Below are 72089 nucleotides of genomic sequence, written 5' to 3' on the forward strand. Positions count from 1 at the left end.
GAAAGTCCTCTATCTAACACGGAGCTCAGAATGGCTATTGGGACGGCAACCTCAAACAGCAGGGTCCTTCCTCACACTCATGCTCTAGTGGGAATTGTGCTCAAAGCTGACCTTGCTACTTTTCCTAAGACTGTGTGCACTGTCTCAGATGGCTCTAGAGAGAGGTACCCCACGGCCAATACAGCATTAGAGAGCTAGCCGGCTCCTCCAGGCCTGTGGGGGAGCTCATGCAGTCCTAGGTCTAGCCATCTGGGCATCCGGCCTCTGTTGGCCTAGGGCCAAGATAGCAGGTTTAACAAGCACCTGCAACTCCAGGTGCATAAGATCCAGATGTGCCATCTTCTGGGCTTGGGTAGTGCAGGGCACGGGCCTGGGGGCCTGTATTTATGGGGTTCTTGGTTCCAGGGGCCTGCCCCTACCACACACAGGCCAAGTCCTTTCTGTGAAAAAATCAAGAAAGAGCATAAGCAGGCATTGTTGGACGTGCAGAGCTTGGAGAATGTGCATACTGACGCCTCAGAGAACCTCAAGGAGGTAGACAAGGACACTGGCTTCCATCTGTAAGTGCCTGTCAGGGGCCCCACCAGCTGTGGAATGGCCATCTCAGCCTTTCTTTGTGCCTGGACTGGAGAGTCCCCAGCTCTGGTTCTAGCCCTTCTGTCTCTTAGCAGCCAGCCTGCCCTGTGGCTCTTGTACTTATAGCTCCGGGTCTCAGTAAGTCTGAGCATTAGTACTCCTCAGCACTGTCTTGCCATACGCAGGAACCTCTAGTAGAAAGGCAGTAAACTGTACCTTGAAACAGGTTCAGGGAGCCCTGCTGGGTCTCTGGGTCTCAGACAGGGTTTTACAGAGCTGGCTGTCGTGGGACCAGTGAATAGAACACACTCCCATTGGGCCTCCTGCTAACCCTGAGAGGGTACCTGTCCTCCACTTGTTGAGGTTTCCCCATTACCATGGGCAGATAAGGACAGGTGAGGGATTCCTTTTGTTCTTGGAGAGGTACATCAGAGCCCTTTTGGTGTTTGGTTTTCAGAAGTAGTTTGATTCTTTCTGGAACTGGCTGTTCTCTGGTTCTGGCCTTCTGAGTGCAGCTGTCATGGCTATAGTTAGGCTTTTTGTCTAGGCCTTCCTGGGAAACGGGGACGGGGGGGGGGGGGAGGGAGGCTTGGTGAGGTGGATGGGGCCTGGAGGCAAGGGTGGCAAGAGGAGACTGGCAGGGGCTTATTCTCCACAGGGGGTTTCCAGCCACCTGCCCAGGTGACTCCTGATGGAGCAGACTCAGCTGAAGAAGAGGGTGGGCATGCTGAGGCAGGAGAACAAGGAAGCGCAAGGGGAATGTGCCCTGCTACAGCAGCACTGGGGGGGGGGGGACTTGAAGCTGACCTGTAAAGACCAAGAGGATGAGACCAGTGACCCCCAGACCCTGCGACAGTGGATAGGGACAGCCAGCTGGTCAGGCTAAGGTCTGCTGCCATTTGGCCCTGTCTGCCCATTCACCCACCTGTGCTTTCACCCATCACCTTATGAAGCCACCACCACACTCCCAAGCAGCTGCCCAGTTCATGTAATCTGATCGCTCATTTCTCTTGTCTGTGCACAAGCAGCCTGGGTGGGTAGCCTCTTGTGAGAAACTGGATCACTGGCAAGCATACCCTGCTGCTTTGCTTGAAGCTTCAGTCCAGTGAGAGAGAGGGGGGTGGGGCTAACATGTGACACACCTACATAGCTAATCATAGCTGGGGTGCTATGTACAATCACTGGTGAGTTCTGGGTCCTGCTTTCCATCACAGGTGGGAAGCACCTTTCAGAAAGAAGAGCCCAGTGCCAATGCCAAATGAGAGCTTCTCAGTGTCATCAATTTGGGTGGCATGTGGTCTTCTCCTTTCTTCCTGTACCCCAGTGTGGTCTCTACACCTCTCCCAGCTCTTGGTTCACACTGCCTGCCTGCCTGAGCTAGAGCTTGTCAGCCTTGTTTCTGCGAGTGTGGCTAGAGTGTTCTCCCTCCCCGGAGCTTGCAGTCTGGAGCTGACTAGATAGATACCCAGGGATGTGGGAAGGACTTTTGATAGACTCGGGGAGAGGGTGGGAGACTTGGAGCTTCAGTGGGAAAAACTCTCTAACCACCTCAACATAGCCTGGCTAAGCAGAGCACGCTCCTCACAGCAGGTTGAGTCGCCAAGGGATGGATACCAGAGTTGTGACACTCTGCCGAAAGATCTGGTGTGCTCTGTTGAAACTTAGCTACTCATCTGGCAGGAGGTTGCTTTCTGCTCACTTGTTTGTTTGTTTGTTTTCCTGTTTGTGTATTTGTCTGTAGTCTAGGCCTGTGGTTGGCGTGGTTCATTATTCATGTGGGCATTGGCTAGAGGAGACCATTGGGTTTCCTTTTCGTCAGTCTCTACCTTGAAACAGGGTTTCTTTTTTTTTTTATTGAAACTTTAGTACATTTATTTATTTATTTATTTTAAAGCAAAAACTATTTTTTTTATTACACATGTCTAAGACAAACTACATACAGCAGGGAGAATCATGTGACAATTCTGAGAGTAATGAGTTCTATACATGTTCCATTCATAGTGACTTGGCCATCAGCATTCGTCTAGTTTGAAGCAAGTGTTTTTCCTGCCTTGTTGGGTCTAGATTTCCAAATGAGATTCAATCTTTATCCTATCTCAACTCTAATAGCTTAACTTTTTTATCTTGATCTAAAACAATCTTGTCCCCTAACCAACTAAGCTCTCTGGTATGTTCTGAGCAGGCTTTCCTTAAGCTCACAGAGATCTGCCTGCTTCTGCCTCCCAGATGATGGGATTGAAAGGTGTGTCTCATCATACCTCACTGAAATTACAGTTTTATTCAGGAACATCCCTTGTAGGGACGAGATTCTCACCCTTGGACACTGCAAAATGTAACTCTGGCTGACTTCATTGTTCCTCCTTTTCCCATGTAGAGTGTTCTCTGGATACAGTAGGTTTAGCGGTTACCAGGGTGAACCCAGGCCGACATCTCTGCTGCAGCACTGGTCAGAACCTTCACAGAGTGTTACTTAAGGGACTCCTCTACAGAACCAGGATGTGGATTCCCAGCTGTAGCCCTAAGGAAAACATGGCTGGTTTTGTTTAATGCCAGAGCGCACACAGGGCCAGCGTTCTCAGGCACACATCTCAGGAAATGCTGCTCCAGCAGGACAGGTTCTGTATTGTGTATTATCATGTGCAAGGTGCCATCTGAGCAGGAGGACTGTCCTTGCCACATGACCTTGTTCAGGTGCCTATCTATAAATGAGGTCAAACTCCCCGTGAACAACGTGTGCATCTCTCCTATGCTGTTGACTATGGAATTAATACTCTTTACTTATTTTTCGTCAAAAATGAGAAGGATCTGTTCTATCTCAGAGAACAGAGAGCATAGAGAACACGCAGAACTCAGTTCACCACTGACACTTGTTAAAGACTGCAACAATTTCAAGGCCCAGCTGCACTGTGACCTTTATTTCTTAGGGGTACATGCAGTGACTTCTCTCAAAAGATCAGTGTTGACAGTCCTGTGAAATTAAGGTTTTTTTGAGGTCACGGCTTGCGCTCTGACATGGCAGGTCTCCACCAGGCCTGTGCTCTAACTTCCTGCTCTAGGTTAGAAAAATTCCAGCGTGAGCTGAGAGAGGCCAGAGCCCAGGACGAGAGCCTCTTGCAGATAGAGCCGCTGCTGCAGAAACACTGAGTGTGCCAGGCAAGTGGGCCCCCATTGCATCTTATGCCAGCCGCCATGGTGTTCCTGGGGTGGGTGTTGTGATTTTTGTCCTTTGGTTTCCTATGTGTGAACAGGCCCTGATTTTTCTAGCCAGTGACCCAGCAGGGCTGCTTCTGGCTTTCATTGCCTTTGCTTCTCTGGCAGCAGCCTGGAGAGAACTGAGGAGGAGAAGGCAGCCGCAGAGAACTGGAACCCAGGACATTCTCCACTCTAGGATTAAGGCCGCCTCAGACAAAAGCAGGTTTTTGTTTATTTGTTTGTTTGATTGTTTGTTTATTTTTTGGTTCCTGTTTTGTTTGTTTGAGGTTTTGGTTTTCTTGGTTTTGATTTGAGGTTTTATTGTTTCTTGGTTCTTTCTTTTGTTCTTGTCTTTCAGTTGATATTTTGCTAAGGCTATACACGGTATATGCTGAATTTCCCTTTTCAGTTCCTATTGAGTCAAATGACTATTTTTGTACATTAAAGAACAATTTCTAACTGTTTGCTCTTAAGGCAGCTTTTTTTCAGTAAAGTGTGGTGTCATATTCTTTTAACCCCAGAACTCACTCAGAGATGGATCTGTAAGTTCCAGGTGGTTTGAGGTACATGGTGCGTTCCCAGTGAGGCAGAGCTACACAGGGTGGGGGCAGGGGTGATGTCTTGGGTGTGGATGGCATGGCCTCCTCCATGGATAACACTTCATGATGGAAATGTATCCATGGTCTATACCTGTTGTCAAGTATTTGACATGATACTCTATAGAAACATATTCATGAAGTGATCATGCATATTACATTATTGAGAAATATACCTGTATTTTCAGATGTCTTAAGAAATGAGAACATTCACTAAGTGACTATGAAAGAACTCAGGAAAAACAGAGCTATCTGTGTAACCCCAATGCAGAGGTAATAACTTTCTAAGATCTTTGCAACATGGTGTTTTTAAAGAGCTGTTGGCATCAATAAGGCATTTTGTACATATATATATATATATATATATATATATATATATATATATATATATATATATTTAGATTTTGGCTTCTGTCTATGTGCCACATGTATGCAGTTCCCACAGACACCAGAAAAGTACAATGGACTCTACTTGGAACTGAAATTATCGAGAATTGTTAGCTGTTCTCTGGGTTCTCTGGGAGAGCAACAAATCCTCTTAATGGGTGACACATCTCTCCAACTCTGTTCTTGACTTTTATCTTTCCAGCCTTGTGCGCAGTATTAGTTGGACTGGTTACAAGGGTCATTTTGAGGTATGTGAGTGTCTGCTCATGAAAGACAGCAAGCACACCTCCAGGAGGAAAATAATTAGCAATCGTATACGAGGCACCAGACGGTGCCCAATCACCAGATCTTCAAGTCCCAGAACTGAGCTATGCATTTTGCTACCTGAAAGTTCAATATCACCCAGTGTTTCTTATAATAATTTATGTAGCTGTGGTGCAGATCTATAATCCCAGCACTTGGGGAGGCAGAGGCAGGCAGATCTCTTGTGAGTTTGATGCCAGTCTGGTTTACAAGGCGAGGTCAGGACAGCCAAGGCTACACAGATAAACCCTATCTCAAAAAAACCAAAAAGCCAAACACCAAAAATTTAAAAAGATTTGTGTTGTAAGACTAAATATAGAATATTGAGATATACAATATCCCTCGTAGCTGGGTGTGGCCTTCAGCTTCAGTCTCAGTCTTTGGGAGATCCAGAGCTTGAGATTGACCTACATGCAGAATATAATAAGATTCCATACTTTCAATAAACAGACAAACAAAAATAATGGGAGAAGAAGGGAAAGAAAAGGAGGACAAGGAGGTGAAAGGAGACAGAGATAGAGGGGAGAGATAGATGAGACCCAGGAGAGAAACACGCAATGAGAAACAGAATAAAGAGGAAAAAGAGACGGAGTAGAGAAAGACAGGAGAGGCAAGAGACAGGAAAGAGGAGAGACAGAGACACAGCAGAGACGAGATCAAGAGAAAGACTGAAAGAGGAAAGGAACAAAGAGAGGAGAGGGGAGAGAAAAGAGAAAAGAGAGAGAAAAATCCTTATGTTAAACTTCTGAAGATGTAAATGTAAAAAAACCCATACAACTTTATTTTCTAAAGTTTATCTCATGTGTATTGGAGTTTTTCTGGGTTCCCTGTAGTATGCATGTGCATGCCTGTGTGTATGTGTGCCTCTGAGTGTCCTCTCTGTGTGTGTGTGGTTTGAATTTTTGTTTTTTGTTGTTAAGTTTGAGAGCTGGACTCAGAGCCTTGAACATAGAAGATGGGTACACCAGAGCTCTACCATGGGCTGGACTTTCAGTCCCCATTCTCAGCCACAGTATTTGATATTTCCATGACCCAAATTCCACATTTGATCAGCGGGCAAGCTACTAATAGTACATACATCAGAGGGTGGCTCTGAGGACTGAGACTCAACAATAGAAAGCTGTTGAGAAGCCTGGCATGGTGGTGCACGCCTTTAATCCCAGCACTCGGGAGGCAGAGGCAGGCGGATTGCTGTGAGTTTGAGGCCAGCCTGGTCTACAAAGTGGGTTTAGGACAGCCCAGCCAAGGCTACATAGGGAAACCCTGTCTCAAAAAAAAAAAAAACTTAAATAAAAAAAGCAAAGCAAGCTGTTGAGATTGGGATCACACTGGCCTACACACTGAGACTTAAAGTCACCCTTACTCCTGTGTTATGATGAAGAGGAGGGCAGTGGTGGGTAGAAGGCATTCCTGGGACAGAGAAGCTGTCTTCCTAAATAAAGGAGTCTCAGAAAGATGAGGTACAGCTTATAGTCCCAGAATCCAGAGGAAACAAGTATATCAGAAGACAGAGCCCTTTTCCCAAGTGAATGCTAGCATTTTCTGGGTGGAAAACTTCCATACTTGTGTGTGTGTGTGTGTGTGTGTGTGTGTGTGTGTGTGTGTGTGTGTGTGTTTGTGTTTGTGCACACGCTCTGAGGCCTCTTGCTTCTAATTATAGGACCAAACTGAAAGATGCAGAGTTTCCCATAAGGCTCATGAGTTTGCTATGCTGGTCAATCAATAGAGAGGAGAGGCAGGATCAAGTCAGGCTCCTTAGAGACATCCAGAGAAGCCCATCTGCAGTGAGAACACACTTTCCTGTCTAGATGACAGGCTCCATGTCAGACTAAAAGGGAAGTAACCAGACCCCAGGTGTGCTCAGAGTAAGAAGAGGTGGGTTATATAGCAGGTGAATGGAGGTTAGAAGGTACCAGGGAGTGGGGAAGATTCACGTGACTACTCAAAAACCTAAGGCATTGTTCTTGTACTGCAGGTATGCTCAGAATTACCATCCTATTTTACAGATAGACTACTGAGCCACCAGCAATGCCCAGATGCTTATGCTGAGGGTTAGATCCGGGCTGCATTGTGAACAGGGGCATTTCAGTAGTTTAATAGGAATGCTCCGAATAGATTAACTTATCTGAGTGGTTCTGCATCACAGAGTGGAACAATTTGAGGAGAATCAGGAGGTGTGGCTTGTTGGAGTAGGTGTGACTTTTGGAGGAAATGTGTACTGGCCTTGGGCTCTGAGTATCCCAAAGCCAAAGCTTGGCCCAGTTCTCCATGTAGGCCTGTGGATAAGGAGGTAGCTCACAGCTATGGATCCAGTGCCATGTGTGTTGTCACGATGATAATTGACTGTACCTCTGAAAACGTAAGCAAAACAAGAATTCAATTCTTTTATAAGAGTTGATGTGGTATGGTGTCTCTTTATGGCAATAGAACAGTGACCAAAACAAACATCTTGAGCAGAATCCCCTAGTCCACCTGTATCTGCATGGCTACAAAGAAGAATTTAGCTGATGGCTTACACCCAGTGTGCCATCTGTGAGGCCCATGTGATTACTGATGCTATGGCAAGCCCCAAACTTGTGGACACTTTCCATGGTATCAGAGAAAGTTTTTTTTTTATAAGGTTGGTCTATGGACATTTCTGTGATATGAGTATGTCTTCATTGACTCTTGGGCAGGATAGCCCAGCCAACTGCAGTAATACAATTCCATGAACAGCTGGTCATCAGGTGTATAAGGAAGCTAGCTATGCATGTGCCTGGCAAGCAAGTCAGCATCCAGCATTTCTCAATGGTTCCTGCTGTGTAGGTCCTTGGTTTTGAGCAAGAGTTCCTACCTTGTCCTCTCTCCTGGAAGGGTAATTTAAAATATACCCTTTCTTTCACTAAGTTGCTTTTAGTCATGGCATGTGCCACAGCAACAGTATAAAACTAGGGCATCTTATTGGTCACAAAAGCCCAGGCGATCTGAACAGACAGGGATCTTCAAATGCTTTTCTTCCTCCATATTGGAACCCATGTTGGAGTATAGAAGCCTTAAGAAAGAGATAAAACCATCAATCAAGCCCAGCCCAGAAAACACATGTTCACAATAATGCTGAAATTGTTGTGGTACTGAAGTGACCCTGTTGAACTTTCTCATGAAGACACAGCTGGGAACCCCTGGTATGATGCTCTCCGCATCCTTCCCATGGAGGAAAAACCAGATGACCATGTTAATTGGTTCTCTTTCACCCTGAACATCATTCGGAAGCACAGGCTAACCTAAGGGCAAAGGCTGGTTCTCTTCTTCTGCTCACTGTTCAGAGTTTGTGTCCTATAAATAAATGTGGTTTCTGTCTAAGAAGGACATTTGAGACACCTTTGCCTTGAGTGACAGTGCCATGGAAAGAGTTCTTGGCCAGTCTTATCACGTGAGTCAGTGGTTCTAATGCAGAAGAAGTTTGCAGCCTTCCCTGGGATGCAGATCCACACCAGGACGGTGGGGGATGCTGGGAGCGATGGCTTTGGGTTCAGTCCCAGGGAAGTAGCTGTGCACAGACGGCTGTTGGAGAAGGTGGATGTTCTTGGTCTTGAAGCCTGATTAAATGTAAAGTCATTAGGGGAAGCAAGGTAACTCTGTGATTTCCTACAGCTGGGTGTGACTCCTAGGGGGTGAGCACTTTTCTTGCCAAATATTCCATCAGCCCACAGCAAAGGCTCTTTATGCACACCCCAGTTCCTGCAAACATGCAACTGCCTTTGACTCTGGAGCTCTGACACAGGTGAGCAGGATACGAGTAACTGTCAGGCAGGTTGGGGGATTTTATTAAAGGATTTTCTTTGTGAGATACTCTAGGAATGGGGACTGACTGATTCCATAGAGGTCTTGAGTCGGGGATGTCTTACTTTGAAGGAAGGGGTTTCCACGGTGCCCAGAGTTTATTTTGAAATTCTCACAAAGCCCTTGATTTAGGGCAATAGGGGAACAGTTGGGGGGATGTTTCTTCAAATTGATTGGCGACTGGCTGAACTCCTCTCCCACCACTGGATCCTGAAACCTGGGAGCTCAAGAGTGTCCCTTGTTCCAGGCAGCAGTCCCTCCACCAGTGAGCTAAGAGAGAAGGTGTCACCAGCTACATACAGGTAGAGCACTGACGTCACCCAGATCCCTGTGCTCCAGCGACGCACTTCCTCCTACGAGGCCACAGCTCCTCATCCCTCTCAGATACTGCCACTCCCTGATAACTAAGAGTGCAGATGTGTGAGTCTATCGGGGCCATTCTTAATTAAACCACCATAGTGCCCTGTTCACAACGCAGGCCAGGTCTGAGCCTCTGCATACGCATCTAGGCATTATAGCTCACCTAGGTGTCTTTTCTTCAAAAGCAGGATGATAACGCTGAGCAAAGATATTGTAGGAGAAAGATGCCTTTGATTGCTGAAGGAGCCACCTGATACTTCCCCACTTCTTGGTCCCTTCTAACAGCAGTTCAGCTGCCTTATAACCCACTTCCTCTTACTCTGAGCACACTGGGGGTCTGATTCTTTCCCTTTTCATTTCACTATGGAGCCTGGCATCCCAGCAGGAAATGTGCTTTTTCATTGCAGGTGACCTTCTCCAGAGGTCTCTAAGCAACCAGACTTGGTCCCGCCTTTCCTCTTGGCTGATTGGTCAGAAAACCAAGCCCAAGAGTTTTATGGGTAATTCTGGATATTTCAGTTAAGCCCCAAGATGAGAAGCCATAGGGTTCAGAGCAGTCAACACACAGAGAAATGAGTGAGTACGGAAGCTTCACAACAAGAAAATGCCAGCAGGTGCTTGGGAAAAGAGATCTATACTCCTGTGTCATTTCCCCCTCTGTTTTCAGGGCTTGTGAGCTGTAGCTGACCTCTCAGAGCCTCCTTTATTCAGGGGCTCCCTCTCTGAAATGGTTTCCAGCCAAGACTGCCGTCCTCTTCACCAGCCGACATGAGCAGAGGGTCCTCAGATCTCAGTGTGGAGCCCCAAGCATTCAGTCTCAACGGCTTTCCATCCTGACTCTCAGCCCTCAGAGCCAACTCTGATGTATGTACTATTACCTTGTCCTCTAACAAAATGGGGGAAAGTGAGTCATGTGTAGCAGAGAATTAAAATTCCAACTCTGATGAGCCCTTGTTAGCATCTTCAAGGCCCATCTGCCAGAATGACCAAAACAAAACAGAACAAAAACACCCAAAAACCAAAAACAACAAAATAAAACAAAACAACAACACAACAACAACAACAACAAAACAAGCCAAACTGAAACACACACACACACACACACACACACACACACACACACACACACACACACTCTTCTTTGAATCACAAAATCTACAAATCCAAAGTTCAGTTCTTACACTTATCACTGTTCCTTGCAAGAATGTTTCCAAAGGAATATGCAACCTGACAGTACTGGGTTCTCCAGAGTGGGATGATTAATTTCCATTCCGAGTTCATTTTGATAGATGGCATATTATCCCTACACTATGCATGGGACACTAGAGCATTAGTTCTCAACCTGTGGGTCCCGACCCCTGTGTGGGTCAAAGACTCCTTTACAGGGGCCAACAAAAAACATCTACATATCAGATATTTCCTTTCCATTCATAACAGCAGGCAAATTGTAGTTATCAAGTGGCAATGGAAATAATTTTATGACCTGGTTTCACCACAACATGAGGAAGTGTATAAAGGTATCACAGCATTAGTAAGGTGAGAACAACTGTACTATAGGGTCTTGCTGAAATCCAGATTCCTGGTGCTTGGCCTAGATGCTGCAGCCAGGCCCACAAGAGTAATAAACCTGCTCTGCACACTGTTCAACTTACCAGTAAGTCTCCAGTGAACCAGAACCCCATGAAATCCCCTCCAGGATTTGTCAAAGATGCTTATGACCAACCCCAAACCAGACAACCAAACCAAAATTAAGCTAAGCACCATGCTCTTGGTACAATTTAGTGGCACTGACCTACACCCCGTGGCCTGCCTTGGGCACATGGCAGAAAGGCAGAAAGGATTGCAATAACCTTTTCAAGGCAACTGTAGAGGTGCCAACACATGTCGCTGTGCTTATTTGAGACCAAAAAAAGCACAAGGGGAAGCATCTGTTGTCCAAAGACATCAATGCTAACGCTGATATCCTTTCAGAATCCTTTCTCAGGACCACTCACTTTAATCCAGACTGTGAAACTAGAGACTCCTCAGTCAGTTTCCTTATCAAAGAACAAATGATTAATATGACTGGAAAGGGACTGTTGCCATCCCTGTAGAGCACTAACTGCAGCATCACATGGGTGTGGCATGGAGTAGCTTCAGCATTGGATTGTCTTGACAATAGGATGGTTTTGATGTGGTCTGTCTGGACAGCAATGTGACAGCAACACAGTCTCCCATGACAGATTTCCCACCACATGTGAACGGCTGAGGACGCAGTGGGTTTACAAAATGTCCCAGCACTAAACTGACAGAGTAACTATGAGCAGAAACATGCCCTCCCTCCACGATGCTGTGCAGCTCACTGGGGCCACTTGCTGGTGGATGTCATGGTTCTGAGTAACATGGGGTGGGGTTCCTTCTTTCTATTTTTGTATCTGAAGCTTCTTTCTGATGCTTTCTTTACTCCAGAAGTGGAGAGCCAACAGACACATGGATCACACCGCGAATGGACCACCTGCAGCAAGGATGGTATTTGCCTCACTGGTGAGTCACAGCTACAAGGACATGTCTTCATATGAATGAGGAGGTCTTGATCCTAGAGTGGAGAATGCAGGGCTTCCAGCTGTCTGTGGCTTCCTTTGCCTCCTCAGTCCTCTCAGTGCTGTTGGAGAAGGAAAGGCAATCATGTCCAGCAGCAGCAGCCTTGCTGGGTCAGTGGCTAGAATCAGGGTCTTCTCACACATAGGAAACCAAAGTCAAGGACGAAAGTCCACCACGGGATTGCCACGGCTGCTGGTATGGGATGCAATGGTGGCTCACGTGCATGGCATACTTAGTGTCTCTGCTGCTGCAGCTCAGTCTGCTCCTGTCCTGGACTGTGTATTCTTCCAGCTCACACTGGAGCTTTTCTGACCTAGAGGTGGAAGGCAGAGTGAGCCCAGGCCTGTTGATGTCCTCCTGTGTCACATCTCAAACTGTGACCTCAAACAATTCAGCTGTGCTGGACAGCCTAACTGATCTTTTGACAGAAGTCATTGTTTGTATATCCAAGGAATAAGGCTCACAGTGTAGCTGGGCCTTGATTTTTTTTTTTGCAGTGTTTTGCAACAAGCATCAGAAGTTTATCTGAGAACTGTATGTTCTCTTCGAAAGAGCATGGCTTTCTCCTACAGTCTAGAGATATGATTTTGAAAAAAAATAGACTATTAATATAGCAGTCAACAGCCCAGGAGAGATATGCATTTTATTCATTGTCAGTTACTAATTGATAGTTTCATTTTATGCATACACATAATAGAAACTTGCAAGCTAGGCACCTGAACAAAGTCATGTGGCAAGGACAGTCCTGCTCAGAAGGTACCTTGCACAATATTCAATGTAAAGCCTGTCCTGCTGGAACAGCGTGTGCCTGAGAACATTGGCCCTGTATGGGCTCTGGCATTAAGCAAAACCAGCTGTGCTTTCCTTAGGACTATGGCTGGGAATCTACATCCTAGTTTTCTGGAGGAGTCCCCTACGTAACACTGGGTGAAGGTCCTGACCAGTGCTGCAGCAGAGACGTTGGCCTGGGTTCATCTTGACAACCGCTAAACCTATTGTATCCAGAGAACACTCTACATGGGAAATGGAGGAGCAGTGAAGACAGCCAGAGTTACGTTTAACAGGGTCCAAGGGTGGGAATTCCATCCCTACAAAGGATATGTCTGAACACAACTGAAGTTTCAGCCAGGCATGGTAGGTCTACCTTTATAGCTCATCATTTGGGAGGCAGAATTCAAGGAAAGCTCAGAACATACCAGGGAGTTCCAAATGGAGGAAGAGGGACAGAATTCCTCACTGGACCTCAAGCATACTTTTTCCTAGGGAGAAGTTCTTGTTGACTGGACCAGCACAATATTCTGAGGTGTCTTACCCTGGCAGTGGCTGGGAGCCTTGACAGTCAGCAGAAACAGCCGCCGCAAAGACAGAGATCCCAGGTACAGAGGACTTACTTGGTTCCATTGCCCATCTCCCATCCTGGACTCCTGCCTCATCTGGGGGACAGTGCTGCAGCTTTACTGCCATGTTGTCTTGCTGGATGATCAGCTCCCTCTGCTTCAGCGGTTCTTCCTGCAGCCTTTCCTCCAGTCTGTCCTGCTCCTGTTCATTAGAAGATGGTGTTCTTAGTGGAAGGTCTCACACGGGCGTGAACACACTCTCACACAAGTGCGAACACACACACACACACACACACACACACACACACACACACACACACACAGGATCCCAAGAGCTTGATAGTCAGCCAGGCTAGCCAAACAAAACAGCAAGTTTTGGGGTAAGTAAGAAAGCCTTTTTCAAGGTAGAGACTGACAAGAAAGAAATCCCATGGTCTTCTCGATCTACCATACACATGTGTGTTCATTGCTCCTGCACATATCTCTGCTGAATAGGGGGAGAGAGTGGGAGGGAGAGAGAGAGAGAGAGAGAGAGAGAGAGAGAGAGAGAGAGAGAGAGAGAGAGAGAGAGAGAGAGAGAGAGAGAGAGAGAGAGAAGGGCGTGGTGAAGAGACTACACTGAGACGCAGGGAACAGGAGGAAGAAAGGCCACATGCTACCCAACTTGACAAATAGAAGCACTCACATGGCATTTGCATGGGCTCTCCTCCTTGCAAGCCTTTTCTCCCCACTGTGATTTCATATGAACCCTGCAAAGCTAATGAGCCTTAGGACCTGGAACTCACCAGTCAGTCTGTGCATAGTAGCATGTATGTGTGTGATGTGTGATTGACTCCTCTCTCCCACATTGGATTGTAACTTGGAGCAAAGCAGGGAGGTTTGCTTGCCAATAACCCACTTCCTCTCAATAGGCTCAGACCCCAGACATTCTGACGCATGGACACAGGAAGGAGCAGTTGGAGTTCACGAAGTGGGAGGCTAAATGGGTGGGTGGACGAGAAAGATGATGAGCTGGGCACAGGTGGGTGGATGGACAGACAGGCTGAGGTTACACGAGCAAAAGGTGCTGGACCTAGTCCTGGCCGATCTGCCTGTCCCGGCCTGCTGGTGTGGGGTCTGGAGTTTGCTGGTCTCTTCCTCTTGGTCCTTCTAGGGCAGCTTCATGTCCTTCAAGGGTTACTGCATCTTATTTATTTAATCACTTCCATCCTGATCCCAGCCCCCTCACTCATTGGCCACCTTCTCCCCAGAGACAGAGGGAACCTCCACGTGGTATCACTTCACCCTGGCATCTCAAGACACAGAAGGACCAAGCATGTCCTCTCCTACCTGGAAATAACAAAACAGCCCAAATAGGGGAAAGTACACCAGTGGCAGGTAACAGAGTCAAAGACAACCCCTACCCCTATTGTTGGGGGACTGACATGTCGACACATCTGCTACATATATGTAGGGGAGTCTAGGTTCAGTCCATGCATGGTCTTTGGTTGGTGGGTCAGAGTCTGTGAGCCCCCATGGGCACAGGTTAGATTACTCTGTAGGTCTTCTTGTGGTGTCCATTGCCACTCCCGTCTTCCTTTGTCTTTCCTCTTCTCCAGCATTCCTTGAGCTTGGATCAATGCTTGGCCTTGGTTCTCTGCATCTGTCTCCATCTGCTGCTGGACGAAGCCTCTCAGAATTCAGTTATGCTAGGCTCCTGCCAAGTGTGTCTTTCTGGGTCTGGGTTACCTCTCTCTGGATGATCTTTTCTAGTTCCATTCATTTGCCTGCAAATTTCATTATTTCCTTGTTTTTAGTAGCTGAATGGTATTACATTGTGTAAATATACCAAATTTTCTTTATCCATTCTTCAGTTGAGGGCATCTAGGTTGTTTCCAGTTTCCGACTATTACAAATAATGCTACAATGAACATAGTTGAACAAATGTCCTTGTTCCATTTGCTCCATATCCTCACCAGCATGTGCTGTCACTTGAGCTTTTGATCTTAGTCATGATAACAGGTTTAAGATAGAATTTCAGAGTCTTTTTGACTTGCATTTCCCTGATGACTAATGACATTTGAGCTTTTGTTTAAGTCAGTACCTTCTTTTTCAGCTGCGTCTACTCGATCAGGAGCCTGCTGTGTAGACTGTTGAGATACCCTCTGCTTAGTAAGTCCTTGCCAGCCTCCTCCTGCCAACCCTGTCTCCATGCCCCACCAACCCCACCATGTCCCAGGATCTCAGGAAGATCTCCTTGGCAAGAGCAGAACAGCCGTGTAGAGATGCACTCTGAAGGGCAGAACAAGAGAACAGCTATTTCCAGAAAGCATCAAACTACTTCTGAAAACCCCAAGGACAAAAGGAATCTGTGGACTTCTAAGAATGAGGGAGTCCCTCACCTGTCTTTATCTGTTCATGTAATGGGGAAACATTCGCAAGTATTGAGCTGCTTTCCTCTGAGGGAGGACAGGAACCCCAAAGATTGTGCAGGTCTCATAGAAATCAGCACGTGCCTGAGCCCTCACCTAATGCCCAGTCCATATAAAAAATTACTCTTCTATCTAGAGCCATGAGTCTCCACCTGTGGGTCATGACCCCTATGGTGATGGAAGAATGCTTTCAAAGGGGTGACATATCAGATACCCTGCAAATTAGATATCTATATTATAATTCATAACAGTAACCAAATAATAGATATGAAGTACCAACAAAAATAATCTCATGGTTGAAGGTCACCAAAACATGAGGAACTGTATTGAGAGTCTCAGGCTGAGAACCATTGATGTAGAGGTTACCGAATATTACAATATGATTGCTGGGAGGGCTAACAGTCTCTTTCACATTTAGTAAAGTGAGTATAAGAGACACGAATTCAAGACTTAGAAAGCCTAAAAGCAGAGCTGTGGACTCTCCATTCCAGAGACAAAGAAAGGAAGAGGTGCGATTCCACAACTGTTGGTGTCCTTGTCAAGACAGACTACCAGTAGAAGCCTGTCTCCTTGGCCAGCTCACTGAACCTCTCTGACATGTCACTGTTCTCACTCTTCAAATACTGCAGGTCTTACATGACCCCCTTTATGCTTCATCTTCAGCTTCTCATATTCAGCATCTGGCCTGGAGCTAGAAGCAAAGAACTCCATAAACACACGCCTCAAGGATCATATGAAATTCAATAGGGTACTTCAGTCCATTGGATGCCACATCTTGGCTTCCAGGTACTAGGAAATTCCGGTGCTAATGAAAGTTCCTAACATGCCCAAAGGCCAATGGAGGATTGATCTTCTGAACAAGGTATCTGGGGCTGCATGAGGTCTTTCAGGAGGCCTGGAGAGCTAGCTGGCTAAGAAGTTCCCTTGAGTCTATGCCACAGGTCTGGGCCACCAGAAACTGTGATGATATTTCTTCTGTTTTAAAAACAGATTCTCTCACTACATGGAAGCTGAAATCACAAAATGAACATTTCTGAGCGTGGGACTCAACATCATGACAGCTTTATGAACTCCTCCAGGGGATTCCTATGTGTGAGCAACGTGAGCACACTGGCAAAGTGTATTCTGCTTAGAGTGGGGCTGCAAGTCCTCAGCACAGGCATCACCTGGAAACTGTGAGTCAGGCAACTTATCATACGTGACCACAGACACAAATCTAGGGTCTAGAGGAAGTCACGCAGATGTGCATGCACACATGTGAATGTATGCACGTGCACACCCACACACCCACCCATCCCCACACGCGCACACACACCCAAAAGAAGGGATGGAGAGTTGGGGGCAAGCTATGGGATACTGAATAAATGCATGCAGTTGTATCATCTTAGGACCTGGAGGAACAGGAATCAGTCCCATGCCTGCAGCCACCAACTCAGATGTGGGACCAGGAGCCTCCAGCTGCTACTTGGAGCATTCAGCACACAATCACTACGCCATTCCGTGAGGATTGTGACTCAGGCTGCAGGCTCAGGTCTTCATTAGGTTACACAGAATAGTCTGTGTCCTCATCCCGTTCCTGGCCAGGTATCAGGTTCTTTCTCAGGAAAGGATTTAGAGACTTGATGTTGGGCAAAGGGACACCCTGGAGGTGTAGCAGCCTAGAACACTAGACCTTACAGGGAATAAGCTAAGGATGGCATTGTGGTCCCAAGACCGATAGCATGGAGTTTGAATCAATGAATAGCTATTGTCCAAGGCTCCTTCTGTGATGATCCCAAGGTTCATTTCTCTCACTGGTCATCAGCTTCAGCTGAGTGGTCAGCCTTTCTGCTTTCTTTCTCTCCTGTTTCTTGGTGAAAAGGGTTGGGCAGATGGTGGTTCCATGGAGCCCATGTTGGTACATGAACACAAGTGAATCTACACAGTGATAAGGCCCAGAGAATGGGCAGATCACCCTGAGTCCTAAACAGATGTTTGGAAAACATGTTTGCTTGTGACTAAGGATTGAAACGCCCCCTCTGTGGATGTCAGTTCTCCTGTCTCTCTGAAGAGAAGCGAATGTCTCCACCAGCTGGTTTCCCCCTTAGCATATGTTCAGATAACCAAGGAGACAGCCTCCTAGCTTATTCACAGCTGCAGATTCTGCATTCAGCTTGGCTGCAGCATGCACAAGCCTGTTCTTTTAGAAGCCAGGATAAAATTGGCATAGTACACAACTTACTACTCAGGTTGCTTGGAGATGCTCGAATATCCCGACAGGTCACTCTAAGCACAAGGGTATATGTGGAGAAGCCAGACCGTGGCAGAACATTGTCACCAGACTCATCTAGTCACTTCCCTGACCATTTACTTCTTGCTGTTTCACACGGAATCTGGAAGACAGCTTTCTTCGGCCTTACTTTGGTCTCTTTTCACTGTTCATTCTCTATCCCAATTAGCCTGCTCAGTCTTGCCAACGTGTTCATAGATGAACCATAATGTCACTGAATGAATGCCCCAAAGGCAGTTGGTGTTGCTACAACATAGGTGACACCACACAGGATACCAGGGCTCTCTAGGATACAATAAAATGTCCAGGGAAAGGAACCTCTGACATCACAGGGAACTGCCATCACTTCCCTGCTAGCTAGCTCCTCTCACAACTCACCAGAAGTGAAGCTGCCCTTTCTAGGAGCCTCTCCTGGGACACATGGGATGTCCTTCAGCACACACACACACACCCCTTAAAGTCAGAGAGCTCTCTCTGATTGATTGGGAATCCCTTAGAATTTCCCACCAGGAGGACTGAGTGTTTATTTCCTACTGAATTTACATATTGAAAGGTTATGGTTCTATAGAAATGTATGCATGTTATAATTCTCCAGGACTACCTGTATCTCCTTATTGCCAATAAGTTATAGACTTAAAAATGATGGGAAGGACACTTCTTAAACAACTTACTGGTAAAGAGGCTACAGAAATCATTATGCCAGTAAATAAAATGCAGGTTATTTTTTCCACGATGATAATTGGAAGATTGCATTAACATGCTCCTTGGGATCTATAGATAATCAATATCCAAAGGGCCCACCTTTAAGAATGTTTGAAGATACTTCATGGGTATTAGCCAAAATTACACCTAAAAATCCTGTAGAAATTACTATCAATGCTTTTGCAGATTGCTCTTCAAAAGGATGAGGAGCATATATGTTTTTTATATACATTCTACAAACTCATCAAATTAGATTGTACCCTCTGTTCCACATATAAATTTGTATACAAAAAATTAGAAGTACAGTAAAAATGGAAGCTTGCCTAATTTGAGAGAAAAAAAGTAATTATAACAAAAGGTGTCCAGGGCCATGCAGGAGGGACAGCAAAGCAGCTTTAGGACTCATGGAATGGGGCCTGCTGATGAGCACAAACAGCATGGGTGTGCCTCAGAGAGGCAGAGCCCCAAGGACTACATGTCCTGAGGACTCTGTGCTGTTGTGGAGTATCGCTATGCCTGCTGCCCTTGCAGTCTTCACATTTTTCTTAATTTATGAATTGTATGTAAACTCTAAGGGGACTTCCACACCCTCACTGGGCAGTATCATTGCCACTTACAATAATAGTGCTTGATCTTTCAAGCATTGCTGCTGGAGCAGGCTAATGATTCAGCCACCACCCCTGGAAAAGAACTCAGAGATGTACATTGTGAGCAATGATCATGACCTTTAGAAAGGATTTGCAAAAATAGATTGTTTAGTAAGGATAGGTTAATATGTTTTCATCAGTAGAAAATCTTGAACAATTTAAAGTTCAAGGCGTACACTCTTAATAGTTGAGCTAGGGACTGTTTTAGGTTAGGGAGCAGGAACAGTAGCTCAGTTACCACTGGCTGTCTTGACTCTCTTGCTGGACTGGGCTTGTGATCAGGGTGATTAGTTTCTTGTACCCATTTTTGTCTTTAGCTTCCTGAAATGATTTAATAAAAACTGTTAATGAGTAAACATGCACCCTGAGGGTTTAAAGTATAAACGACTGCTTTTTTAAATATAAAAATTTAGATTTCTCATTCTATTATAATTTTTACAAGATTACTTTTTAAGGTGACTATTCTTTCTTTGTAACCACAAATGGCAGCCTGCTAGTAAAGAGTAACTGGCTGAAAATGTCACCTTGCTTGCTTACATGTTGTTAATCTATAGCAGGTTTCTTAGTTATAAATGTACGTGGGTTCTTGGGAACAATTTGTTTTCTTCACTTATAATATGTAAAATGTTTTTCATGTAAAGGTATTGGGGAACACACTGTTTTTTCATGATCATTCACTAAAAGAAAAATAGAATGCAATTACCTTGTAATTTTTATGCTGCTTGAAAGATTTTTCTGGGATATATAAGCTGTGGAAGAAAAACTAAAGTTGTTGGAGCTTGTCTTGCTTCCATCATATGTGTTGTGTGCTCATATGGGTGCATGTTTGTATGTGTATGTGTGTGTGTGTGTGTGTGTGTGTGTGTGCATGTGCGTGCATGCATGTGTGTGAGTACATAATTCTTTCTCCCCTTTGCTTTTTTTTCTTTAATGGGAACAAACAGTTCTATCCCATAGAACCAAGCTTTGTGCATTAAGAAAAATATCTGCTGAGTGATTAGTCAGTGACTATATACCCTGACTCAGTTTACCCTGTGGTATTGAAGCTGGCCTTCAACAAAATAGTTTATAAAGTTAAAAATAGTGTCATGAATACTTAAAAAGACGTCTAAGCTTTTTCTGTTCTCTATTTTTAAAAAGTTTCTATGCTATTTTTTATAATTGATTCAGATTACATCTCACTTCTGTCTTCCCATTCTCTCCTTTTCCCCCTCTCCTGCCATATTCCCCTCCCCTAGACCTGTGACAGAGGGGACTTCCTCCCCCACCATATGACCACAGCATATCAGGTCTCATCCGGATACCCTGCTTCCCCTTCCTCTGAGTGCCACCAGGCCTCCTCTCCAAGGGGAAGAGATCAGATTGGGGCACCAAAGTTTATGTCAAAGGCAGGCCTCACTCTCCCCACAACCATGGAGAGTGAACTGTCTATTGGCTAGATCTGAACAGGGAGTCTAGGTTTACTCCATGCATTGACCTTGATTGGTACAGCAGTTTGTGTAGCCCCACCTCCCTTTTGATATCTACCAGCCTTGATGGTCTTCTTGTGGGGCTCCTGGACCCTCTGGGTCATTCTATCCCCCCATTCTTCCATACTTCTCTCACCTGGAGTCCAGTAAGGAGTCCCAGCATCTGTCTTGGTCTCCCACTGGGTGGAGACTCTCAGAATACATCTATGTTGGGCTAATATCCACTTATAAGTGAGTATATACCATCCGTGTCTTTCTGGGTCTGGGTTATCTCACTCAGCCTGATAATTTCTAGTTGCATCCATTTCTCTGAAAATGTCATGATTTCTTTGTTTTTAATAGCTGAGTAGTATTCAATTGTATAAATGTACCACAGTTTATTTTATCTATTCTTTGGTTGAGGGACATCTAGATTGTTTCTAGATTCTGGCTATTATGAACAAAGCTGCTATGAACATTGTTGAGCAAATGTCCTAGTTGTATGGTGGAGCATCTTTTGGGTCTTGAGGTAGCACTATTGCCAATTTTCTGAGAAACTGCCAGATTGATTTCCAAAGTGGTTGTACAAGCTTGCACTCCCACCACCAATGTAGGAGTGTTCTCCTTTTTCCACATCCTCACCAACATGTGTTGTGACTTGAGTTTTTGATCTTAGCCATTCTGATAGGTGTAAGATGGAATCTTAGAGTCGTTTTGATATGCATTTCTCTGATGGCTAGGATGTTGAGCATTTCTTTATTTCTCAGCCATTCGATGTTCCCCTTTTGAGAACTCTGTTTAGCTCTGAATCCTATTTCTTAATTAGATTATTTTTGGTTCCTATAACTGCCAACACTGTCTTTGCATCTACCTCTGAGTCTTTCATGCATGGGGCAGGTATGAGTGGCATGTCCATGTATGTCTGTATGCGGTGGGCATGTGTGATGGATGCCAGCCTAGGCCTCACTCTCCTGTCCCCTCCCCACAACCCCCCGCCCGCTCCCCACCTACTGTATTTCCTGCCCTGAGCAGAATGGCTTAGGGGACACAGGGCCACACTGTGGATTTGGTTGGCCTGGTTTCAGGTCACAGTTTCTCTTGGCTGTAGGTTGATGCTCATGTCTACTTGAAGACTCTCCAGCTGCGTGAGAGATGTGAAGGGGTCCTGACTCAGTGGCTGCTGCCACACCTCTCAGGGCTCTTCCTCCACTGCAGAGGCACAGCAGGGCAGCCGGAAGCCCCTATCTGGACTCTTTCTTCCTACTATAACCGTGTCCAGCCCTTATTTTGACACGTATCACTACAGAGCCATCTTTGATCCTGCAAAAGACCCATCTCAGGGCAGCACCACACTGGAGTCCAAGTGGCTAAATTGAGCCCCGAAGAGGATATGACCAGAACAGAGAAGACCCTACATTTTAAAATTCTGTGCTGGTTACCTGGGGTTCTCTGGGCTGAGTGGGCCAGGGGCCACAAGTCATGCCTGGTCCTGTTCTCCTTACTCGGGGCTTGTTTTTCTGAAACACACACACACACACACACACACACACACACACACACAGAGAGAGAGAGAGAGAGAGAGAGAGAGAGAGAGAGAGAGAGAGAGAGAGAGAGAGTTAACATGCAACTTTATTGGATTCAACACCTGAAAAGACACAGATCACCCAACATCAAGCTTAGGGTTCAAGGAACAGTGGAGAAAAATGTTCACAAGGATCTGGAGAACACGCATTCCCAGCTGACCATGGGCTGGCTTCTCTTTATAATGAATATCAGGATATATAAACCTGATGTGGGGCTTTAAAAGACCTGTGTGATGTAAGAACCCTGAGTCTCTGAGTCTTTCCCTTTACCCAGCTCTTACCTGCCCTGGAGTTCTCCTAATGGATGTGTATTTCAAGAGCATGTCAATTGTTACGTGTGGCACAAAAAAAATTGTCTTTAGTCTTCAGTTGAAGCATCTTAGCAGTGATGTACAAAATGTTCTACTCTATGACTTGTGCTGCATTGTTTTGTTTTATGTTTATGTGTGTGAGTTTGTATGTGTGTGTGTGTGTGTGTGTATGCGTGTGTGTGTGTGTGTGTGTGTGTGTGTGTGTGTGTGTGTGTGTGTATTTTTAACACATGATATCTCTCCAAAGCCCAGGCTGACCTGTTACTTCCTGTTATTATGTCATCAGCCGCTTGATTCCAGGTTTGGGTCATCCTATGCTTTCTGGGAGTGTTTGCTTTTGATGTCTTGGGCCCACCTGTGCTGACCCAGTGCTCAGGTGTCTCCTGACAGAACTTTGAACAGCTTATCATAGATTTACTGAGAGCCTCACGGCTGGAGTGAGCTCTGTCGAGGCTCTGGGGGAGGTTTTCATTACTACACATGTGATTTCTCTTTGGTTTTGACTCCTCCCCAAACAGTAACAGTTTGAGGATTTTCCCAAGTGTTTGCTCAGTTCAGAGGAATCGTCTTGTCTCCTCCAAATTATACTGAACTAATTTCTCAGCCTCCCCTATTTCTCATCTTGTTGAGTATGGATCTTAAGGAGGGGAAGAGCCATTCCTGAGCATTGTTTGGAATGTGAGCCTTCAAACTCCCATGGGCAAAATAGTTAAAATATTCTATTGAAACAGAGAAACTCTCTAGCTTTGGAAGGAGGGGAGTGCTAAAGGTCTCCCTGTGTCACAGGGCTCACTCCTTGAGTGGGCAGCTTGGCTTCTGATCAATATGGGGAGAACTAGTGATCAGGTTGGCCAGGGCAGTTCTGAGGGTCATCATCAGCCGTTCCTTCACTGGGAATCTCCTGTATCCTGGAGAGCACTAGCACCTTCTGTGATGTCACCAGTGTTGTGGGGATCCCGACTGCCTGTGGGGAATTCATTCAGTGCCTGTAGGGTTCACCCTGAGACATGTGGTCAAGGATGAGCAGGCTATTTGGGAGGGCGAATGGAGGACATGGAGGAACCAAAGAGAGCAGAAGGAATCTGGCCTTCAGTCATGGTGCAGAACAGTAAGAAATAAATGGTCCTGGGGAAGGTGCAAGTGAGTCCAGGGCAGGGAAGAGAGAGCATCCTGGAGGAGGTGAGGTGGAAATGGACATAACAGTAGGGGACTCCCAGAGTTTCTGGGAAGCAGGAGGCCTATCCGGTTTCTCTGAGCTCCTAAAGAGCAGGCCCCATCCTGCCAGCTCTGGGGTTTCTTGTCCTGTCAGAGAGGATGGCTTCATTAATCTGGTGAGCATGTTCTGCCCCTGCATGGCTTCTCCATGAACATTCGTCTGAGGGATCCAGAAAGTGACTTGGGCATCCTACACTACCTGAGTACTGGTGGACAGTGTCAATTTTACCCTGGCTTCTGAAAGCACATGGCTGAGGGCTCTGAAAGCAAGTTGTATGCTGTGCCCTCTGGGTGAGCTTCTGCAGGAAGGCAGAAGAACCAGCTGATTGTGAGGCACCCACCTCCCTATAGAGAGATGGGAGAGTCAACATGCACAGACGGGGAGACTCGAGTGTGGGTTTTCAGAACCAGCTTTGGCAAAGTCCCATCTGTCAGTTCACTTGCTGACCACCCTTCAGTGTGCCAGGTTGGTTCAGACAAAGTCATTTGTAGGGCATGTGCTGTTCCTTGACCTCTAGAATTGGGTTTTCCTGAGATAGCTGTTCTTGTCTAGCATGTCTTGCCAGTGTGATGGAACATTTGGAAGACACAGATCTGCACACATCTGTCCCTCTTTGTCCTGGAGTCTACCAAGTACACTTCTGAATCCACACTCCAGAATTTTGGAGAATTTTCAATCCAGGATGAGAATAGTGCCAGCTTCTCATTTCGAGGGCTGTCAGTAAGTTTAAAGGGGTGACATATTTGGCTATGTCCCCTTGTTGGGGAGGCCCAATGGCACTCGGAGGAAGGATAACAGACTACCAAGAAGAGACTTGATACCCTAGCATCATATTCAGGGGGAGGAGGTCCCCATCAGTCACAGTCATAGGGAAGGGGAATGGGGTGAAAGCGGGAGGGAGGGAGGAATGGGAGGATGCATGGGATGGGATAGCAAATGAGATGTAATATGAATTTTTTATTTTTCAATAAAAATGTGTTAAAAAAGTTTAAAGGGGTGAGATGGTCTGGTAAATCTCTAAGAAGAAGACACCTTAATAATCTTTCCTCTTGTGCCTTTTGCCTGACTTTGACATGCTCTAGTTGTTTTGTACTTACAGCTGGCTCTGTCACCTTTGCTAAGGGCATGCACATTACCACTGGAGGCCCCAGATCAAGGAAGTTTTTTTTTTGTTTTTTGGTTTTTTTTTTTGTTTTTTGTTTTTTTGTTTTTTGTTTTTTTGTGTGTGTGTAGCTCCGGGTGAAGCAGCAGGGCAGTAACTCCGCACAGCTGCTCCCCGTGACTTGGACATGTTCAGTTTTCAACTGAGAAGGCCTTTCCATTAACAGCACCTGGCCTCTCACTGTCCAATCAGCTTTCCCCAAAGTCCTGTGCAGGAATGGACCATGATCTTCCTGTGAGTGTTTGCCCTGGGGTGTCTGAGGTCTCTTCTGGGGAGCCCCAGTTGCTAGTGTCTCCAGCCTGCACTGTGAATAGTTGACATCACATTTGCTAAGATCATGGCTGGAATGCATTCTGCTGGATCTTGGGGAATTTTTTTTTGTCCCGAGTTTTTCTTTCTCCTTTATTAATTTATTCTTGTTACATCTAAATGGTTATCCCTTCCCTTGTATCCTCTCATTCTTCCCTCCCTCCATTTTCCCCTTATTCCCTTCCCCTGACTGTTCCTGAGGGGGATTACCTCCCCCTGTATATGCTCATAGGGTATCAAGTCTCTTCTTGGTAACCTGCTGTCCTTCCTCTGAGTGCCACCAGGCCTCCCCCTCCAGGGGACATGGTCAAAGGTGAGGCACCAGAGTATGTGAGAAAGTAATATCCCACTCTCCACTCTACTGTGGAGAGTGTTCTGTCCATTGGCTAGATCTGGGTAGGGGTTTAAGGTTTACCGCCTGTATTGTCCTTGGTTGGGGAATTTTCATCATCCTCTATGGGAATCATTTTGTTCTGATAGGACAACCTACCTCCCCCACTTGTTCCACAGCATTGTAACCGCCCTGTGCATCCTCCCTGATAGGATTTTTCACTTCAGTGGAACTAATCTTTCTTCCCTATTATCCTGACCTAACTTCCTAGCAACCTTTATTTTCACCTTGTTGATTAGAGATCATAATGAGGGTAGGAGCCGTTCCTCTGAGTTTGGAAGGGGAAGGAGTTGGAGGTTCCCCCTTGTGTCTCAGGAAAGGCTGGTGGGAAGGACAGTGTGGCTCCTGGTGATTTTGAGAAGAGCTAGGTAGCAGGTAGGTGTGGTCAGCTGGAGTGGACCCTAGCAATCCATTCTCTGGACATTCTATTGTACCCTGGAGAGCCCTTGGTGGTCTCTGTGATGTCACTAGAGTTGTGGTAACACAAACTACCCTTGGGGGCATTTGGTCAGTGCCTATAGGAGAGTGCATGGAGAGCTTGGAGAGGCCGGAGACAGGCAGAAGGAATCTGGCCTTTGTTCTTTGTGCCTAACAAGAAATAAATGGTCCTTGGGAAGGCACAGTGAGTTCTGGGCAGGGATGTTGAGCCTTCCAGAGAGGTGGAGAGGTCGGGCTTGGAGTAGGCCTTCCAGAAGTGGGGCTCAGCAGCTGCAAGCCTCTGGGAAGCCAAGGGCCAATCCTAAGTCTCTGTTTCCAGAACAGCAGAGCCAGGTCACAGATTTCAGCTGGTTAATTTGGCATTGAGGTAGGATTGACATGGCTGCAGCTTCTGTCCTGAGAGCTCCTTAAATTCATTCTGAGGGTGAAGAAGGCACAGAGAGACTAACGGGGTGTCTGTCTCAGGGTAGCATGTTGATGCCTTTGATCCTCAGCAGATTCTGTAAGTTCTTCAGATATCTGATGCCAATAACACTGAGGGATACTCTCCTGGGCGTGTACTTTCTGATGCGTTGTTCTTGGACAGATGTGATCAGGGGTTGGTGCTGCGAAGAATGAGGGACTCCAGGGCCATTATAGCCATGATGGTTATGGATAAAGTGTGGTTTATGGGCCCCAGCTTGAGGAAAACTTCCATGGCCTTCCAGGGCTTCAATGGGTCTCTGGTATCCCCCTCCCTTAGGCTTCTTCTTGGGACTCAGCATGGTCTCTCCTGGCCTTGTGCCATTCAACTCTGCAAGTTCACGTGTGTCTGTCTCCCTACAGGTCTACTGGGAAGGCATCATCCCAACCCTCCACCATCACTGAGCAGGAGCAGCAGAGGAAGAAGTTGGAGAAACTGACCATACACTTACACAGGATGACCTGTGACAGGGATGAACGGCATGGGATCCTGGTCCATTATACAGACAATGATTTTAACAACAGGTGGTCCTTATGCCCAGTTCTCTGTTGACTATCTTGACCCCTGTGTGTGAATCCCAGTTTCCACACATCACAGGAGCCTGCACCACCACGGTGTCCTCATACCCAAAGTACTTTTCCTGAGTGCATCTAAAAGGGAGAACTTGAACCTGGGTTGGGGTGTCAGGGGACACAAGCTGTTCAGCCTCCTCCAACTGAAAAGCAGGGCTTGTGGTTTGAATTACAGTCTAGGGATAGGGGCAGTAGTGTGTGAGCCCTCACCATGCGTCATTTTATGAGGCCTTGACAGGTGTTAACTTGTGAGTGATGCTTGGTGTTGTGAGTTTATGGTGTATCATAGTACCTGATCAGTAGGTGCTTGATGTCTGGTTCCTTTTGAAAGCACTTTTTTGGGGGTCTGGTCCAAGTGGTATCTCTTAGTATGTGACTGAAAGGCCTGTCAGGGACAACATGGATTCTCTTTGGTCTTGTTCTTTATAAGCTGAGATAGTGCAACCTCCCTGTGCTTCATGGGCATCCTAATTTTTTTTTGTGTGTATGTGTGTGTGTGTTCACATGTGCAAGCTCATGCATGCTGTCCACTTTGTGGACACTTTGTAGACTTCCTCCAGATTCTGGGAGAGTTCAGAGTACGTGATGGTGCCTGAGGAATTTTCTTTCTCATAGATTGGAGGTTTGTCAGTGCTGAGGCAGGGAACTCCACTTTGAGCAGAATAGCTCATGGCCACTGTGCTCACCTTGGTGGCACATGGGAATCTCCTAGAGTGTTTATAAGCTTCCATCCTGGAAATATTATGTACTCTGGGCATCCTCAGAGCAATAGGAACTCAGAATTGAGCATCCCTTCTCTATAAACTAGGAAGATGTCATCACGCTTTTCTTGTAGGCCCAGGCTGTTTCCATGTTCTGGCTATTATGAATAAAGCCACTATGAACATGGTTGAGCATATGTCCTTGTGTGGTGGAGCATCTTCTGGGTATATTTCAAGGAGTGGAATAGCTGTGTCTTGAGGAAACCCTATTCCCATTTTCTGAGAAAGCGCCAGATAGATTTCCAAAGTGGTTGTACAAGTTTGCATTCCCACCAGCAATGAAAAAGTTTCTCTTTCTCCACATCCTTGCCAGCATGTGGTGTCGCTGGAGTTTTTGATCTTAGCCATTCTGATGGGTGTAAATGGAATCTCAGAGTCCTTTTGATTTGCATTTCTCTTATGACTAAAGACCTTGAGCATTTCTTTAAGTGTTTCTCAGCCATTCAATATTCCTCTGTTGAGAATTCTCTGTTTAGTTCTGAGCCCCATTTCTCAATTAGGTTATTTGGTTTGGTGGTGATTAATTTCTTGAGTTCTTCATATATTTTGGATATTAGACCTTTGTCAGGAGAGTTGGTGAAGATCTTTTCCCAGTCTGTAGGTTGTTGCTTTGTTCTGTTGACAGTGTCTCTTCCCTTACAGAAGCTTCTCAGCCTCATGAGGTCCCATTTATTAATTGTTGACCTTAAGGCCTGGGCTGTTGGTGTTCTGTTCAGGAAGTTATCTCCTGTGCCAATGTGTTGCAGGCCTTCCCCATATTTTCTTCTGACTTAGTGTCTCTGTTGAGGTCTTTGATCCACTTGGATTTGAGTTTTGTGCATGGTGACAAATATGGGTCCAATTGCATTTTTTAAATGAAGACATCCAGTTAGACCAGCATCATTTGTTGAATATGCTATCCTTTTTCCTTTAAATAGTTTTGGCTTCTTTGTCAAAAATCAAGTGACTATATGTGTGTGGATTCATCTCTGGGTCTTCGATTCGATTCCATTGATCAACTAGCCTATTGCTGTGCCAGTAACATGCTGTTTTAATTACTGTTGCTCTATAGTATAGCTTGAGATTGGATGTGGAGGTTCCTCTGGAGGATCTCTTATTGTATAGGATTGTTTTTGCTATTCTGGGTTTTTTTATTTCTCCATATGAAGTTGAGAATTGATCTTTCAATGTTTTCAAAAATATTTTGTAGGTATTTTGGTAGGGATTGCATTGAATATGTAAATTGCTTTTGGCAAGATGGCCATTTTTACTATGTTAATTCTCCTGATTCACGAACAAGGGAGATCTCTCCATCTTCTGATGTCTTCAATCTCTTTCTTCAGAGATTTAAAGTTTTTTTCAAACAAGTCCTTCACTTGCTTGATTAGAGTTACTCCTAGATATTTTATATTGCTTGTGGCTATTGTGAAGGGTGTAGTTTTCCTAATTTCTTCCTGAGTTTTTGTCATTTGTATACAGGAAGTCTGCTGACTTTTTTGAGTTAATTTTGTATCCAGCCAATTTGCTGAAGGTGTTTATCAGCTATAGGAGTTGTCTGGTGGATATTTGAGGGTCACTTATATACGTTATCATATCATCTGCAAATAGGGATAATTTGACTTCCTCCTTTTCCAGTTGGATCCCCTTGATCTCCTTTTGATTTCTTATTGCTCTGGCTATTACTTCAAGAACTATATTGAAGTGATATGGAGAAAGTGGGCAGCCTTGTCTGGTCCCCGATTTTAGAGAAATTTCCTTGAGTATCTCTCCATTTAATTTGATGTTGGCTATTGGCTTGCTTTATATAGCCGTTATTATGTTTACATATGTGCCTTTTATTCCTGATCTCTCCAAAACTTTAAACATGAATAGGTGTTGAATTTTGTCAAATGCTTTTTCTGCATCTAAGGAGATGATTATGTGTTTTTTCTTTCAGTTTGTTTATATGGTGGAGTACACTGATGGATTTCTATACATTAAACCATCCCTGCATGCCTGGAATGAAGCCTACCTGGTCATGGTGAATGATATCTTTGATATGTTCTTGTATTCATTTTGTGAGTATTTTTTGAGTATTTTGCATCAATGTTCATAACAGAAATTGCTCTGAAATTCTCTTTTTTTGTTGGGTCTTTGTGGGGTTTAGATATCAATGTGACTGTGGTCTCATAGAATGAATTTGGTAATGTCCCATCTGTTTCTATCTTTTGGAGTAAGCTTGAAGAGTATTGGTATTAGCTCTTTTTAAGGTCTGGTAGAATTCTGCGCTGAAGCTATCTGGCCCTAGGGGTTTTTTTTTTTTTTTTGGTTGGGAAACTATTAGTGATTACTTCTATTTCTATAGGAGAAATAGGACTATTTAATTTGTTTATCTGATCTTGATTCAGTTTTGGCAAGTTGAATCAATAAAGAAAATTGTCCATTTCCCTTAGATTTTCAAATTTTGTGGCATATATGCCTTTAAAGTAGAATCTTATGATTCTTTGTATTTCTTCAGTGTCTGTTGTTATGTCTCCCTTTTCATTTCTGATTTTGTTGATTTGGATAGTGACTCTCTGCCTTTTCATTAGTTTGGCTAACATTTTGTCTATCTTGTTGATTTTCTTAAAGAACCAACTCCTGGTTTTGTTGATTCTTTGAATTGTTCTCTTTGTTTCTAATTAATTGATTTCAGCCCTGAGTTTGATTATTTCCAGATGTCTACTCCTTTTGGGTGTTTCTGCTCTAGGGCTTCCAGATGTGTTGTTTGGTTGCTTATGTAGGATGGTTCCAATTTCTTTATAAAGGCACTTAGTGCTGTGAATTTTCCTGTTAGCACTGCTTTCAATGTGTCCCACAAATTTGGGTATGCTGTTCCTTCATTTTCATTGAATTTCAGGAAGTCCTTAATTTCTTTATTTCTTCCCTGACCCAGGTGTCATTAAGTAGAGAGTTGTTTAGTTTCCATGTGTGTGTAGACTTTGTTATTTCTCTTGTTGTTGAAGTCCAGTCTTAGACTATGGTGATCTGATAGGATACAAGGTATTATTTCAATCCTCTTGTATCTGTTGAGGCTTGCTTTGTTACCTACTATGTGATCAACTTTGGAGAAGGTTCCATGGGGTGATGAGAAGAAGGTATAATCCTTTGTGTTTGGGTGGAAAGGTCTATAAATATCTGTTAGATCCATTTGATTCATGCTATTGGTTAATGATGTTATTTCTCATCTTAGTTTCTGTTTCAATGACCTATCCTTCAGTGAAAATGAGGTGTTGAAGTCTCCCACTATTAATGTGTGGGGATCGATGTGTGGTTTAAACTTTTTAAATAGTTCTTTTACAAATGTGAGTGCCCTTGTATTTGGAGCATAGATGTTCAGAATTGTGATCTCCTCTTGGTTGATTTTACCTTTGATGAGTATGAAGTGTCCTTCCTCATCCCCTTTGATTAATTTTGTTTGAAAATCTAGTTTATTAGATATTAAAATGTCTATATTTGAAAATCTAGTTTATTAGATATTAAAATGTCTATACCAGCTTGCTTCTTGTGACCATTTGCTTGGTATATTTTCCAGCCTTTTACCTTGAGATAATGTCTGTCTTTGTGGTGAGATGTGTTTCTTGAATGCAGAAGAATGTTGGATCATGTTTATGTATCCATTCAGTTAGTCTGCGTCTTTTTATTGGAGAGTTTGAGACCATTGGTGTTGAGAGATATTAAAGACAAGTGACTGTTAAGTCTCTTAATTTTTGATGATGGTTACCGTAGAGAGTTTGTGTGGTTGTGTTTTTGTGATGGTGTAGTTATCTATTTCTTGTGTAGTTTTGATGGTGGCTTGTCCCTTTGGGGTGGAGTTTTCCTCCTAGTAACTTCTATAAAGCCGGATTTGTGGATGGGTACTGTTTGAATTTGTTTTTGTCATGGAATATTTTGTTTTCTCAGTCAATGGTTATTGATAGTTTCTCTGGGTACAGTAGTCTGGTCTGGCATCTGTGGTCTCTTAGGGTTTGCAGGACCTCTGTCCAGGCCCTTCTGGATTTTGTGGTCTCTGCTGAGAAGTCGGGTATAATTCTGATAGGTTTGCCATTGTATGTTACTTTGCCTTTTTCTCTTGCTGCTTTTAATATTTTTCTTTGTTCTGTATATTTTGTGTTTTTATTATTATGTGTCAAGAAGATTTTCTTTTCTGGTCTATTCTATGTGGTGTTCTGTAGGCCTCTTGTATGTTTATATGCATCTCCTTTAAATAGGGGAAATTTTCTTCTATGATTTTGTTGAAGATATTTTCTGGGCCTTGGAATTGGGTCTCTTCTCTTTCCTCGATGCCTATTATTCTCAGGTTTCATCTTTTCGTCGTGTCCTTGATTTTTTGGATATTTTGTGTCAGGAATTTTTCAGATTTAGCATTGTCTTTGAGGTTGCTTTGAGTTCTACAATTGAATCTTCTAGTTTTGAGATTTGTTCCATTTCTTGGATTCTATTAGTGAAGCCTACTTCTGTGTTGCTTACTTTCTTATCTAAGGTTTCTTGTTCCTGTTTTTCTTCTGTCTGTGCTTTTATCACTGTTTCCATTTTCATCTACAGATCTTGGACTATTTTATTTATTTCCTTCATCTAGTTGTTGGTATTTTCCTCAATTTTTTTCCAGTGCCTCTCTCTAGGCTTCTTTTATGACTGCCACCTGTTGGCTGCATCCAGCGAGGATGATCAAAGTTCAGTGGCCTAAAGCTTATGCCAAAGTGGTTCTGACAAGCAAAGAAAGCACCGTGAGGCCCAGGAAAGCAAGACTAGTCATGGACATCAGCTGCTGACCAGATTGTATCTGGGTATTGGATATGTAGAACCAGAAGCTCCAATCCGGAATTCATGGCGTCGTGCACTGCCTCTGGCACTGGTGACCTTGAAGAGAAAGCTGTGGCTTCAGCACCACAAGACAAGCACCACCTGTCTCAGTGACTCACCTTGAGTCCTCATCTGTGACATGTGGCTCATTTGGAGAGAACTCAATCAGACTGGCCAGCCAATCTTGACTCTCCGGAGTTGTCAGGCTGCAGGCATGTGACTTGTTCCTTGAGTACAGGTAGGTGATCTTGTGAAAGCAAGCAGGGTTAGACAGTCAAGCTCTGTGCCTTATCTCTAAGGATGTGTGAGCTGGGGCACACATCCCCTAGCCCACTGGCTTCTTTACACAGAAGTATTCATGACAGAATCCCCACCTCCAGGCATCTACTCACATGTGGACATAGACTTTCAGTCTGAAGGTTAGATTTGAGGTTTGCTTCCTGTTTCTGGTCCTACTTGGATGGAAGAGCCTTCAGTTCACTTTGTGTCCCTGCCAAAATGAACAAAAGCACAGAATTGGTACAATTCTACATCAAATGCTTGGAGGAACTTATGGTTGATGCTACAGAGTACCTGTAGCCAAGCAGGGCAGCATGCATATGCAATTCCACTACTCAGGAGGCCAAGGCATGGGTGGATATATGTGGGTTTTAGAGCCTCCATGAGTACAGATAGAGTTCCATGTCAGACAGGAGTATATAGTAAGATTCAACCTCAAGAAACTAAAAATAAATAAATAAATAAATAAATACTGAGTACAGGAAATTACCCTATCTCATTTCTAGAATGCAACAGAACCCTTATCCCATCAATAGCCCTGACTGCACTGATGGGCAACATAAACACAGAGAGGCCCCAGTTGATACCCTAAAATTCAAAATTGTTCTCACCTCAAAGCAAGCTGCTTCTTGTTCTGTCTATGTGGGAATCATCAGATGATTAGGATTCTGGAAAGCAAGTGACAGGAAGTGCTTCCTGTCAAGGAAGATTTGGTCGATGACTTCAGTATGCCCAGGTGTTTGATAAGAGCCCTGGCACAGGTGGTCAGAATGGGAGCTTGCTGCCAAGTACAAATGAGCAGAGAATTCCTCTTTCTCCACATCTCTGTAGTTCCTCGATTTCTAGTTGCTCTCCATTAACAAGACAATGAAAAGTTTCTCTGTGTGTATGAGCTGCTTGCATGAGCCACCTCATGTGTCCTTTTCTCCACTACATCAAGACCAGGCCTCAGAAACTCATCTACAACAAACAGATATTTTCTGAACTCAATCTTACCTTCAGGTGCATGATTCACAGATTAAGGTCCTGTCTTCCCTGTGAAGTGTGGTTGCTATGTCAACAAAGAGAGATGCTCACTACCAGGAATGCATCCTGAAAAACAGTTCAGTAACCTCATTCTTCAATACTCCACACCGCACCAGTGGCTGACATCGGTACCACCATGATGACCAAGGTTTCTTTCTAAGCCTGACATTTTGGTGGGCACTGGACACAGTCTGGTCCCATGGCTTCTGGCTGTGCAGAGGCAATACTTGGCATCAAGCCCGGCAAGTCCTACTTACCTTGCCACATTGGAGCAAAACAATGTTTAATGTCAGTTCAAATAAAAGTTACGAATCCCTCCACAAGATGGGAAAAATGATACAAGATTCTGGGATCACAAGATGGGAGGCAACGTGGGAGGCCTGGATGAAAGAGGCTGTGAGGATAAAGACACAGATATCATCAGATCAGCCAGAGGCTCTGTGTGACAGGAGCAGGAGAGGAGTCCCAGAACGATGGAGCTGCCACACCCTCCCCCAGTAGCCCAGGACAAGAGTGTGTTTCATACGGCAGACTCCCAATTCCCTACCTTGGCACAAGCCAGTAACCATCAGAGCAGGGCCTCTTCTCATGGCTTGAAATGTTGTGACAACTCACACTTTTCTTCAGGGGACATTTTTTTCCCTGGTCTTCATTCTTCAAGACCCCTGCCCCAGTCCAACACAGTCTTCTATTTCTCCTTATTCATTCACAGGAAGTTTCTCAGCACACACTCCTTTTCTCTCACTAAGGTCCTCTCATTTCCTGTTTCCATTATTCTACATCCTTTCTCCTATTTCTCCACATTCTTTACATCTTCATCCATCTCTCATCCCGCACTGGTCTTTCAGAGTTTCTGCCCTTCTTCCCAACGACAGTCAGAAAGTAGTTTGGATGTAATGAAGTGATCAAAGTGGAGTGAAGCTTGAGATCTGTGTGCAAGTCTGTCCTGTTTCCAGGGAGCTAAGGTTTTAGATGCCATAGAAGCCTTTTCCGCAGACGAGACAAAACAAGGGAGATAGATCTTCACTGGGCCAATGCTACATGTGACTGCTTAGTGAGGTACAACAAGCAGTGCAGCTGCTGCAGTGCGGTGAAGGACTGTAAAGGTGGTAGCGTGAGGAAGGATGTTCTAACCTGCAGCCCTGATATATGCTCACACAGCACCTCAGATTTCTGCCTGGGTCCCCTCTTGTTGCAGCACATGACATCAATACTTAGTTCAATGATGTTGTTTCACTTCCCCCAAATAAAAGCAGAAAGAATCATGAACGGCCCATGTCAGCGACTTTGAAGACAGGACTTACTCAGTAGTAAGTAGGACATGACTGTACTGACCAACAGGACTGCCCTTTGGCCCTGACACATTGTTCAGAAGGACAGAACAATACTCCCAAGGCAGCATCCTACTGTGTGGCTTGACACATGCTAGGACCCATCAGAGCAGGCCATCTTCTGCTCATGGTTGGCCATGCTGATCTACCTTCCACTGTGTTCTTTAGGGGAAGTTTGTTACAGTTTTGGCCTGTCTGAGGCCAACACACTCATGTCAACACTTTCATGCCACTTTGCTGGTAGGAAGTTCCTAAGAACAGACTCTATTCTTTAAAGCACCTCTCATTTCCTTTTACCCTCTCCATCCCATTTGCCAGTTTTCCCCCTTTATCTCCCTTCACCCATCTCCCTCCTTGCAGAGGACTCATACAGTTCTTGTGGTTCTTTCCAAAAGACAGTCACACACTAAGATGGAGGCATAAAGTGACCAAGGTGATGAAAAGCCTGAGGTCAGCATCCAAGTCATTCCTGGTTGGAGAGGCAGCTGTTCTAGATGCTGTGGGTACTGTTCCTATATCTAAAGCTGAGGAGGTGGAGAGTCATCATGTAGATGCTCCTCATGACCACCTTCAATGCAGCACATAGTGCAGGGGGATGAAGAAACTGCAAACTGTTAGATCAGACCCAATAGCTGGAGGAGGGATGCAGGAGCCAGTTGACTTGGATTGGCCGGGAACAGAACCCTGGGTTCTGTCCTGGCTTCCTGCCTTTGAGTCACTCCTCACCAGGGCTGGAGTTCTACTGAGCCATTTCAATGTCCCCACTTCAAAGCAAAACAAAATATGAAAGTTCATTTGTTAGTGGCTTGGACAAAGACAGGACTTCTTCAGCACCGAACTGATCTGCTCTACCATGGCTCTTGTCCTCCTTTTTTCCCTTCTGAAACTTTTCCTCCTTAACCAAACTACCCTCTTTCCCTTCCCACACTCTGTGCCCCCGTGCTATGCTGTCTGCTTGTGACTGAACCCTCCAGGCATTTCAGTGAGGCGAAGCAGTGAAATTGTGCCATACAATGTGTGAAATATCCTATGTTCTTGGCATGTGAGAGGGCCAAACTTGTCTTTTGCATGGGATATTAAATAGCATTTTAAAAAACACAATGGAAGCGTGAATCTGGGTGGCTGAACTAACTGGGATTCCTATGGGACTCCTCTATCCCATCTTTTCTTTGTTGCATCTCATACAAGGATTCAGGGCTCCCCCTGGGGTGGGGAGGCAGCAGCAGCAGCAGCATCAGCAACAGCAGCAGCATACTGTTCTTGGTGCATAAGAAATTCTTTTCCTCATCTGATTCCACCCCCTGAGTGACCTGGATCCAGAAGCTGTGTGCCCAACCTGGGGCAGGGCACCGGGCTGGTCGGGCTCCGTGGATAGTTCCGTGGAGAAGGCCAGGTTCACAAACCCTGTGTGTGTTCCATGCAGGGATGACTCAGGGAAAGAGACATCACCAGGCAGGCAGTCCATGGGGTTTCTGTTGGCTTCAATATCCACTGTAGCAGTGTTAGTGATGCCAGCTCTCAGAGAACCTGCTTCTGGGACTGGGTTGTCTGAACAGGTCATCATCTCCAGGGAGTAGTATTTGGGGATCGTGATGTAGCTTCTGCTTTTCGTGCCCCTTCCTTCCACACCCTCCCCTTGAAAGTGACTCTCCCCTGGTTCTATACTGGTTGAAAAGGCTGGTTCACTGGCTCTCCTGCTCAAGTGGAGATGGAGGCCAAGGGCACCTGCAGGGCTGTTCTTTAACCACGACTTCTCATCTTGTTGTTGGCTGTCCCCACAGCTCAACTGGTATTTGAGAATATTGATTGTTGCTGTTACTTTATTACTTAGTCGCCTGCGTGTTAGGGATGACACAATCTCTTCACAGGTGTAGCCAATGGTGCACATAGTGTCTACGACCCTGGGAAGGATCTCTTTAGTGTCAGGCAGTACACGTTCATGGATGTGGCCCAGCCATGGTCTCTCCACAAGCTCATGTATTGTTATCCTGTGCCAGGTGGGGACCATGAGTAACCGGGCAATGATGATGTGACAGGGCTTTGACAAGTGGTAGGGAATGGGACACATTGTGGTGGTAATGAGCCTGTGCATACCAGCAAGGGTGGTTTCTACATATGGAAACTTCCCTGTGACCAGGACATAGAGAACGATGCCCAAGCTCCACATGTCACCTGCCAGCCCATCATAGGCTTTCCTTGCCAGGATTTCTGGGGCCCAGTAGAGCAAGGAGCCACAGAGCTCCTGCAACATCTGCCCTTCTGTGATTTTAATTGCCATTCCAAAGTCACAAAGCTTTGCATTTCCTGTCGCATCCACTAGGATGTTTTCTAATTTGATATCACGGTGTGCGATGCGTCTTTGGTGGAGAAAATGAACTGCTGACACGACCTGCTGGAAAATAGGTCTGGCCTCCTCCTCCTTTAGACAGCCAAGTGTCCTGAGGCACCTCTCAAGGTCTTCTCCTGCCACATACTCCATGACCACATAAGCTGTTGTCAGTGTGTCGATCATGTGAAAAAATCGAACGATGTTCCTGTGCTCTAAAGATCGAAGGAGTTCCACCTCAGAAGCGATGTCAGCCACATTGTTGATGTTTTTCTCAAGGACCTTGATAGCCACCCGTGTATGTGTGGGAAGATGGCAGGCAAGCTTCACCTCCCCAAATGAGCCACAGCCAAGAGATAACAAGATCCTGTAATCTTTTTCAAGAATGTCCTCTTCCACACATCTGGTCATGGCGTTCATCTCAATTTCAAACACTTAATCTCATGGGTAAAACCAGGGACATACACTGCTAGAAATAAAAATTAATGCAGCGTTAATAGTGGAGGTTCATAACCATGAATTCTCTGTCATTGAATCTGATATCCCAACCACCAGCATGATGGTTTTCAGTGACATAGAAATACTAGGAGCACCCAACCACAAACCGATAGAGGAGGAATCATAGTAAAGATCAGAGAAGGAATGAGTGAGGTGGATATGCAAAGAGAAACACTGTTTTCTAGACCACTAGGTAAACCCTTCAAATACAATGATCAAGAGAAAGAACTGATGCAAATTAAATATAATCAAAGTGGAGTAGAGGCATGCATAGAATTGGTAAAATGAAACTGCTTTTGTGTAATATATGTAAGTAGAATATATATTTTGTATAATGTATTATATTTATTTTGTATTATGATTATTACAATTTGGCCATATAATTTGTAAAATAAACTGTAATTATAAGATAGCATAACTACATGTTCTAATATAATTAGTACACATTACCATATACATAATTATCATAAATGATATTATATATAGCACATAACATAAGCAACACATACTAGTATTAATTCTGTGTACCATATATGTTTAATATTATAAATAATAAAATATGTTTTATACAAAAAATCCAAAAAGAAGTAAAAGACTATGTTTTCACAATGAAAACTGTGTAATAATTAATGACGAAAGAGATAATATCATCACAAATTAACCCTACAATGACAATTAACATTATAAATAAAATGTTACTGAGTCTATTATGCTGTGTTCAAGCGCTATCCCTGGGAGGCCTGCTACTTTCTGAAGGGAAACAGAGGGACAGTTGATATCCAGGACACCTCCCAGGACAACTGGGAGGAGTTGCAGGAGGGGAGGATGCAGTCAGGATATATTGTATGAGAGAAAAAGAAGAAGAAGAAGAAGAAGAAGAAGAAGAAGAAGAAGAAGAAGAAGAAGAAGAAGAAGAAGAAGAAAAAGAAACACTAAATGTAAATCCCAAGGTCAAAAATCAACAAACTGGAAAAGAGGCTGTTCATTTTCATCAACTAGCAGCCATGATTGGCAAGTGTTTCAGGTCTCTGTAAAGCTGAGGGAAGGGACACTTTCAAACTCTTTTAATATTCAGACATGGAATGGCATGAAATGCCATTTTCAGGAAAACACTTGGAGCTAGAGAAAGTGTTACTCCAAACATTCCAGTTCTACAAACACAGGTGTCACATTGGGTTTCCTACAGGTCCTGAACAGGAAGGAAGATGAAACCCTGTATAATTGTTAGTACCTGTTACATTCAATGGGTGGGCAAAGGAAACACAGTACATAAATTTGATCAAAATGCAGTACAAGCAGGTGTGGGAAGTCATGATCACTTCCTCATGGTGTACAGTTAACACATACCACTGAAGTTGTAAAATACACAAGAACAAGGCCAAAATGACAAGTAAACAAATGTGATAAAGGGGATATTCACTTGAAATGATGATGATGAAGAACATAGCATCAAAAATTAAAACCCAAATCAATAATATAAATAAAAAAAAATACCAAATGTCAAAACCTAAACTGAAAACCTGTGAAACAAACTCACAATGTCCAGATCCAACAGGTTGGAGAAAAGGCCAAGTCTGTGGGAAACAACTGAGTCCAACTGCTCTCTCACCAACCAACTGCCTCTCTGCAGTACAAGGACAAAACCCAGTCTTGGGCAGTGCCTTTCTATTGGCTCATGTCTAGCATTCCTTGCAGGAACTCATTGTGATGTCACACGCAATGCACCAATCAAGGCTCAGCAAAACACACAGAGATTTTTAAATTTGTTTTCTGTTACATTCTTGGCCCAAACCATGGTACTGCTAATTTTTCTCATGGTTGTGATCAAATACCTGACAAGGATCTACTTCTAGGAGGAAGAGTTTATTTAATGTCAGGTCTACAGGGGACGTAAGTCAGCGTAATGGGAGCTACTAAGGGCATGGACATCAGCACAGCTGGGCAGTTGGTTACATGACATTTCTAATCCCAGAATTCCTCTGACATGTCCCTGCCTTTTCCAAGTAGCATAGTGCAGTCTTAAGCAGGTTTCTCTAGTCAGCCAGTGTCAAGTTCCATTCCAGCTGCCATGGCCCTTACAGTCAACCGGTCTTTCCTTCTCTCCCCAAGGCCTCTCCCATTTAGCTATAAAGAGCATGGGAGCCATGGCCTTCGCTGTCCATGTTTAATAGTGTTGTCTTCCTTCAGTGGTCATCCTTATGAACTTACCCACACATCTGCCTGAATCAAATCCCCGGGCTCTGTTCCAGGAAGACATTGCCTTCCAAACAATGCCAATGTGCGTTTACCTGCTCTAGTTAGTAAAACTTCTCCTTCTTTTATGTCTCATGTCAGCTTACACTGCCTTGTAGTCACCAGCATGAGAGCACTTGTCATTCCAATATAGTGGCTTCTATATTACCTGTGATGCCAAAACAGGTGGCATCAGCGATTCTCATCTCTAATTTGTAAAGTGCCTGTGATGTTGGGCTGATCTTTCTGCATCTCTTTTAGCACAGAGCAAGAAAGAGTTTAAAAGATGATGAACGAGAGACAGTCCACCTGGGTGAGGAAAGATGTGGCTCATTCTGGAGAAGTGGATAAGTTTGCACAAATTCCTACACTCGCGAGGAACCAGGTCTTCTGCTTACACAGAGAAGAGGCAGCTCATGCTTGCTGCTGTTTAGAGACTAAAGAGAGGCAGGTATAAAGCCCATATACTTCCTTTGTGTTCATTCCCCAGAGAGACCAAGGAGGGCTCGTCCAGTGGCCTTTGACTGCTGGGATGAGCTTGGCCTGGGTTAGCTTGCTGTGGTCCTGGCATCAGCTCTGGGAACAGATGGCCTGAGCCTGCTCCCTACTAACCTGCCTTGACCAGGACTCTGAGCCTCCTTACCTCACTTACAGTTTTCCATTTGACACAACAAAGTAAAGAACCTTTTAGAATGAACTTCCAGGACACATGTTCCAGCTCCATCTGCAGTACCAAGAACAGAAAGAATGCATGCGAAGAGCTACAGAGTTTACCGTGAACCTGCAGGTGACCCAGCATCACCGCAGGGCCCAAAGTACCTGACTTGCAGGTTACTCATTCCATGATCAAACTGTTTTCTGACTAAGAATAAGCTGCTCAAGCTCCTCTGATTTTGTCCCCAGGATTTCCTCCACTATGAGGTGACCACCTGTAGGCTGTGCTTGACCAATGTGTGTGAAGAGAATAGAGCACAGGAGCTGAAGTGACCGCATTTTCAATCACTACCAGGGTGAGAGACATGCAGGTAGGCCATGTGTGAGTGTGCCTTTTCTGTGGGCCTGTCACCTGTCTTGCTTCTCTCAGGGCATGGTGGCACTTGCCTTTAGTCCCAGGATGCCTTTGTCAGTTTAAGACCAGCCAGAGCTACATAGTGAAATTGTGACCATAAGTAGAAAATATATTATATATTTATAATAATAATAATAATAAAATAATAATAATAATAAAAAACAAACAAATAATGTATGTCCCTGCACTTTATTATTAGTGCTCTGTAGTAGACCCTTGACAATTCAGTGTGGAATATTCTCTCTATTTCCTGCTCTTTGTTTCCATCTTCCCCTTCTACTTTCATCTGTGTTTTCCATGCTTCATTGTGTTTCACCAATGAATGGTCCTAAAACAGATAATAAGCACCACAGCAATAGGCTACCTGGGGCCAGGAAAAGAAAGTGCCAGGAAGACAATGGTGTGACTTGATTCATGTGGCACATGTGGTGTAGAAGCTATTTCTACAAGATGTCATTTGTACTCGGCAGGATTATGGAGGGTGCCCAGGTGCATGTGTGTGCACACTCATGCACAAACACACACAGAAACACACACAAGCACACAAGGACACATGACTTCATCACAGGCCAACACTGGCACACTGAAGGATGTTCAGGAAGTGACCTGACAGGTGAGACTTGCCCTGGTTGCTTCTTAAAGCTTGGGCTGTGGATATCAGCTGTCCTATAGCTCTGTAGAGAAGACGGTGCTGCCTTCCTCTAGCTCCCTTAGTACGTGCTTCAAGGGACCCAAGTGACAGCCTCCTCAGGCTTATTCACAGCGTCACAGGATGCCACTTGGCTTCAGAACACTGAAGCCTCAGGTTTTAGAAGCCAGAACAAAATCCAGCAATGTCTACAGGCACACAGGTGCTCAGGAGATGCCCAGATCCCACCCCCTAGTCTATCCTAGGCACATGGCTCTATAGAGAAGCCATGTAGGGGTTGAACATGGTCACCAGATTCATCAAATCTCTTAAATAAGGAGAAACTGGTGGTGGACTCAGAGGTACACTTGGTCTCTCATATAGTCCAATAAGTATGGGGAACTGGAGGGCCTTTATGAGAAGAAAGAAATGGCTGGAGAGTTAGGCCAGCTTCTGATCTCTGAGCCTGGGAAGCTATGAGGACATCTTCCAAACATATTATAGGGTACAGTAGGCTCAAGGTAAGACTGGACTCTAATGAGAATTTTGTTAGTATTTCATTTAATTTCCTGTTTATTATTTCTACCTTCCCAGAACTCTGAGGGTCTATATGCAAAACGAAGTTTCCAATTTATGCATAAAGCTTTGGCTATTAATTGAGGGGTTTTGACTATGAAAGCTGGGCTTTTGTCTAACCCCATTGCTCGAGAGTGGGCAAATACAGGGACAGTTATTGGAGGAGCTTTTAAGCCAATATTTGATAAGTTTAGAGGTGTATTAAGAGCGGCTCCCCCCACCTGGAAAACATATCTATAAAAAAGGAGTAAATTGTTTTCACTGGCAGATTTTGGTGAAATCTGTTTCCCATACTTCACCAGAGTGCTGGCCCCTCACATGGACCTCTTTCTGCGTAAAAGTTCTCTGTTTTGTGTTTACTTGAGTATAAGTACTGATCTATCTTAGATACCTTGTTCTAGACTGTCCAGTCTAGGAATAGCATAAGTTGGTCAGAAAGTTTTGTTAACTCCAGTCCAGTAGCCGGATGAAGGTTAGTTACCAGAATCCTACCAGCTGTTTCTCAGAGAATGATCTTTCCCTCTGGTGTCCTAAAACAACCTGTCAGTTTTAGATCTCCATTCCGTCTTTTTACATCCTCTCTTTCTGTTTGGTTGTGCCATGTAGTCTGAGGTAGGACTAGGTCACGGTATATCACCAGAGCATGAATAGGCCCCACTGGTGGTAGTGCCACTTTGGTGACCAGGTCAGTGGCCCAGTTACCTCTTGGGTGAAGGACTCATCTTTTTAATGTCCATAGAAATAGAGAATAGCAACTCACAGGGGAAGCCAAATGGACTATAGGAGAGCCAAGACCTTCTCTTTTTAAAAATATCCTTGCCATGGCAGTAAGGAACCCTCTTCCCCTATAGGTCACACCATGGACATGTGCAGTATCAAAGACATAGTGATTGTCTGTATGCTTGGTGATAAACTTTCCTTTCCCCATCTGACAGTCGATATCAGAGTGATTAGTTCTGTTCTCTGTGACAAGGTACCTGGCTGTAAGATTTGGAACAAAATCATTTCAGTTATAGTAACTACGGTAGCCTCTGGTGCCGTCTTCAATGAAGCTTCTCTCATTTCTGTAGAGCACAGTCTTTCAGGAGGCCCAACTATTAGGTCTAGATAGATCCCCTGGTACATGTTGTTACCTCAAGACAGTCATGGATAAGTCTCTGAGGCTCATCATTGGGCAAGAGGGTAAGAGGATTGATAGTCATGAGCTTCTCAAAACAGGCTCCAGGACGGTTCAGGATAGGGCCTGTACTGGAACAAAAACGCATTAGATAGCCAGCATTCTGGGTGCCTTCCCAAGAGATTTTTCAAGGCAGAGAGTGAAAACCAAAGATGGCTTCAGGTGAGACAAGATGGAGAAAATGTGGGCTTGTTACAGTCAGTGGGAAACTACAACACCTTCATCCAGGCAGGATGACAAAGGACACAGACTCATCAGGAATGAAGGTGCGGTCATTCCTCCAGGAAAAGAACCAAGACCTGCTGATGTGCTTGTGTAATGTTTGAAGGAAATGCAGAAAGGGTAGTGGAGGAAGGTTAAATTTCACCACAGGCCACATGATCAGTTGCAGAAAAGCCAATTATAATTGACACGAATGTTTCTGTCATCTTTTGTTAAGAATGCATTTGTACAGACAGGTGTTTTCTTCCTCAATTTCTTTATCATGAGACATAATACCAACTAAGATAATATCAATGGTTATCATATTCATTTCAAGTTATAGACACTAAAAGAATGTTCCTCAAGGGACATTGTCACTTATCCTAAATTTACAGTGTGTTTGAGGTTTTATGAGGGCTAATTTTATCATTTTAGGTATAATTATGATCTGGATAAATGTATATTATATTTATCATTATACATGGGATGGTTATATTATGATTACACATTATAATAACCCAGATATTTCTTCATTTGGAAATTAATAAAAACATAAGAAGACATAATTGTGTGCCAAGTTGACAAGGAAAAGGCTTGTGATGGTTCTTCTTGGTTGTCAACATGACTACATGCGGACCTAACTATAACCCCCAAATAAAGGGCACCTTGTGAAGGACATCAGCTTAATTGAAAGTGAGACGATCTACCTCTAACCTGAATCTTTGAGGTAGGAAGACACACCCTTAATCCAGGTCTCTGATCCAGGTATAATCAGGACCGTGATTTCTGCTGAAAGCCCGTATAAGGACATGAAAGAGAGAAGCTTCGGCTCTTTGCCTGCACGCTCTTGTCTTTTTAGCAAGTGTATTCCCACACTACAATTAGAGACTACTGACTTGGGATTCCAGGATACACTGAAGACCAGCTGAGACATCCATCCTCCTGACTGAGAAACTGCTGGATTCTTGGACTTTGCATTCATAAACAGACATTGTTGAATTAGCTGTACCACAGCCGCTAAGTCATTCTAAACCACCCCCTCTCTCTCCTCTCATATGTGTGTGTGTGTGTGTGTGTGTGTGTGTGTGTGTGTGTGTGTGCATCAGATGGAGAGAATCTATCACAGGCAAGGAATAGGAAACCAGATGCCTTAGCTTTTATAGGCCGAGACCTGGAACCCCCAACTACATGAAAATCAGAGGAGGATTGCGGATGATTGTTCTCTCCCTCAACCATGTGGGTCCCTGGAAGGAACTCACGTTTGTAGAATTGACAACAAGCACCTTTATCCTCTGAGCCATCTCACCAACTGAGCCTCTCAGACATGGAATTGAATAAGCTCTATATTTATATGGATGTTCAGTGTGTATATCTGCCAGACATTTATAAAGAGTTGATTTTCCCCCCTTGGTTTGACAGCAAGAGTTTGGGAACCCACAGCATTGCATCCTTCAGACATTATCCCTATGACTCGTGCTCAGAAGTCTCAGAAATCAGATCCACTCTAGAAATCTTCATGAGAATAAATCGCTCATCTGGAAGAAACACTTCTGAATATACTCTGAGGTCTGCTGTAGTGATTCAGCAGCCTGAACCGTCCATCCCTCCCATCCTTGCACAGACATGCTTCCCACCAGGGAAGTGAGGCCTCTGCTGCAGGCTCCACCCACGGTGGCTAGTCTGATGCTTCTTCCCAATTCTGCTTAGCTGGAGCATCAAATGGGAGTCCTTACCACACCTCCACCCCCAGGAAGGTCCTCTCAATTGTGCATTTGATCAGATGGGCCTAATGGGCACTATCTTCCAGGATGAGATGTGGTAGATCTGCTCCAACCCTGACAGAAAGAGACCCTGAGGCATATTACTAAATCCATGAATGCCCTGCATGGATGCCTGGCAGTCTAAGAAAATTAGCATGCTTATCTCGTGTATATGTGTATATGTTTCTACAGGTCCGGAGAAAGTTCTCTCTTTGGCTGGGTGTGATCCAGTCCAAGTAATACAGCACACGAGGATGGGAGGACCAAAATCAAGTGCAGGGGCTGGTAGGGGGGGCTCATCTATTTAGAGCATTTGTTTCTCAGAGGACCCACAGGGCAACAGCTTCAGTTGCAGATGGAATCCAGTGCCCTCTTCTGGTTTCTGGCAGGACTGCATGCATGTGGCGCACAGCAATTCAGCAGGCAAAACACCCATAGATGTGAAAGAAATAAATCAAATCAAAACAAAACAAACCTAAAATCCAAAAAGGTGCCAAAAACATAGTCAAGGCAAACATCACAAAAGTCCATAAAAAGCAACAAAAATGAACAAACAAACTAATAAGCCTGTCCCAACACATCTTGGAATTCACTGTCTCTGCTGTGCAGTTCTCACTAATGATGTATTTCAAGGGAATTAGAGGCAGATAAATCTGTGCTTCCTGGTTTCCTTTGTATGCCCTTAGTATGTATGTTTTAATTTCTGGAGGAACATTAGAGCAATACTATTGTGTTTCGCAATAATTTGGTACACATGATCATTCACAGAGTGCCATATGTTACTGGTAGCTAAATATATAACCACAAGAATACTGTGTGGATACATTCTCCATCATGAAGTAGGTATTCACAGACTTGTCCATGTATCCACATCGAAAACCCAATCCCCTTGTATAGTCCTGGCTGGCTAAAAACTCACTCTTTAGCCAAAGCTCCCAGCAACTTTCAGATATCATCACTGTGTGAGTTCTGGCTTACAGAGCTGTGACACCACACCCGACTAAAGAAGAGTCTTATGAGTTAAGAGCTGAAGATTACTTTTTATTCATAAAAATACATTTGTTTTACTCAGTCGTGGCTTAAAATGGGCAGTCATTATATACAGTGTATAGGCTTATCAAAATAGCAAATCAATAACAGTGAAAGAAATAACAGACAACAAAACCTCAAACAAAAACAAATAAAACAAAAACCCCAAAACTTAAACCAGAAAACCAAGCAAAAAAAAAATTAAGCTAAACATCATTATCTTGCTGCAGATTGAGCAGCAGAGACCTACAGCCTATGGCTGGCCTTGAAAGCAGCTGCGGATTGCAATAACTTTTTCAAGATGAGTGCAGCCATGCCTTTTTGTGGGCTTTGTCGGTCAAGCTTTCCCAAGGGTAAGGATGAGACATGTTACAGATTTTACCTCAAAGCCTTTCAAATTCTCTTGACTGATCTCCATTAAAGTATTCCTGATGAGCCATCAGAACCAGCACTAATTCACACTCTCATACTCTTCCTGATGCCCAGCAACTCTTGATGTGTCCCAGCGCTTCTCTGAAGCCCTCCCAGGTGCATATTCAGCTGAGGGAATCCAGTCTCTGTGTGAAAAACCACTTCCCTTGTCCACCTCAGCAACAGCATTTACTCAGCTCAATTCTTTGCACTCCTAAGGAGATAAATCTTTCAAAGTTCAAGTTCTTCATGTGTATCAATGAATTTTCAGTATAAAAAAAATTTTTTTTTTAGCTCTGATGCTTTTTTGCTAGAAGCCCAAAGCTGTTTTCATTTTACTGACACATCCTGCACATTGCACATAGCAGTGCTGGTCTGGACATTGTGTGTCTTTCTCTGCTCTGAACTGGCTGCTCAGTCTTTATGCACTTAACACTTTATCTGTTCATAAGTCTCTGCTTTTTACATTAAGCTACTGATAGCGATGTTTCTGAGGTTCTCAGCTTGTAGAATTGCTCTTACTGCCCCTACACAGTTGTGTCCAATAGTGACCTTGTCCAATCCCACAACCTTTGAGTAGTGAGCAACTGTAGGGACACAGGGTCAAAATTGAGCCAATAGACAGCTCTGAAAAGACATATTTACAGTGGGACACACTTTTTTTGGTCATCAGCTTCTTCTTCGTAGAATTTCAGATGTAAGCATCCACCATTCAACGATGATTTATCAAGAGAGGAATAGGAACCCTGCACTCTCTCTGTGACATTGGCTTTAACTTACTTGTGAAGGATAAATTTCATGTCCTGGGTGAACCCTGCATAACACACACAGTGGAGAGTAAGTCACAGATTTATATGATGTGTGTGAGAGTCTAGATGAGTACATGGAAACTCACGCTCTATGTGTTAGGAACGTACATCTGCAAAGTTAGCATGACCTCTGCTCCTTTACACGCGTCTTTAGCATGCCTAACCACCCCGATTTATATCATTTGCTGACACCTCTGGGATGCATATTAATCACATAATATCCTCATTATGCTCTCCACTAGGATTCCGGGCAACATGGTGGATAATTTGTGGTGTCCTCAGTTATTTTTTTTTCTAAAAACTCAGTATGTGTTGACTGTTCTGAAAAGGCAAAATTATTCTTTGCTCTTGCTATTTTGGCCATCTAAGGGCTGTTCCTGAATCTCATCAGCCACAGGAAATACACTAGTTGCAAGTTCAGGCTTGTGATGCCTGAAGGCAATGATTGCTATTAATACCTAGTTGTACATGATCCACAAGTAATTCCCATATAGCTTTCCTTCATATTCAGTTACATCTGATCAGATCTACAGGATGGGAGTCAATCTCTCTGTGCTGGATATAAATCACCACACTGCCTCTGACTAACTTTGGAGTGGCATCTCCTACACATATGCTTTTTAGCTGGTTTCACTCATCTGGTAACATGTCACATAGCTCTTCAGTATCACATATCTGATGTTTCCCAGCAAAATGACTGTTAGTTCCTGCTGGCCATGGGCTTACCATTGTGTTGTAGTTCCTAGAGCACTATTTGTCACCTCAAAAGATGCTTCTTGATAAATTATCACCCACTGTTGGCATAATACAAACAGCCTTTGATACACAGACTTTCTTCTGTGAAAGAAAGTAAAGGCTACAGTAGGGTAGTGTGTTGGCCACTAGGTGATTCTTTCCGCTAACATAGGCCTATGAATGTTTATTTCAGACCCAGAAAAATCTATGGGGAGCATCTGTCTGCCCCCCAAAATGTCAAAGATAACTCAGAAGTCCTCTATAAATCCATTGTCAGGACCAGTCACTCCAGTCCAGGCTGTGAAACTGAAGAACAGCTAATTGCTTTCCTTATGGGAGAACAAATGAACAACACAAAGAGTAAGGGACAGCTGTCACCTCTGTAGAGCTTTCATGCAGTATCACACGTGTGTGGCATGGAGTAGCTTCAACACTGTACTGGAGAAAGAATATGATTCTTTGGAGTGGTCTGTGTGGATAACAGTGTGGCACCAACACAGTCTTCCATGACACATTTCCCACCACATATGGAGGGATGAGGACTCAGTCAGCTTGCCAAAGCCCCTGGTAGTGTGACTCTTCCTCACCAACACATCCTCCATGTTGTTGTGCCCTTCACTGGGACCATGCGCTGTTGAGTATCAGGGTTCCGAATAATCCTTTTCGTGGGTTTTCTGTATCTCGAGGTTATTATCGGTGCTTTCCTTTCTCGGTAATATTGAGCCAACAGACACCTTGACAGAATTAGGGCTGCACCACATGGGAGATGGTTGGAATTTGTCTCATTGGCGAACTCACAGTTCTGAAGAGGCTGGGATCCTCGAATAGAGACTGTTGTATTCAAGTTGTCCGTGGCTTTCTTGGTCCTCCTCAGTTCTCGCAAGGATGGTGTTTGAGAAGGAAAGGCATTCAGACCCAGAAGTGCCATTGCTGGGCCACAGGGTAGACAAAATCAGGGTCTATTTCCACATAGATCATGGAAGTCAAGGAAGAACACCCACCCAGGCTTGCCGTAGCTGCCAAGGATGGGATGAGATGGTGGCTCACTTGCCAGGCACACTCAGTGCTCCTGCTGCAGCTGCTCTGTCTGCAGGGAACTCTTGCCGTGGGCTGTGGCCTGTACCAGCTCACACTGGAGTATTTGAGACCTAGGGAAGGAAGGAACACAGGCCTGGTGAGAGCCTGCCATGTCAGCGTTTGAGCCTACACCAGCTCTACTGACAATCCTGCATGGCCTTTGAGGTGAGGTCATCTCCTGCATCCCCAAAGGAGAAGGGTCAGAGAGCACCTGGGCCTAGATATTTTGCTTAGTTTTTAAAAACTGCTGGAAGCTGAGCTGAAAATGACACACTGAGATGGATTATAAAAAGTAAACAGTACATTTCTCCAGGTGCATTATTTGAAAAAAAAATTGCAGCAATGTCTGAATCACAGTTCAAGAAAAGATATGATCAACCTGTTAAACTATACATGGCCTTCTAGGGAGCCTGCACAGCACTGCAATGAAAGCTTTGATTATTCCTACAGTGCAGACACCTGCCTGGGTTCAACCTGTCCACCCCTAAGCCTGCTTATAACCAGAGAAAGCAAAGCACACTGTAGAGAGCCTGTAATCAGCAGGAGTGTGCTGCGTGCAAATATGCCCAAGGATAGGGACTGACCTCTAGAGGTGATGTTCCTGAAAGAAAATATAAGGATAGGAGACTCACTGTCTTCCTCAAGTGATGCTTCCTTGCTAGGTTTGGGACTAGGTGCATTTGTGGTGAGACCTAAGCACAAGGTACTCAGATCATACCAGAGCGCTGAGAATTGAGCAAGGGGTACACGATCCCAGACACTAGGGGTCAAACATTGTTTCCAGGACATAGGTTCTTGATTGCTGGTCCAGCACAATGTTCTGAGGAGTTCCTTCCCTGGCTGTTTCCAAGAGCCTCGCAAGTAGCCAGAAATCCCAAAAGGACAGAAACAAAGGCACAGGGAACCCACTTGTCACTAACACTCCTCCCAGCCTGGGCTCCTACCTAATCTGAGAGACATCAAAGTGATGCTGCCTCTTTCCTGCCAAGTCACTTTGCTCGGTGACCAGCTTTTTCTGTCTCAGGGGGTCCTGCCATTGTCCCTCCAATCCTTGCTGTTCCTTTTCATTGGAACAGTGTGTCCTCAGCATAGTTGTAAGCAGGCATACATACAAACTCCTGAACACACACAGTTACATGTGTGTACACATGCAGGCATGCTGCATTGCAGTAACATGTTTACTTTCCCAGTTAATGCTAATATAAGAGATCACCAGGGATACTATAAAGAAGAAAGTTAACTTTTCTTGGGTGGGATAAGAACATAGTGGGCATGGGATATAAAGAAGTCAGTCAGTGAGTGAAGAACTTGCCATGTAAACTGAATGGACAGACAGGTAGACCCATGGGGTCTTGGCCTGTTAGCTAAGCCTCCTTAGCAACAACCCAAGGCCACTCAGTGTTGGCTTGTTCCCAAACACAGGACCACTGGATGGTGGTAGATAAACCTCTTGCTCTGGTTCACTCTTTCCCTTTTGTTCCAAGTTGAGCAGGTTCCTAACAATGGAATTAACTTTAGCCATAGGCTGCCATATTATAAGCCCAAAGCAATGAGCCTGGTAAAGTAGAAAATCTCTACAACCTGGAGCTAAAATAAACCATTCCTCCAAAACTGGACAGAGTCAAGAGACCACATAGGGATGCAGGAAATGAGAGAGAAAGACCACACACATGGCATCCAAAAAATGATGACAATGAGGACTACTCATTTGGCATTTGCGTTGGTCTCTAATCCTTGCAAGTTGCTTCCTACCTGTGACTCACATGGCCCCTGCAAAGCAAAAGATCTACAGATTCCTGTCCTCATCAAAGAAAGCTCTACGCTAGTCCCTAAGTGGCTCCACACATAGCACCTCTGTTATCATAACGGAATGTAGATGTTTGATGTGTGATCAACCCCTCTGCCTCAATGGACTGCAATGTCTATCAGTGCAGGAAGGATTGCTTGTCAATCATCCAGTTTCTCTAAAGAGGCTGCCTCCCCAGAAAGACTTGTACATGGCCAATGAAATGCACACTTGGATGAGATGTAGGTCAGTGGCTGGGTGGGTGGATGACTTCAGGGGTGTGTCTATGATTATGGCTGGACAGGTGGGCAGCCTACCACTGCTGCTTCAACCAATCTGCTGCCACTTGGCACGTGGGCCGTAGATTTTTCTCACAGGGCTCCTCGCAGAGCATCTTTGTCTCCTCCCAGGTCTGTGGAAGCACAATCTCTCCCTCTGCAGCTTTCCGTTCTCCTTCCTCAAAGTTTCACCTCATGTTCAGCTAAGTCCACTCAAGCAGGAACTGGCTGGGAAGGATGCTGAACCACAGGCAAGATACGGTGAGCCCCAGCCAGCCTTTATCAGCCTCCCCACCTCCAAGAGCCATCATCCCAGAAAGGTCCCTGGTCCTCAGAGAGCCCCAGACTGCAGACCACAGTAGCAACATCAGCATCACCTAGAGGCTTACTAAACCTAGACAATTGTCAGGATTCGATCTCCTCTGCCAGCTCCTTGTACTTGTCCAAGGCCTCATTTAACTCCTTGGGAAATTTCTGCAGGGCCAGCATCATCTTCTGATGTTCCATATTCAGCATTGCCAGTTCAAAATTCAGCCTTTACCAGGGTGTGGCCCTGAGAGCAAAGAACCCTATGAACATAGTCCTCAAAGATGACATGAATTAGGCTGCCTCTTAGACTAACCCAGGCAAGGAGATGCCTGTTTCTGACTCCTAGGTATTGGGACCACCTGGTGTTTATCAAACTGCTGGCCCAGGTCAGAAGAGGCAGGAGACCAGAGGGAGGAGCATGAGCGTCTTTACTGCACCTGCAGGAAGAGACTAGCTCTCTAGGAAGTTCCCTAAAGTCTGTGCCAAAGGCCTGGGCCTACAAGAAAATAGTGATGACATTTCCCTTGTTTACAGAGAAGAGATTCTCAATCCTGGGTTCCTTTCACTACACGGAAGCCCAGAGTACATAATCAATATTTCAAGGAATGATGCTTTATTCACTCATCAGTTCATTCCAATGTGCCACCAAGGTGTGCACAGTGGCCAAGAGAATTGTGCTGCTAAAAGTGAGTCTCCCTGGTCTCAGCACTGACAATGCCACCAATCTATGTGACAGGAAAATCTTCAATCCTTATCACCCACCCTCAACTCTCTGAGAATCTGGAGGGAATTCAGAAAGAGTCCACATGATAGACAGTATGTGTCTCCTTGCTCACAGGTATGATTGCACACACGTCACACACACACACACACACACACACACACACACACACACACACACACACTTATGATCCCAAAGAAATACATGGATGTGGCATTGTCTCAAAGACCAGATAAGAGCAGTGAAGAACTCCAGGCCTTTCAGTCACATCCTGAGAGGAACCATGTGGGACCAGACCCCAACAAGTGTTGCCAGGAGCAACCGCACCCCAGGTACCTGCTGGTCAAGTGCAAAGACTGACCATCAACTCACAGCACCTAGCATTTCCCACAAGCCAACTTCTTTCAAGGCCTCTTAAAAACTACTGCCTATACCCCTGGGCTTTAATTCAGGACACAGGCTCTCAGGAAAATTTGGTTGGGCACGAGGACACCTTGGATGGTGCAGCTTCCTGTGATGTGAGGAAAGCTGACATTGACACAGAGGGGTCAAGACAGTCAACAGGGAACTGGGCATAATGGCTGCCTGCTGTTCAAATAGTAGTCAGTGTAATGGGCCAGGATTCACAGCTGCGCAGGATGCAACTTGCTATCAGAGCCCTCAGCCATGTGCTTTCAGAAGCCAGGGTAAAATTGACACTGTCCACTAGCACTCAGGTAGTGTAGGATGCCCAAGTCACTTTCTGGATCCCCCAGACTCATGTTTATGGAGAAGCCATGCAGGGGCAGAACACGATCACCAGATTAACAGAGCCATCCTCTCTGACAGGACAGGAAAACTCAGATCTGGCAGGATGGGGCCTGCTCTTTAGGAACTCAGAGAAACAAAATAGGCCTCTTGCTGTACAGGTGCTTCCAGCTTTTGAGTCCCCCACTGTTAGGCCCATTTCCACCTCCCCTCCTCCAGGATGCTCTCTCTTCCCTGCCCCGGACTCACTGTGCCTTCCCCAGGACCATTTATTTCTTACTGTTCTGCACCGTGACTGAAGGCCAGATTCCTTCTGCTCTCTTTGGTTCCTCCATGTTCTCCATTCTCCCTCCCAAATAGCCTACTCATCCTTGACCACATGTCTCAGGGTGAACCCTACAGGCACCGAATGAATTCCCCACAGGCAGTCGGGATCCCCACAACACTGGTGACATCACAGAAGGTGCTAGTGCTCTCCAGGATACAAGAGATTCCCAGTGAGGGAACAGCTGATGATGTCCCTCAGAACCGCCCTGGCCAACCTGATCACTAGTTCTCCCCAAATTGATCAGAAGCCAATCTGCCCACTCAAGGATGGAGTCCTGTGACACAGGGAGACCCTTTAGCACCCCCTCCTTCCAAAGCGAGAGAGTTTCTCTGTTTAAATAGAATATTTTTTTCACTATTTCACCCACGGGGGTTTGAAGGCTCACATTCCAAACACTGCTCAGGAACAGCCCTTCCCCTCCTTAAGATCCATACTCAACAAGATGAGAAATAGGGGAGGCTGAGAAATTAGTTCAGTATAGTGTGGAGGAGGCATGACAATTCCTCTGAACTGAGCAACCTCTTGGGAAAATCCTCAGACTGTTACCATTTGGGGAGGAGTCAAAACCAAAGAGAAATCACATGTGTAGTAATGAAAACCTCCCCCAGAGACTCGACAGAGCTCACTCCAGCCATGAGGCTCTTAGTAAATCTGTGATAAGCTGTTCAAAGTTCTGTCAGGAGACACCTGAGCACTGGGTCAACACAGGTGGGCCCAAGACATCAACAGCAAACACTCCCAGAAAGCATAGGATGACCCAAACCTGGAATCAAGCGGCTGATGACATAATAATAGGAAGTAACAGGTCAGCCTGGGCTTTGGAGAGATATCATGTGTTGAAAACACACACACACACACACACACACACACACACACACACACACACACACACGCCAAAACGAAACAGCAGAAGTCAAAGGATAGACCATGTTGTAGATCACTGTTAGGATGCTACAACCAGAGACTAACACCATTTTTTCCCCAGTGCCACATGGTGACAATTGACATGCTCTTGAAATGGTGGCACTGCTAGAACTGGATCCACATCCATTAGGATAACACAAAGTGAGGTAACAGGTGGGTAATGGGAGAGATTCAGGGTTCTTACATCATACAGCTTTATTAAAGACCCATCTCAGGTTTATATTATCCTGACTATCCTTGTAAAGAAAAGCCAGCCTGTCCACCTGCTGCCTGAAACAGCCCCCTCCCCACTCTGACAAAAGTTTGCAAATTGCCCCTAGGTCAGAGCCCTTAGGAGGTAGACAACCATGGTCAGGCTCCCTTGACTTGCCTGAAGCCCAGGCTGGCCTTCCAATCCAGATCCTGGGCCAACGCAGACAGTGCTTGGCTCAGGTCTTCCTTCCCCAGGTAGTATGTGGGTGAGCGGAGGTTGGAGGGTGTGGAGGATACAACCTAGCCCGCCTGGTAGAGTGATCCACCAGGAACCCGGCTCTCCCACCTGCCTCTTAGGGCCAAGGGCATATATGGGTTTGCCTGCCTGTGTGTCCTGTGTGTGTGTGTATGTGTGTGTGTGTGTGTGTGTGTGTGTGTGTGTGTATGTTTCTGTGTGTGTGTGTCTGTCTCTGTGTTTGTGTGGTAGGAGTGTAGGTAGGTGTGGTTGTGTTCTTGAGGTTGCTGTGGGAGTGGGTAAGGGAGCTTTTGATGAGTGTGTGTGTGTGTGTGTGTGTGTGTGTGTGTGTGTGTGTGTGTGTGTGTTTGTAGACTGTGGTGATTTCGTGCGTTGGCATGCCTGGGCCAGTGTTTGTATGTGTGTCTAGGTGGGTGCCCCTACTCCTACCTATGTGTGAATGTGTGTGTGCACTGTGTGTCTTTGCAGTGGTTTGTGATTTCCTGCCTACTGGGTGCACCAGGGTAGAACACCTGTACTTGTGCTGGGGGTGAGAGCAAGTGGGACCTGAAGGCAGGGGCAGAGTCATGTTCTTGGTATAACCTGAGCTGCTGGTTGGGCTGTGCCTGTCCCAGGGTGCCAGATGTCAGCACTTGGTTATTTCCTGAGCCCAACTTGTGGGGCCCGGTCCTGGGCACCAGGATGGAGCCAGTGAGGTGGTGCTCAAGGACTGAAGTCCAAGGTGGATAGGCGTTGGAGAACCTTGGGCAGGAACTTACTGGGCAAGAGGAAGTCACGGGTCAGGGCTATGTTCCACTAACACTCCCCCGAACCCCACCTGAAGCATGGTCCGGAAGGCGGGTCACTGCACAGCCTAGCCAAGACATCTCTTCTGTGTATTTCAGAGGCAACAAGGAGAGATTTGTCTCACATCTTCCATTCTCAGGATGAAAATTTAAATCTCAAGTTTGAGATTTCTCGGATTTGAACATGCTCCATTTGCCTAGTTCCATGTCAATTCCCCTGGAGGCATGGTCCAGGAGCCCCACCCATAAGCTTATGGATATATATTTTTTGAATATGCACATGTGCCAGCAGATGCAAGAGGCTTTGGATTCTCTGAGGCTGGAGGTAAAGACTGTTGTCAGCCACCAAAGTCCAATCCTCTGGAGAAGCAATTGTATACACTTCTACCAGCCTCTAGAGCCCTTTATGAAGCCAATGCCATCATAGTAGAGAGACTGTTAGATACATTTTAACTTAAACCCAAGGAGAAATCTATTAATGTGGATGGCAACACTGTCTCATTACAGATTTAACTGTGTTTTATTTAAAAGTAAAAGCAAACAAAATAGAACAAGATACATTTGCAGTGCATTGTGGAAGGAAGAAGTCACACATCACTGCTGCTGTATTGGCATGCCACTAACTTCAGTTTTATCACCTATGGAAGTTGTGAAGTACAAGCACTGTTCATAGACAAATTACTTTATTTCTGTGCAGAGGATATATACCGGCCTATAAAATACTGGTTTGGGGATGCACTAGAAATTTCCACTGTGGATATATATAATGGGAAGAGTTTGGAAAGATATTTTCTTTCTTTTTTTAATTTTAATTTTATTAATTTGTTCAGATTACAACTAAATTGTTATTCCATCACTTATAGCCTCCCATTCCTCCCTCCCTCCCGCTTTCACCCTATTCCCCTCCCCTAGGTCTATGACCGAGGGGGACCTCCTCCTTGACTATATGGTCATAGGCTATCAAGTCTCATCTTGGTATCCTGCTTATTCTTTCTTTGAGTGCCACCAGGCCTCCCCACCAAGGGGAGGTGGTCAAATATGGAGCACCAGAGTTCATGTCAAAGTCAGTCCCCACAGTCTCCCATAACTATGGAGAATGTCCTGTCCATTGACTACATCAGAGTAGGGGTTCGATGTTTACTATTGTATTGTCCTTGGTTAGTGCAATAGTTTGAGCAGAACCCCCTGGGCCCCAATCCACCCATCACGATGTTCTTCTTGTAGGTTTCTAGGACCCTCTGTGTCCTTCTATGGGAAGATATTTTCTTTAGGCTGACCTTATCATTTGCATTTTAGACACCCACCAGATGTTTTTGAAACTGAAAAGAACTTTGAAATATCATCTTAGGCAGCTTTAAAAATGTGCATCTGTACTACAAACAGCCAGATATGTAATGAGAAATAATAGCAGGCACTCCTTTTTATTCACCCAGTGTTTTGCTTTAAATTACATTTACTATCTGTATAGTTTAAGACTGAGGAAGCTTTTACCTAGTACAGAAGTAGGTTCACATAGAGATAACAGTAGGCACAAGCTCCTAAAGTTTGGCACCTCTGTGTCACATTCAAAATATATTCTAATTTCTTAAGAATGTTTATGCATACCAGAGCCCTGCATCGGAAAGTTAATAAATACCCAGCAATAGAACTGGGAGCAGTGGGTACCTCAAATAAGGACCCTTTGAATTTTTTTTTCTTATCATCAATGTAATGGCTATTATGGATTGTTAACTTGACAATATTAAAAAAAATCCTGAGTTATATATGTGAAGCAGATTCTATGTTAGGTTAAGTGAGGTAGGGTAATCTATCCTAAATGTGGGTGGCATCACTCCCTGACCTGAGGTCCTGGTCTTGAACAAAGCTGGGTACCAGAAACCAGTTCTCTGCTTCTGACCATACTGCGCCTTCTCCTTCAGGAAAAACTTTGTCACTGGATTGTGAGCCAACATGAAGTCTTCATTCTTGAAATTGTATTCGTCAGTTATTTTGTCACAAGAAGTCAAGTCACTAATGCAATCATTGCTGTCTTAACTTTTTTTTTTCTGTATCGACTTCTTCATTCTCCCAAGATCAGTATCCAAAACAGACCCTTGTTACTCTTCAGAAAGGGGAAGGTGGTCCAAAAACAAGAGAGTCAAGGCACAAGTATTTTGTTGCTCTTGGCTTGCCAAACTAAAATTAAAATAGGCTTAAAAACACCTCTGAGAGGCCTGGTGTTCTTGGGCTGGTGCTGTCTCCTTTAGTCCAACAGGCATGTCCATGTAGAGAAATGTGTGTTCATAGTACCTTTCTTCTAGAACACAGTTACTTGAATTCTTGCATATTCTGTATTGTCAAGGAGCCCACAAAGCAAATGCTATCCTGCCTTTTGCGTCTTTGTTTAGTATAGTTTCGAAATGTGTTCTGGGAGCTGAGCAGTAAGAAAGAGAAATACTGTGAAAGGAATAGCTAGTCTGCAGATTTTATGAACAACTGGGATTATTAGCGGAAACTCTTTAAATTTTCACACTTGAAAGTAGCATCTGGCATAATGGTAATGGCACAGCTTCAGGGACCACTGGAAATGAGAAGAGCCTGTCAGATACCTTGTAGTTTTGATTTCAGACCTTAAGAACCGAAGCTACAGTAAAAATTTTCCTAGCACTTCATGAAACCGAGTCAATAGAGCTTTAGCCGGAGGGAAGAGCAGGTAGGTTTGTCAGAGAGGCAGGGGTTAGAAATAGTTGCCAACTGCTTTGAAAGCAAGTTTCTCAAGCTGCGACCCCCTGGGTCACTGGTGTCCGTGTCACCTGAGATCTTGGTAACTGAGCTCGAGGATGGCCTGGGAGTGAATGCTAGAACAGGATGGGTTTCTGATGCGTGTTAAAATATGGGAGCTGACTTGAGGGCATTAGGTTCTCTCACATGGGGCTCCCTTAACAAGGATGTGTCTGTGTCTGCTCTCCTTTTTTTTTTTTTAATTTTTTAATTTTTATTTTTATTTCATTTTTTCTCCTTTATTAATTTATTCTTGTTACATCTCAATGGTTATCCCATCCCTTGTATCCTCCCATTCTTCCCTCCCTCCCATTTTCCCCTTATTCCCCTCCCCTATGACTGTTCCTGAGGGGGATTACCTCCCCCTGTATGTGCTCATAGGGTATCAAGTCTCTTCTTGGTAACCTGCTGTCCTTCCTCTGAGTGCCACCAGGTCTCCCCCTCCAGGGGACATGGTCAAAGGTGAGGCACCAGAGTATGTGAGAAAGTAATATCCCACTCTCCACTCTACTGTGGAGAGTGTTCTGTCCATTGGCTAGATCTGGGTAGGGGCTTAAGGTTTACCGCCTGTATTGTCCTTGGCTGGTGCCTTAGTTTGAGCGGGACCCCTGTGCCCAAATCTGCCTATCATAATGTTCTACTTGTAGGCTTCTAGGACCCTCTGGATCCTTCTACTTTGTCATTCTCCCATGCTTCTCTCATCTAGAGTCCCACTAGAATGTCCTCCCCTCTGTCTCAGTTTCCTGGTAAGTGAAGGCTTTCGTGGGACATGCCCCTTGGGCTAATATGCAGATATAAGTGAGTATATACCATTTGAGTCTTTCTGCTTCTGGGTTAACTCACTCATTATGATCATTTCTAGCTCAATCCATTTATCCACAAATTTCGGGAATTCCTTGTTTTTAATAGCTGAATAGTATTCCATAGTGTATATGTACCACAGTTTCTTTATCCATTCTTCTATTGAGGGACACTTAGGCTGTTTCCATGTTCTGGCTATTATGAATAAGGCTGCTATGAACATGGTTGAGCAAATTTTCTTGCTGTGTGCCAGAGCATCTTCTGGGTATATTCCAAGGAGTGGAATAGCTGCGTCTTGAGGAAGCCCTATTCCCATTTTTCTGAGATAGCACCAGATAGATTTCCAAAGTGGTTGTACTAGTTTGCATTCCCACCAGCAATGAAGGAGTGTTCCTCTCTCCCCACATCCTCGCCATCATGTGGTGTCGCTTGAATTTTTGATCTTAGCCGTTCTGATGGGTGTAAGATGGAATCTCAGCGTTGTTTTGATTTGCATTTCCCTGATGACTAATGAGGTTGAGCATTTCTTTAAGTGTTTCTCAGCCATTTGATATTCCTCTGTTGAGAATTCTCTGTTTAGTTCTGAGCCCCATTTCTCAATTGGGTTATTTGGTTTGGTGGTGTTTAATTTCTTGAGTTCTTTATATATTTTGGATATTAGACCTTTGTCAGATATAGGTCACCCTGAACGCTCCCGATCTCGTCTGTGTCTGCTCTCCTGACAACTTGTTTCAGGTTTGTGACTGATTTAATCCTTGTATAGGTGATTCAGAAAGTAGTTGAAAGAACGTGGAAGGGCTTTTCACAAGTCTAAGCCCTGAATTAATTTGGGCTCGTGCCCTACACTGTCAGTGCACAGGAAACTGAACCATAAAGGTTGCTGAGAGGCACATGTTCTGCTGGAAAGTCTGAGACTGGGTCAGCAGTGGAGCTACAGCTACGTGAGTGTCCTGTTGGAAAGCATGCTCACAGTCTATTTTTGGTTTCAAACGGTAAATGACATCAACGCCTCATCCACGAGTTGAGACTGCAAAGATTGTTTCTTGTGTTTGAAATTATGAATGACTTGCAGAAATATTGTCAAAACTAAGAAATGTGCTTAATATAAACGAAAATCGCCATTTTAAAAAGTTCTTTTAAATTCTTTTTTTTTTTTGAGATGGTTATAGACACACTCGCAGGGTTTGCTTAAAATAATATGTAAAATTTTGTCTTTAGAGGTGATGGTTTGTGTTTACCATCATGAGTAGAAATAAGCATCACTAAGCCGACATCTCATCTGACAGAAATAGGTTTTATTCCATGAATTTCATTTCCAAAATACCTTTTAAAAGCTGAAAGATTCCAATTTCCTGAACCTTATCTCTGCATGGCCCTGTTGCTAAAACTGTCCTTAATTGTAGCAACTGCATTAGGCATGTGAATTATCAGCTGAAGTGATGCTCTGGTCTAGACCATTTATTTCTATTTTTTAAAATTTTTTTTTCCTCCTTTATTAATTTATTCTTGTTACATCTCAATGGTTATCCCGTCCCTTGTATCCTCCCATTCTTCCCTCCCTCCCAATTTCCCCTTATTCCCCTCCCCTATGACTGTTCCTGAGGGGGATTACCTCCCCCTCTATATGATCATAGGGTATCAAGTCTCTTCTTGGTAACTTGCTGTCCTTCCTCTGATTGCCACCAGGTCTCCCCGTCCAGGGGACATGTAGACCATTTATTTCTATAGGCTGAATATGCACAATTGGGTGAAACTGGTCACTGGTCACTCATGTTGAGGCATTCGGGAGCCTGCAATTCTAAAGCTGATCCGGTCAAAGTCCAGTAACCTTGAATGACAACCTGCTCAAATTTCAATCAATAAGTGGTGTCCAAATGGCTTGATTCTGGGGAGTCAGAGTTTGAATTTGACAAAAAAAAAAAAAAGGTATTAGGTAACAGTCTGCTGGACTCTGCTGTTAAGGTCGTAGCCCCTTCCTCAGCTGGCTCCCATCCTCTCCACGTGATCTGAGGGAGATCCCAGATCCTCAGGGAGATTAAAGGCCCAGCCCTTTCCTCATAAGAAACCTGTTCAGTGTACACCTGAGTATTCTTATAAATACCCACACCCCCATGCCAATGAGATGTCTAGGTTCCTTAGCTTTCAACCAATGACCTTTTTCCTGGCGTTCTTCCCCCCCTACCCCTGCTGCCCATATGGTACTGCATTACCCTTCTCACGATAGGACTGTGCTGCTGCATGTAAGTGAAGTGTTCCTAGTGCTCCAAGCCCCAGCCAATCAAGCACATCTACCCACCTAAACCCTTCCCACTGCCCAAGGTTTTTAAGTTCCTGTTTTACAGGAAATAAGGGTGTGTGTGTGGGGCGGGGGCTGCCACCATCTATTTCACCAAAGATCATCTGAGACTCATCATTTATTGTGAGAAAGAAAAGGCTCACCCCCTTCACCCCCACCTCCTAGAAAGATTTACTATGGGACCCCAGGCTTGTCTACCAGGCCCAGTAGCCATAGCTGCCTGGGTTACCACGAAGCCTGCTAGATGGCCGTAAGCTGCTGACTGGCATGGAGCAGCAAGAGTCCTGCGTTCTGGACCTGAGCCAACCAGACACAGCACAGCACAGCACAGCACAGCACAGCACAGCACAGCACAGCACAGCACAGCACAGCACAGTAGCTTAACTGAAGCGCTGTGACACTGCAGTGTCGATGCCAACCTTGGCACTCCCCAGCTTTCACCATTTACCCACATGTTAGCATGGATCACCGCCTCCATCTTTCTGGCGCTGCTCCGCCCACCTCCATGCCTGCCTTCGCACCGTGGCCTTCAGTCCTCAAGGCAGCGCACAGCACAGCAGCACAGCACAGCAGCTTAACTGAAGCACTGTGACACTGCAGTGTCGATGCCAACCTTGGAACTCCCCAGCTTTCACCATTTACCCACATGTTAGCATGGATCACCGCCTCCATCTTTCTGGCGCTGCTCCGCCCACCTCCGTGCCTGCCTTCGCACAGTGGCCTTCAGTTCTCAAGGCAGACATTCTGTCCAAACCAAACCAGGCCCCTGTCACTGTCCCCCAGTTTCAAAGCTCTGAATCTCCATTACTGGCTGTTCTCAAGTGACAAGTGTAATGGCATATGCCCCAATGCTTTGAGGATTCTTTTTTCACAGTGTTATGGTTTTGGTGGCAGTAGATAGCCCATACAGAGTAGTAGTTACTGAATTGATCAGAGATAGAAATGTCTGATTGGTTCTTCATGAAACTATTGATGCTTCATTAAAATAAGAAAGACCTTGAAGTGACAGCACTTGTTTAGCCCAAATACCTTTCACAAGAAATTGATTTATTGAACTGATTTGACCTTGGGGTAAAGGTCTCAGCTCTCTGCCTGTTAGCAGTTGCATGGAAACATATTTATGTTTCTCCCAATCTGACAGGTGATGAGGGTCTAGCAATTACCAAGTTAATATTCTAGAGTACCGTCTGGCAATGGCATTCTCCAAATCCCAGCTAAGAGCTGACATTTCTGGCAATTGACAGTTGCTTCATGATGGGTAATGGCTCTGGAATAGCTGTGTTTGCCATCACGGGAGACCAAGAGCGTATGGGGGCGGGGGTTGAAATAGCATTTCTATTTCCCAGGCACATTGCCAGTGTGTGTGTGTGTGTGTGTGTGTGTGTGTGTGTGTGTGTGTGTGTGTGTGTGTGTGCTTGTCATAACTTCCAGGCTGTTTGCATTCTCTTACGGACCTATTTTTTCCTTCACATTTCCCCTCTGCTAGATAAAAGAATGGAATATTGACAAAGTTCCTGGGTTTTTGAAGCTTAATACAGCAGGTTTTTATTTATGAGGAGAAGATGGGGTTTTGATTGAGTAAGTAATAGTTGAGATTTAGCATTTTTTTGACTGCTGTATCAATTTCTTCTACTGTACCTTCTTTGCTTGAAATTATTTCTTCTATCTCTTGTATTCTGTTGGAGATGCTTCTGTCTGTAATTCCTGTTTTCTTGCCTAGATTTTACATCTCCAGGATTCCCTCAGTTTATGTTTTCTTTTTCTTTCTTTCTTTCTTTCTTTCTTTCTTTCTTTCTTTCTTTCTTTCTTTCTTTTTGGTTTTTCGAGACAGAGTTTCTCTGTGTATCCTTGGATGTCCTGGACTCACTTTGTAGACCAGGCTGGCCTCGAACTCACAGTGATCTGCCTGCCTCTGCCTCCTGAGTGCTGGGATTAAAGGCTCGTGCCACCTCTGCCCGGCTAATGTCTTGCAGGCTTGCCTCCAGCCCAATTTGATGGAAACATTTTCTTTCTTTCTTTCTTTCTTTCTTTCTTTCTTTCTTTCTTTCTTTCCTCCTCTTCCTCCTCCTCCTCCTCCTCCTTCTTCTTCTGTTGGTTTTTTTGAGACAGGGTTTCCCTATGTAGCCTTGGCCGCCCTGGACTTGCTTTGTAGACCAGGCTGTCCTCGAACTCACAGCGATCCACCTGCCTCTGCCTCCTGAGTGCTGGGATTAAAGGCATCCACCACCACGCCCGGCACTGTGTTTTCTTTACTGTTTCTGCTTCCATTTTCAGATCTTGAACTGAAGATTCATGTCCTTCACCTGCTTGTGTTTTCCTGGATTTCTTTAAGGTTTTTGCTAATTTCCTCTTTAAAGGTCTATATCATCTTCGTAATGTTCTATATAGAGTCAGTTTCTTGCATTTCAGCGGTGTTGGGATATCCAGGGTTTGCTGGAGTAGGCTAGCTCGGCTCTTGTGGTGCTGTATTGCCCTGGGGATTATTGATTGTGTTTTAAGTTGGACTCCAGTCATCTGGGTTTGGGGTTATAGGCGTAGGTGCTTATTTTTAACTTTATCTTTGCTAGTAGATGTTTCCCCCTTGGTTTCTGTTTCCTCTTTGGTCTTTTGGCTAAGTATCCTGTGGTTCTTGTGACCAGTAAGGCTTCATGCACAGTAACTGTCTCCACTGGGGCTGGGGTTTTGGGTTTGCGTCTGAAGTTCTCAGCTTTTGGGACTCTCTGTGGCCTCTGGGGTTCGTGATACTGCTGTGGTACATGTGCTTCCAGGTACCTGGGTGCCTAGGAGAGGAGGTGCTGTTATGGGGGCTTAAGGGGCAGGTATTTGGGGGTAGTGGACAGTTTCTTACCTGGGGTTCCTAGTACCAGCTTGGTCTCAGGTAGAGCTGGAGTTTTCTGCCACAGTTGTGAAGAGTTTTCTTTAGTTTGTTTTATTTTTTATTTTTCTTAAGAAGCATGTGGGAATAGGTTTAGGCTTAGTAGTAAGTGTGATTAACAACCTTTAGAATGTGTTTGGAGTCTGAATTAAACAGAGAATGAGAAGGAGAGTGGTGCTAGACTCTTCCTTATAGCCATCTGTGACTCAGAATTGTTTGGGAGTTTTGTAGAATTTCAGAGGTATGGAGGTGGCTTCACCCAGCACACTGCTGCTCCCCTCCCAGTTACCATCCAAATACAATTAAGCAACCAAAACAATGCAGTAAGGGCCGTGGCCAGCAGATGGCGAGCGTACCACAGCAGAAGTCACAATTCCCTCACTTCTGTGGCTTTGGTCCAGTTGCACATTGCTCTCCGAACCTACTGATAGTGAACATACGTGCCTTTCTTTCATGTGCTTTTGATCACAAAGCTCCTTCTGCTGAAAGGATGAAAGAAGAGAGCCACTAGGCAACATTTAAATCTTAGCTGCTCCACCCTGGTCTCTTCTCACCTGAAAAAACAGAAAAGGAACAGATGTGGTGACTATGGTGCTTTTAGAATATGGCCTGCCGTATAGAGTAAAAAAGTTTTGATAAGTATCATCTACATTTCATCCACTCAGATCTGAGTATAAAATAAGTTGGGATGGCAACAGGTCGGGCAGGCTGTTTGCTCTTCACTTTTCAATAATTGTCTCTGCCATGTATAGTCCTACACTCTGAATTCCCAGCAACTGGGGGGTGGGGCATGGAGAGAAGAATGAGACTCTGGCCAAGTCTAAGCTACATTGTGAGGCCATGTATCAACAAAACTAAATCGGAAGTAGGAGAGATGGCACAGTGGTTAAGAATAATTGGTGATCTTGCAAAGACCAGGGGTCAGTTCTCAGCATATCACGTGTAAGCTGGAAATCTCTTTTAGTCTAATGTACACTCACACACTAGGTGAATTTTGAATGAGATCTGTAGACAAAATAATGGTATTATATCAGTATCAGTATCCTAGGCTGCTTAAGAAAATGTCTTTGCTTTTAAGAAATACAATGGAGTTTTTATGACATTACTTGGATGCTTTATCTCAAGTTTTTTGTTTGTCTGTTTGGTTGGCTTGGTTTATTTTGTTTTTTTCTTTTTTACAGAAATTTATGTACGATGCTTGATACACGTACACAGGATCTTGACTTACCATCCCCACCAGAAGTATGTGGGGATGTGCCTGTAATCTGAACTCTGGGAGAAAGATAAAGACAGAAGGATTTCAGGGTTTCATTGATAAGCAATACTAGTCAACTGGTGATTTCTACATTAAGTGAGATATTCAACAGGAAAAGTAGAGAGTGACAGAATAAGACAGCCAACGTTGATCTCTTGTCTTCACACATGCATGTATGGACAACCCTTACCCATCCCCCACACACTCATGTACACATACACACACAAAGGGAGAAATATTTGTATATTTATCAGTGGATGTACTTTAATACATTATGAACATTTTTGTGTGATGACATTTGTCCAACTGGATATGGAATATATGACAATTTTTGTGGTCTTCTTGCAACATATCTGAAATGTTGTAGTTAAAATTAAATTCAAAGGTAATATATTCAAAATCATAATTTAAAAAATGATTCTTTCTGTTAGGTGCTCCAATGTCTTGTAAGATACTCTTTTTTCCCCCTTGGTATTTTAGTCATTCACTTAAGTACAAGTAAGGACAAGGATTGAAATCACATACCATCTCCATGTGCTCAGAAAATCATGTGACTGTATAGCTTGCCTTCATGATGAAGTCCTTGAGAAATTAGGAACAATAAGAGCACACCATGAGACAATAAAGGCTGTAGTCAGCAAGCCTATAGCCAACAGTACACTGAATAGGAAAACAGTATTTTCTCTAAACCTAGTAGTGAGAAGGATGTCTAGTCTTGCCACTCTTTGTAAGATACACTTGATGCTAATTTTCATCCCCCACCTGTTCTCCTAGCCTGTAGCCTCCTTTTCTACCATAGCTCCTGCTGCTCTACAGTGTACGTATCTGTTTATGTAACAAAGCCATGAACATTGCAAGGACAGAGACACTGAGATACTGCTGCTCCTTATGTGCTACCTGACCTAGCTAGTGGCCTGCAGAGAGGAAACACTTTAAGAGGTGATAGAGAAAATATAATAGCAGAACATGAACCTTTATAATGATGGTCTGGGTTTTCAGGGACCTGTTATGAATTCTAAGATTTATTTTTAGTTTTTGTAGCAGGTATGGGGCATAGGTTGGGGACTTGGCACATATTCTTTTGAAGTTAAGCTATGTCACAGCATCCATTAGAGACAGATTCTTCAGGCTATTTACACCCCAGAGCCCTGAGAATCATGGGAGAAAGGCAAGCATGCAGTGAACTATGCATACATAGACATTAAGCCTCAGAGAGTTTCACTCTTTCTCTCACAGTACTGAGTGTCGGCAGTACTAAATAGACACGTTCATCTGCCATCAATGCTGAATGCAAAGCCTGATTTCATCCAGCGTGCCACTGTTGATACAGCAGTCTAACTAAAACTGGGGGCAGAAACAATTACAGCAGCACTGGTGGGAAGTAATGTGTTTCCTGGTGGCCCGTTGGTTTGTAAGGAGATTGTTATGAAGATTCTCAGAGCAGGTTTGTGCTTATCTGCACATGTTGATCTGGCTTTAGATTGCTAAGTGGTGAGGATATAACTAAGATGTAATTTTATACTTATAAAAAAAGTTCAATGGGGTCACTAGGATACCATTTTAAAAAATCTAATATTAACTTATAAAGTAGACATTTCACTTTTTGATAAAGATAGCAATGCAATAGAAAAAAATAAATGTAAGCTTCCTCTGGACTGAAGGCCAAATAAAGAAAAAGTTTATAGGTAAAGAACTCAAATTCAGATAATAAGAACTATAGAGCATGCCAGGTTTATTTACAAACTGGTGGCCTGGAGCTATAATGTAGGCTGGATATAATTTGGAAGAAAATTTAGAATTAGTGAATCTGGACTGAATGAACAGATAAGAGAGTGTCAATTCCAAATTTTTCAAAATAATTTTCTCAAGCATCCTGCCAATCAAAGATCCATTTGAAATAACAGATTGTGTTGAAAGCTTCTGTGAAAGTTGAGTTTCTATCATAGATTCTTCAGTGTGGCCTTGCTTAATCAGGCATTTCAAGTACTATTCCTCTAAACTAGCTTGGAAGATGAAATAGTCTTTGCTGGAGGGAAGTAGAGAAAGGAGAAGGGCAGATTTAGGTTAAGAAATATTTTTGGAAAGGGTACTGACCAGGGAGAAGTTCATAGGAATAGCCTCTTAGTTCTTGAAGGTTAGAATTCAGATGTAGGCACAGAGGCCATTGGCCCAAGTTACATATAAACATCGATGCAGTGGATAGTCACTGACCAATGATGGCAGGAATCCTGCTTGGCTAGACTGAACTGCATACAAGTGATGGTTCTGTAACAGTTACACAACTACTTAGGCTATTTCTTCTTCTTTCCCCTCCTCTTCCTCCTCCTCTTCTTCCTCTTCTTCCTTCTTCTTCTCATTATTATTATTATTATATTTCTTTTTATCATATACATTTATATTATTATACATAAATATAATAAACTACACACAGAAGAACCACAAAACAATAACGAATTATATAAATGTTACATTCATAGTGATTTGGGTATTTGTACTTGGCAAACTTGAAGTAAACATCTTTCATATCTTGGTGAGACTAAAATTATGAATGAAAATCAATATCTATCATACCTCGTATCTATTAACTTAAAACATCTATCTAGATCTAAAAACATCTTAACCTCTAACCAACTAAGCTTAATTGTGAGACTAAACTATCTGGTCTTCAACCCTATCAGAGACTTGAGAAGGAATAGAACTTAATTATCTGAGTGAACCAGAAGTGTAGGTTAGCAATTTCTAAAATGGAAAAAAAATGACAGAGACAGATTGTTGCCTGAACAGTTACCCAACACTCTCTATAACATGGGAGAATCTTTAGCCTTCTGATCCAGTATATCTGAGAGGAATATTTGTGAGGCAGGAACTATTGAGGACTTGCTTACCCAGTCTTGGCAGAGTTTGGCCTTTGACTCTACCTACATCCAAGCTTGTCCATTTTTAGGGAAAATACTGTCTGTAGATGAAATGAAGACATTTTGGCTAGTGGCTGGTATGCCACATTAGAAACCATCTCCATAAGAAGGTTCTCATCTTCTTTGAGGTAGAGTGGAGGTTCTAGTAGTTAACTTGTCTTATTGCCAATGAATCTTTAAAATAGTAAAAACATCTTTAAATGCCATATTCTGTAGTTTTATGAGGTTTTTGAAGACCTTATCTAACTATTTTACCTTATCTATCTATAGAATCATACCTATCTGTTAAACCTAGGATGCACATTATTGTGATAAAACAGGCTAATAATTGACATGACCATGATTTGATCAACTAACAATTAACTTGTGTTGTTTAATTAACCCAATCAGCCTATGATAGCACTTTCAAGGTATTGGAATTAAACTTTGTATTATAATTGATTTGTAGGGGTTCAATAGCTCATATTAGAGTGTGTGAAATATATATATAATGTGTGAAAAATAGTCTTAAATTTGAATTCTATACCAATGTATCAAAATTAAACTTATTTTGTATCAATATACAAAATTCTATACCAATGAATTAAAAACAACCTTATTTGTTACAAATAAAGCCTGAGGTTGAGGAGTAGATTGAATAATCTACTTTTTATCCTATCATCTCTATATATTTCTAGATCCCCCCTTCTTTCTTTTCAATCCCTATCTCTGTATCTATGAAAGAAAGATAAAGGAAAAGAGAGACATCCCTGAATCCAACCTTGTTTTTTCTCTGAATAAGACCAATAATAAGGTAACCAACTCCCAATGAAAATAAGCATCGGCAGCGCAAGAGAGCAGTAAAAAACCTACCCAATCCCCCTTCAGGGAAATGAGCATCATTCTCTTAAGGCTTCTTCTGGATGATTTTCGTGTGTGTGTGTGGGGGGGAATAATACCTTTCTAGAAGCCTGAATAAAATTGGGGAAAATGATGAAACAAGTCAGGAATAACATTTGTTGTCCAGTTTCTAAACTTTGAGAAATTCCAGGTTTAATAGGAGTCTTGTTTGGGACATTCTGAAACGCTCGACCAATTGGGATCAGAAGCTTTCTTCAAAGCTGTCGTGTTCTGATGAATAACAACAACTGAAGCACTTGAGGCTGGGACATGAAGGATGCAGTCTGCTGAGAGGAGTGAATCCTGTCAAGTCTGATCTAGCTTCAGCATCTGGCTCTTTTGTTCTGAAAACATATAAATTCTCACAAGCATTATACAGTCATAAAATTATAAACATGTGAGGAGTGCATGATACACAGAACAATTAAGGCTTGTTCTCTGCTCAGAAGAAAGACATCTGCAAATCTTCACTCATGCCATATGAAGAATGGAATCTAACAATAAGTCACAGGGATTCTGTGACCAACAAGAATCCTTGTCTATGCAGGTCCATTCATGTCTCAGTCAGCCTCAGAGCTATTCCCGTGTAATGAGATTAGCAATATAAGTTACCTGATTGTTCTGCAGTTTGACTTCTTTACATCCTGATTGTAGCCACCTCTCTCCTCACTTTCCTACCCTTCCCATCCATTCTCCCTCCCCTCCCTAGTCCTTGGAAAGGGGAGCTCTCCTCCCTTAACAAGTCTCATCTGTACTGTGTCCTCTTCTTCTGTCTCCTGTCAGGGACACCCTGCCAGGGGGAAGTGATCAACGTTGGGAGACCAGAGTCTATGTCAGAAGTAGTCCCCCACTCCCCGTAGTGTGGCACTCACAAGGAGACTGTGCTGAGCAGAGGGTCTAGGTCCACATCATACATGGTCCTTGGTTGGAGCATTTGTTTCTGTATTGTAATGTGGTTATCCTGTTTTAAGTGGCTAATATCTGCTTATGAGTGATAATATACCATGCACGTCTTTCTGGGTCTGAGTTTCCTCACTCAGGATGATTGTCTCTAGTTCCATCCATTTGCCAGTAAATTTCAAGATTTCCTTGTTTTTGACAGCTGAATAGTATTCCATTGTGTAAATGTACCAGAGTTTCTTTATTCATTCTTTGGTTGAGGGATATCTGGGTTGTTTCCAGATGCTGGCTGTTACTAATAAGGCTGCTATGAACATAGCTGAGCAGATGTCCTTGTTGTATGGTAGAGCATCTTTAGGGTATATGCTCAGGAGTGGTATAGCTGGGTCTTGAGGTAAAATTATTCCCAATTTCCTGACGTAGAGCCAGATTGATTCCAAAGAGATTGAACAAGTGTGCACTCCTAACAGCAGTGGAGAAGTGTTCCCTTTCTGTGCATCCTCACCAGTATGTGTTGTCACTTGAGGGTTTTTTTTTTTAAATCTTAGCCATTCGGATAGGTGTAAGATGGAATCTCAGAGTCGTTTTGATTTGCATTTCTCTGATGATTAGGGATGTTGAGCATTTCTTTAATTTTAAGTGTTTCTCAGTCATTTGATATTCCTCCGTTGGGAATTCTCTGTTTAGTTCTGAGCCCCATTTCTTAATTGGGTTATTTGGTTTGGTGGTGTTTAATTTCTTGAGTTCTTTGTAGATTTTGGATATTAGCCCTCTGCCAGATGTAGGGTTGTTGAAGATCTTCTCCTAGTCTGTAGGCTGTCATTTTGCTCAGCTGACTATTTCCTTTTCCTTGCAGAAGCTTTTCAGTTTCATGAGGTTCCATTTATTAATGGTTGATTTTAGAGCCTGAGCTGTCGGTGTTCTGTTCAGGAAGTTGTCTCCTGTGCCAATGAGTTCAAGGCTCTTCCCCACTTTTTCTTGTAACATGTTTAGAATGTCTGGTTTTAAATTGAGGTCTTTAACCCATTTTGACTTTAGTTTTGTGCATGGTGATAAATATGGGTCTATTTGCATTTTTCTATATGTAGCCATCCAGTTAGACAAGCACTAATTTTTGAAGATGCTATCTTTTTTTTCCATTGTATGGATTTGGCTTCTTTGTCAAAAATAAAAAGTGCCCATAGGTGTGTGGGTTTATTTCTGGGTCTTTTACTCAATTCCATTGATCAATCAGCCTGTTTCTATATGCCAGTACCATGCTGTTTGTTTTTTTGTTTTTGTTTTA

The 72089-nt window shown here is 44.1% G+C and overlaps 1 protein-coding gene and 1 long non-coding RNA gene across 3 annotated transcripts; one reads left to right on the forward strand and one right to left on the reverse strand.

Moving 5' to 3' along the window:
• The first annotated feature begins 9670 nt into the window (after positions 1-9670).
• LOC311604272 lies at positions 9671-32758 on the forward strand. Of its 2 annotated transcripts, XR_014781420.1 has the most exons (8): positions 9671-9809; positions 9901-10097; positions 11682-11756; positions 13077-13189; positions 15246-16347; positions 26863-27024; positions 29749-29869; positions 32440-32758. It is a non-coding gene; the product is annotated as an uncharacterized lncRNA (long non-coding RNA). The 2 variants fall into 2 exon arrangements; XR_014781421.1 differs by lacking the exon at positions 13077-13189 and having other exon boundaries at positions 9673-9809.
• Positions 32759-36503: 3745 nt separating this feature from the next.
• LOC311604267 (putative sperm motility kinase W) lies at positions 36504-39722 on the reverse strand (the record flags this gene model as incomplete). The annotated part of the gene is made up of 2 exons (XM_084793955.1): positions 39631-39722; positions 36504-38064 (listed from the first exon to the last, which is right to left on the reverse strand). The coding sequence occupies exon 2, from the start codon at positions 38013-38015 to the stop codon at positions 36504-36506; it is 1512 nt and encodes a 503-aa protein (XP_084650081.1). The 5' UTR covers positions 38016-38064; positions 39631-39722.
• Between the last annotated feature and the right edge of the window lie 32367 nt (positions 39723-72089).

Source organism: Acomys minous, assembly GCF_964271855.1.
Source record: "Acomys minous genome assembly, chromosome: 9".
In the NCBI taxonomy this organism is placed as follows: Eukaryota; Metazoa; Chordata; class Mammalia; order Rodentia; family Muridae; genus Acomys; species Acomys minous.